Here is a 72089-nt window from a genome sequence, read left to right as displayed (position 1 = left end):
TTGTGTATACCAAAAGAGAATATCTCATATATTATTAATATTAGTACAGAATAGATTGTCTATTTGGTGGCTCCTAAATTAATGTTCTGTTCTCGTGTTCTTGTTACCTAACATCCACATGTTGCATGCCTGTATATATAATTTCTATATTCTGCTCAGCGACAAAAGTCTTATCCATGATGATGCTTGACGATGGAATGACTCTTTCAAGGAAGAATTAAAATTTTTAAATTCCATCTTGTGCTTTTTTATTTGACCAGAGGAGAGGCTTTTACGAGAAAAAAAAAATTAAAAATAAAAGATTATAAAATAAAATCACGCAAAGAACGTGCATTGATTTTTTTTTTTAATAAAACATATTAAAAAAATGCTCAAAGTCAAAAAGTTTCATTGCACAAACAAAATGAGATACCAAACAAAAATAGACAAATTTTAACACTACAACAAAATTTATTTTTAATGACAATTATTTAATGGCAATAATTTAATTGCCACCATATGTAAAAATATTAATGGCTAATATATAATAGTCACTAAAAATATATTTATATTACACTAAAGTTTACTATTAGCGACAATTATTTAGAAAAAATTTAAGTGCCACATTGATTAGAGATAAGATAATTAAATAGTATATAAGTGAGTAATAACTATCACCTTACAGGTTCATTTTATAGGGTTGACTCCTAATTCACTATTCTAAATTGATATCAAATCACTCATTGTTACCAACTTCAATAGTGCTATAAAACAATTAGAGACCAACTTTGACCTTATAAATCTCACATTGCTTAAAAGACAACATAATTAAAAAATAAATTAAAAAATATATAAATAAAAGACAACTCTCATCTTACAAATTTCATATCGAGTAGAGATAAAAAAGTATATAAGTTATGAATTTAGAAAATGAAATTATAGGAATAAATTATTTAAAGTAAAGGAGACAATTGAAAAAAATAACTTTTAATAGCCTTTAAAATGGCTACTAGAATTGCCACTAAAAAAAATAAAATTTTCCGACAATTTAGTAGATCTTTACCGGCATTTTATATAAATGTCGGTAATAGTATTAGCGACACTGGATACACCAGCCATTAATTAAATGCTGGTAAAAAAATTATGGTCATTTATATGGCCGCTAAATAATAAGTTAATTGCCACAAAAAACTAGTTTTGGTGTAGTGTAAGAGAATTTGGTTTTGAATATTGAGTATGTTAAGGTATAGAGTAAAACACCATTAATATCTTATTATTTGATGAGTGAATCAGAGACAAAATAAAAATAAAATAAAATAAAATAAAATAAAATAAAAATTATATTTGATCGTATATAAAGAAGATTTTATTAAGTTGCATGAAAACTCATGACAAGACATCCAACCTAAATTATTAAGATATTAAATTTGTAAATTTTTCCTTACTTATATATTATTCAACTCACCCATTTCTATCTATTATAAATCATTTTTATAATCATAGATTCATATATACCCATTTGAATTAAGTATATTAAAATCACAATATACTTTAAATTAAGAAGAAAAAAAATAATTTTATTTGGTAACTTTATAGGAATAATAAAATCAAATCAAATCGAGTGTAGTCTTTAACTTAATTAATATACATTTTGCCTTAATTAAGTCATGTCTTCATTATATAAGGTGAGGAAATAGCATAGGGACCATGTGCTATGCTAAGCACTTTCCGAAGACCAACTGAAAAGAATATGGGTCGCTCCACTTTTTACCTTCACCTTCTTGTTTCATCTTTTCTTATTTTCACTTTGTTGCTGAATGCTGTCCATGCCAGTAAAAAGGTAAACCAGTTTATTTGCTTGTTTGCATACTGTTGTGAGGTTTCTCTTCGAAAATGAGGGGATGATTTTATAAATATGGTGTATAAATGAAATCTGGATTATGATACATAGGTTAATTACTTTATTTTTGTTACACTTAATCAATTGTTGGTATTTGATTTGCTGTTTATAGTGCTACATTGTATATTTGGGAGCACATTCTCATGGTCCAATTCCTTCATCTATTGATCTTGAAACTGCCACACGTTCTCATTATGATTTGCTAGGTTCAATCTTGGGAAGGTATATAAATTGATGAAACCATTAAATTCAGCCTAAGATCTGGTTTAGAAGAAACTGATTAATTGATTAACTCTGTTCTGTTTGTTTATCATTCACAGCTATGAAAAGGCCAAAGAAGCAATTATTTATTCATATAATAAACACATCAATGGCTTTGCGGCTGCACTTGAAGAGGAAGAAGCAGAAGATATTGCAAGTGCGAAAATAAACAGTGTTTTCAACTAATTTTTCGTTAGGTTCAAATCTTTTAGTTGACACTATGATTCCACTAATGCAGAAAAACCAAACGTGGTATCTGTGTTCTTGAGCAAAGAGCATAAACTGCACACTACTCGTTCATGGGAGTTTCTTGGACTGCAAAGAAATGGAGTGAATTCAGCATGGCAAAAGGGAAGATTTGGTGAAAATACAATCATCGCTAACATTGACACAGGTAAACTTTATAGCATTACTGCACTTTATTTAACAATCCAATATTCTATATATTTCCTAAAATGGTGTTATGGTTTTGAGTTTAATGAGTATCACTTTAATACCTAAAAAGTCATTAAGTGAAGTAGTATTTCTATATTTCATTTTATTACAAAAAGATTAAAGTGAACGAAGATTTTATATATAAAATCAGGAACTAATAAGGTTAAAAAAAAATTCACAAAATCAAATATTAAAGTGACTGATACTTGCAAGTTAAAATCTAAAATGGGATTTTATTCGATTAGTTATCAATTAAATATTTTGAAAGAACATGAATACTAATGATCATGACCAGAAATATCAATTGATCCTATAGTTTACTGTACATTTTATTTGTTTATTTTATTGAGGATGGATAGAAGGTTGACGTTGTCATAACATGTTAATTATAGGACTTTTAGGTGCTTTCCAGGTTTTCAAATTAATTAATTAACCTAGCTCTACTCGCCGACAAGCACTACAGCCTTTCTTGAGTTGGTAAGATGCTTTTTGAACAAAGGTTTTGAATACCGAAAACACTTGCAATCGATAGTTATCTATCTTATTAGATTTTGTTATTTGGAAACCTATTATATATAGAGATGGAGATATATATATATAAAATTAATTATTACATATTATTTAATATTTTTTATATTACGTAATTTATCTTAAAACATTAAGTGATGCAAGTATAACACTTGGTATCAATTAATTGAAAGTTATATATACATAAAGTAATAAAATAGTATACAAATATATAAAGCATTATTATACTTAATTTTTATGTTTTCTTATCACTTTTCACAATTTTCAGAGGATTTCCATTTTAATTATTTCAAAACAACAGCAGTACAGCACATATCTGTAATTACTTATATTTTTGTAGATTTAATAATTTTTTGGGGGAAGCTTTTGGTCTTAATAAATAAGTCAAGTAATGTATTTTTAGCCTTTGCGTACAAGAATTCAAATTTTCTCATTTTTCTATTATAAATTATTACATAATATTACTATTCTGAAAAGGTAAAGATCGATAATGATGAACTGCACTGTGATGTAAGATTTAAGATTCCCTGGCAGATAAGATGTGGGAATAAGAATTAGTTTATAGCTAGAAGATGCTATGAGTGTTGATGCACACACAAAAAAGATGCAGGGTCAACAGTAAGGAATTTATATTTGTGTTAATGTCTAAAATATGATAGATCTAAAATGAGATTTCTAAATTCTTTAAATACTCTCCGAATTTCCCCCCTTTGTACAGGTGTTTGGCCTGAATCCAAGAGTTTCGCTGACAAGGGAATAGGTCCTGTCCCCACAAAATGGCGTGGTGGTAATGTCTGTCAAATTAACAGACTTCGGGGTTTGAAGCGAGTTCCATGTAACAGGTCCTCTTCCTTTCTTTTAATATTATTGCTTGCTTCCTATAGAATAACTGATTATAATATTGTATAAGTAATTTTAAATTTTATTCTATAGTTACAAATATATAAATAATTAGTTTAAGCACAATCTATAAATTATATATTGAAAGAGAAAATATATTTAACAAGTATCACTGCAAAAAAGCATATGTATAATCATTTAACATTAATATAATATCAAAATTTTCAAAATAAAATTAAGATATATAAAAACAACGTGATAACCCATGAGTCAGCACAGTGATCTGACATCATGCACCTATACATTATCACCATGATTTATTTAACATCTATTATTATTACCGTTTGCAAAATCTTTTAAGTCAATAGTATAGTTACAGTAATCATGACAAGTATTTAAGCTTAACATAAATAAGAATATATGCATGCATAATGATATGCACTTGTTGCTGGTTTTAAATCTTCTATGCCTGCAAAATCTTCAACAATATACAATCCAGGAAGCTAATTGGAGCAAGATTCTTCAACAAAGCCTACGAAGCATTCAACGGCAAACTTCCCTCGTCACAACAAACAGCACGTGACTTTGTAGGGCATGGAACACATACTCTATCAACAGCAGGTGGCAATTTTGTTCCAGGTGCGAGTGTCTTTGGCAATGGCAATGGCACTGCAAAGGGTGGATCCCCAAGAGCTAGAGTTGCAGCTTACAAAGCGTGTTGGTCTCTAACCGATGCTGCAAGTTGTTTTGGCGCGGATGTGTTAGCTGCTATTGATCAAGCCATAAGTGATGGTGTTGACGTGATTTCGGTTTCTGTTGGAGGCCGAAGTAGTCTCAGTGCTGAAGAAATATTCACCGATGAGGTTTCCATTGGGGCGTTCCATGCACTTGCCAAAAATGTACTAGTGGTTGCTTCGGCAGGGAACGATGGACCAACACCTGGAACTGTTATCAATGTGGCTCCGTGGTTGTTCACAATTGCAGCTAGCACACTAGACAGGGACTTCAGCAGTACTCTAACTTTTGGAAACAATCAGCAGATTACGGTATTTTCTTCTTCATTCTTATAGTATTATCAAGTATTAGCTCAAATTAATACACCTATACTCCCTCATCTTGTGTTAATAAAAATAAGAAGGAGAGGATTGAGAAATGTAGAAAATTATATTACTTTATCACAGTTGGTCTTCTATTTATAATTGTATATAGAATAAGTCATGATCATTATATAAATGCTTAATCAAAATACTAAATAGACATAAAACTAGCTATAATAGTAACTTTTCTGTGCAACTTCTTTTAGCATAGTATTTCTTGTACTCAACCTTTCAATATATTCTCTTTTGATTCAGGATATCTGGAGATAATATATATGTAAAGACCACGGCATAATGTAATATAAATTAAATAAGGTTTATATAAAGTTAAGACAGATCATAAATGTATGTATCAAGATCACAGATTATTATTGTTAGAATAATTGTGTTTTCTACTACAGGGAGCTAGTCTTTTTGTAAACATCCCACCAAACAGGTCATTTTCTCTAATCCTTTCAACTGATGCCAAACTCGCCAATGCCACAACCAGAGATGCGTAAGTACAAAGCTCAAAAACTATTTCATCAAACAAACCTTGTTTATTGAATGACCATATATATTTATTTTCTCATTGCAGTCAACTGTGTAAGCCTGGAACACTTGATCCTAGAAAAGTAAACGGCAAAATAGTGTCATGTCTTCGAGATGGAAAAATAAAATCTGTGAGTGAGGGTCAGGAAGCTCTTTCTGCGGGTGCCATGGGAATGATTTTGGGCAATCAAGAGCAAAATGGGAACACACTTCTTGCAGAGCCTCATGTTTTGTCCACTGTCAACTATCCTCAAGGCCACAAAAAAACAACACCCGCTAGTTTTGACATTACTGCCACCACGTAATTATCCTTAAGATTTTCAAACGATCATACTACAAAAGAAAGGCTCCTCCATTTATGCACACACATGCATACGTTAATTATATATATGTTTATATTTCAGGGACCCTACAATAAACTCGAATGCTACATTAAGGATGTCTCCAGCAAGAACATTGCTTGGTCGAAAGCCAGCTCCAGTTATGGCTTCATTCTCATCAAGGGGACCCAATAAGATTCAGCCCTCAATACTCAAGGTGCACACTAGTATCTTAATATTTGGTATATATCAACTACATATGCAGAGTTTAATGATAAGATTGCAATTCTCAACTAGTCAAATATTACTGATAGTATGACTTTTTTTTTTTCTTAATTGTTATAAAAGTGAGCTTATCATAAACGATAATTTATAATTAAATGACAGTACTGTACTTCTTATGTATTAATTATCTTGACTCTGATGAAACTTGTTTTTTTTAATTTCTGTTTTAGCCTGATGTAACTGCACCTGGTGTGAACATACTTGCTTCCTATTCACTATTCGCTAGTGCATCTAACCTACCATCAGACACACGCCGAGGGTTTCCATTCAATGTATTGCAAGGAACTTCGATGTCATGTCCTCATGTTGCTGGCATTGCTGGACTTCTCAAAACACTTCATCCTAATTGGAGTCCAGCAGCTATTAAGTCAGCAATCATGACCACAGGTATTCTTTTTCTATTTACTCACCTTGAACAGGCATCGATACAAGTTTAAAAGTAAACTTTTGAGAAATTGTTTTTTACTGAATTAAATAGCTTTTTTCAGTAAAAAAAAAAAACAAACAAACAAACAAACTCTTGGAAACACTTCTAATCTGGTACCTAAACAAACTTTTTGTCCTATATAATATATGCATTTTCTTATTTATTTAAAATATGTGTTCTTGCAGCAAGCACAAGAGATAACACCAACAGACCAATACGAGATGCATTTGATAAAAAACTGGCAAACCCTTTTGCATATGGATCAGGACATGTTCAACCTAACTCTGCAATAGATCCTGGACTTGTTTATGATCTAAGCATTGTTGATTACTTGAACTTCCTATGTGCTTCCGGATACGACCAACAACTCATTTCAGCACTCAATTTCAACAGGACATTCACTTGTTCAGGATCTCACAGCATAACAGACTTGAACTACCCATCAATCACATTGCCAAATCTTGGATCAAATGCCATAACTGTTACTCGCACAGTCACTAATGTTGGGCCACCAAGCACATATTTTGCAAAAGCCCAATTACCAGGATATAACATCGCTGTTGTACCCAATTCCTTGAGTTTCAAGAAAATTGGTGAAAAGAAGACATTCAAGGTAACTGTACAAGCTACAAGTGTAACTAAGCGAGGAAATTATAATTTTGGGGCATTGCTATGGACAAATGGAAAGCACGTAGTTAGAAGTCCTATCACAGTTCGGCGCAAATGAAAATTTTCCTTGGAGTTAGTTGTTATATAGGTTATCACATTAATGCAGATGCATATGTAAATGCATCTCGTTTGTGTCGCTTGACTGAGACCCTTAGTTATTTAATCTTTTCTTTTTTGAGTTGTTGGGTTTGTTTTGTAATATGATTGATACATGGGCGCAACACACTGAAAACCAGATCATTATATAAAAGAATTTTTGTTATGAATATATTTGTTTGTCACAGGATTACTTCAAATATTAATTTTAATCGATGAACTGCGGATTATTACAATGACTTTCTCTTAATTGATGATATTGTTTTGTTACTTTTTTTTTTTTTTTTTTTTTTGCTCGAGTCTTAAAATTATACCAAATTTCTTTTCAACAACTTATCCAAAATCATGGACCTCCTTTGGAATCACGTATCAAATTATAACAACATAGTTGAGTTTATGTGTACAAAATTCTTGTATTATGTTCAAATAATTCCTTATTATTAGGTCGTTAAAGCAGTTATAATTCCTTAGATAATTGTTGTGATTATCGAACAAACTTTAATGATTTCACAACACGTAATTTAATGATGATCGAAGTATAACTTTTTTACTTTTAAATGGCATTAATATTAAACCCATATAGCATCAAAAAAATGTTAAACCCATGTAGTTAATCATGCATGTAATGTTCATTTCTCTTCCCCAACATGTGAGATTTTTTACCCTTGAAACAACTGGGCCGGGATTTGCTTTTTTGGGTCATGCATTAATTGGGTACTACTGTATATACTAGTAGTACTAGTACTAAGCCCACTAACACCCAACATCTGGGTTTGAAGATTTTAGATAAAGCAAACAAAAATGTATAGTCTAGTTCTCTGAAATTAACAGTGAATTTAGTTTTCTGAAATTGGAAGATGGTGTCATATTAAATAGTTCTGAATCAAAAAAAAAAAAAAGTCAATATCGTACTAGTTCAAATTATATAGAGATAGATGGGGTTCATTATTATAAGAGTAATCTTGAAAGACTTATTTCACTCAATAATTCATGTTCTGCATTAAATTTTAAAAATTTAATTACTGAATTAAATATCTTTAATGCATTGGTCAATTCTACAAATATTTTTAAAAATTTTGAAAATTATAACTAAATCGTTAAAATTTAATGTTAAACATGAATTAGTAAATAGATCTTTTATCTTATTTATATATATATATAAAGTGATAATATCAATATACCTTTACGAGCATAACTATAATTTTAACAATAAAATTTCAAATAATGATTATAACTTCTTATTTTAATTTTTAAAATAAATCTCTCATTTCGGACAAATTTGATTTTAAGGATAAAATGTGATGATAATGATGAAGGTTAATCTTCCGCTAGATCACACACCCCTTCCCCTTATTTGGTGTGCATGCATGCACCTCGAATATGTCCCAAAATAAATAAATGAGTCCTGATTCATCTTCTTGGTGCTTTTAAAAGGACCATGTCAGTAACACTCATACACTTTTAATTAATGAATTTTAAGGAAAACTAAAATTATAACTTCTCAACATATTATTTTAAAAAGAAATTAATATGGTGAATTTGAAATAGATGTACAAAGAATTAATTTGATCTTTATTATTGTTGTTATAATATTTCTTATAAAAAAAAAAAAGTTATTGTATGTTAATAATTTTCTTAAAATTAATATAGTCACATATTTTTATAACTAGCTATTTTAGTTTGACAATATACTTCTTTATCGAATTCTTCTTAAAGCACATGCTCCACTTTTATGAGTTCCTTCAGTATACCTAACAATAAGAGAAAAAAAGGTGTCCATAATTCACAGCATATATCTGATTTCGTATTATTGTCAAACTGAATCAAGTCTTTTTCAACGAAACATCCTTTTCTGTACCTAATATTTGTATTAAATTTTATTCTAAAAGTTACTTCCATGAAAGAGTAGGCTTCTATTGTGTCCGACTCTATGCGATGCTTAACCCTTACGACCAATGCCATAAAGAAGCCTTCATTTACAAACAAGTAATTAAAAATAATATTGTTTCTAAAAGAAATGGTCCCCATATATTAATAACTTCTTCTTTTTTCTTCACAAAGACTAAAAGTAAAACTTTTTATATGTGAGAACTTTATGCCTTTTAGTTTTTCATTAAACTATATGATTCATGCAAGTTCGCGTTCAGATCAAAATAGGATTAAGCACTGGATAGTGTGCCAAGTTGGCTGTTTCTTTCCAAGAGTGTCTATTGTCACCCTAACATGTTTTTATTAATTAAGACTCTGGGTAGTTTTTAGGGGAATCCTCTTTAAGTCAGAAAACATTCATAATGTAATGAGATTCATTTTCTATCGAGATCTTTATATATACAAAACTCTAATTCAGGACATCAATTAGTTAAGAATTAAGCGTGTATCTTTTCAATTAACTTACTTTTAATCATGTTTTTAGTATAAAGTATCTATTAATTTTACTGATAATTAATTTTTGATTAAAAATCTCACTAATCATCTTAAGTGAAATCTTTTATTTTAATCATGTTTCCTTCATACACAAAATTTAAACTCAATATCATATTTAAGATAATCAAATTCTGTATCAATTAAACTAATGACTTATTAATAAATCAACTTGTTCTTTACTTTAATACAGTGATTTATAATTTAATGACCGTGTCAAATTTATTTACTCCGATAATTAATGTGTAGATTATTTTCTCGACAACAAACACAGCGAGTAAGAATGGAAAATTTGTCTTTTTATATGATTATATGCTTTACCCTTTTTTAAATGACAGATTATTTTATATGTAAATTCTTAAATTGGTTTTTGAGATTGTATAGATCAAACATTTTAGTCTTTGAAATTTTAGAATTCCTTCATTGATCCTTAACATTAAAAAATAATAATTTTGTTTCCTTCCTTTAATTTTATTTTATACTATCATTTGTTTAAAAAGACTAAAGTAAATAACATTTTATAAAATTAAGGATTAATAAGAGAACACATAGTGTAGAGGAATTTTTTTATTTTTCAATAATGTTTTTTACACATATTTTCCACAAAATATTTCTCAAGTAGAATGTGAGAATTTGACTTTTTTGAGTTAAAAAAAAAAAAATCGTGTGGCAAAATTATCATATTACATTTATTTTCTATATAAATATTTCTATAAGTATTTTTAAAAATATTTATGATAAATTAAACAAATTTTAGTCTTTCTTAAGAATCACAATGATCAATATAGAAAATTTTAATTCTATTAAACACACTAAATATTTTTAAATCTCTTAAATTGAAATGCTTGACTTATATAATCTTGAAGAATAATTTGAAAATATACTAATTATTTTAATTTTATTTTGCATTTAAGCTTTTGAATTCTTCATTTTTATTTTCTTTTAAGATTCACCCTTAACCTTTCCTCCATTACATTTAGAAGGATATGATTTATAAAATGAAAAGTAAATCTGTTTATAGTAACATAACGTAATTAAAGAATTAATTGGTTGTCAACTCTAATTTATATATGTTCTATTGAAACTTAGTTTCATATTCACAATTATTAATATTTGACACCTCATAAAAGCTTGTGGTCACTGTACTGGTGGTGTGTGACATCGTCATATTATTGATTTTTTTTTTCATGACTTAAAAAGATGCCTGGTCACTAAGCAAATTCAGTTCAAATTACATGCAACTTGAATTAGAGAAACACGATTGTTTGGTATGATAGGCATATGTGATTGATCCCCACCTTCTTCAAATGTGGATAGACTATACCTCACAAAGAGAGTATTATATATATAACACCAGGTCAAAAACGTCATCAGATAATGATATTTAGATAACATTTTCAAGTGAAAATATTATTTGACAAAGATACAGAATTTTCATTTAGCACTTATTGAAATAAGTATTATCTCGTACTTATTCTCATATAGTGTTTATCTATAGATAAAAAAGTGAGAGTTGTTACGGTACCTTCAAAGATCGAGGGATTTCAATACATTTTTCTATGTAAACTCATAAAAAATTTTAAAAAAATTAATTTAATTATAAAATGAATAATCCAAATTATATTTATAAAATAAAAAGTAAGATAAAATTATAGAAATTAAAATTATAAAATTTCAATAATATTATAAAATAGTAAAAAATTAATAAATAGTATAAATAAAAAAATTATTAAAATTACAATATAGAAATTCAAAAATTTAAGACAAAAATACAAAAAATATATTAAAAAATTATTAAAATTAAAATATAGAAATTCAAAAATTTTAAGTGTAATATTCTAAATTTGTGATACAACATTATTAAAATTATATATATATATATATATATATATTCTTAAAATAATACTTCTTTTAAATTTCAATTACCTTATTTAAAATAAATAAAATTGGTGGTATTATTATTTTTAGAATTAGTTATAATTCATTTTTTTAGAATAATATTTTAATTATTAAATATATATATATATATATATATATATATATATATATATATATATATGTGTGTGTGTGTGTGTGTGTGTGTGTGTGTGTTAACTAATTACATTATAAATATGGTCCATGAAAAATAACTGTTATAAATTTACATGATGTTATAGACATGTAAAATAAAATGGTTCAGTGGTTTCACTCCTTATGCTTAGGGACTTTGAGTGCTTGGGGCTGGATTCGAATCCTACATTCTGCACAAGTAACAATCATAAAATTCTTGCGTGTGACTCAGTAAATTACCAGCCCATAAATGATCCCCGTACAAGATTTACGCAAGTGCTTACGAATGTAAATTTGCAAACTGCCTATAAAGTATAAATAGTGCGCATCATCCGTTTTACTCAACGGAAAAATTTGAAGAGAAACAGGAATGGTGAGAAAAGAAAGAAGAGAGAAAGAAAAAGCAGTGTAGTGATAAACCTAAGGTAAGGGGGAGGAGAACTTTATTTCTTTAAATTTTATATATCCTTATGTTTATTTAATTATGTTATTTTCATTATATATTTATCTAGTGAGGTGTCCCTAACCTCATTTATTTGCTTATTCTATGCTTATTGTTATTCATAATAATTATTAATATGTTCATATTTTATATTGTTTATTTATTCTATAATATTTATCATTATTATTTAATTAATTGGTGCTCTTAATATATTTTAGTTACGTATATGTTATTGAATTAAAGCTTAAATAATATTTAGCGTTATTATTTTTAAATTTATATATAATATAATTTTGTTAAAATGTCTTTGACTCGTTTTAAAGATAAATATTGCTCTATGGCCATAGAAGATAAAATTTGAATTATTTATACCTGGAGGTTTGACCTTGGGGATTTAAATGAGTAATAAATAGTTTTCAAGAACTTAAGAAAAGATTAACCACAGCACCAGTTTTAGCCTTACCCAATCCAGCTAGTAATTTACTGAGTCACGCAACATGTAAATTTGCAAGGCTAAAACTGGTGCAGTGGTTAATCTTTTCTTAAGTTCTTGAAAACTATTCTCACATTTCTCTGTCCACTCAAAGGGTTGCCCTTTCTTGGTGAGTTGAGTTAAAGGCATAGCTATTTTAGAAAACCCCTCAATGAATCTCCTATAATATCCTGCCAAACCCAAAAAACTACAGATTTTTGTTACTGTCTTTGGAGGTTCCCATAGTAGAACTGCTTCTACTTTAGACGGATCCATAGACACTCCGTCTTTGGAGATCACATGACCTAAAAACTTAACCTCTTCTAACCAAAATTCACACTTAGAAAGTTTGGCATACAATTGTTTATCTTTTAGGATTTGAAGAACAGTTTGAAGGTGTTCTTCATGTTCTTTCAGAGTTCGAGAATATATAAGGATATCATCTATAAAGACCACCACAAAATGGTCTAAATAAGGAAGAAAAATCTTATTCATATAATCCATGAACATTGCAGGTGCATTGGTTACTCCAAAAGGCATCACTTGATATTCATAATAACCATACCTTGTTCTAAATGCAGTTTTTTGTATGTCTTCTGCTTTCACTTTGATTTGATGGTATCCTGATCTTAGATCTATCTTAGAAAACACAGTGGCTCCCCTCAATTGATCCAGCAAATCATCTATCCTAGGAAAAGGGTATTTATTCTTTATGGTAAACTTATTTAATTGCCGATAGTCCACACACAGCCTAAAGCTTCCATCTTTCTTTTTAACTAACAAAACAGGAGCACCCCCAAGGTGATACACTGGGGCGTATAAATTGTTTTTCAAGCAACTCTTCTAATTGTTTCTTCAATTCTACTAATTCAGAAGGTGACATCCTATAAGGTGCCATTGAAATTGGTCCAGTTCCAGGTATTAAATCAATCGAAAATTCAATCTCTCTGTCAGGTGGCAAACCAGGAATATCATTAGGAAAAACTTCAGGAAAATTTTGAACAACGGCTATGTTTTTCAAGTTGACTTTCTCTTTAGCTTCCATAGAAGATAAGATTAAATATCCTTGAACTTTACCCCAAGAAAACTTGTTTATTGGTTTGGATAATGAAATCGATAGATCCTTAGAATTAGAAAACATTACAGACTTTTCTGCACAATTGAGAAGGACATGATTGGAAGATAACCAGTCCATACCTAAAATCACATCTAATTGTGATAAAGGTAAGCAGATCAAATTTACAAGAAATTTTCTGTCATTAATAAAAATAGGACAGTCTGAACAAACTTTGTTGGCAATTACATATTTGTTTGTAGGGGTTGAAACAATTAGATTATTCTCTAAAGAAGAAATTGGTAATTGGAGGTGTTGAACACAATCATTGGAGATAAAAGAATGAGTTGCGCCTGAATCATACAGTACATTTAAAGTTTTACCTTTAATGAAACATGTACCTTGTATTAGATCGTTGTTTTGAGCAGCTTCAGTTCCGATCATGGTATAAACTCTCCCAGTTTTAGGAGGTCTCGGTTTGGGTCCAGAGGTATTCGCGTGTGTCTTTGGTTGTCCACACTCAGAAAACACATGGCCAGGCTTTCCACACTTGAAATAAACAGGTCCTTTGAGATGACAGTCCTTAGTATAATGACCCTATCCACACTTAAGACACTTAGCTTGATTATTCATGGGTCTACTGGAATTTCCTGCAATTTGAGAAGATTGGGGTTTCCATTGTGGTCGATCATAAGGTTTTCCTTCATTATTCTTTTTCTTATTAAACTGAGGGCCAAAGGATTTTGGTCTATTATCCTTATTATAATCAAAACCTTCCAAAAATCGACACTTGTGTATTAATGTGGGAAAATCATAGATTTCTAATATTCCTACTGCCTTTCTTAATTCTGGTCTAAGTCCATCTTCAAATTTAATACACTTCATTCTCTCATCAGGATGATAAAAGAAAGTAGAGTATTTTCCTAATTCCTCAAACTTAGAAGCATATTCTCCCACTGTCATGTTTCCTTGTTTTAACTGCATATATTCTATTTCTTTAGCCCTCCTAACATCATTAGGAAAGTATTTTTCAAAAAAATTGGCTCTAAATACTTCCCATGTAATGATTATTCCCCCTCCTTCCAATAATCTCCTGGTACTATCCCACCAATATTCTGCTTCTCCTACTAACATAAATACTGCATAGTTTACTTTCTGATTATCGGGATAGTTCATAGCTCGAAATATTTTTTCTATTTCTTTAATCCATAATTCAGCCTTTTCAGGATTATATCCTCCATCAAATTGGGAAGGTTTATTGCTTCTAAATTCTATTAGTCCCTGTGACTCCCCCATTCTTTCCGGTTGTTGATTTCTTAACAAGGTGGCAGCCATGTCTCTAATAGCCTGCACAGCCTCAGTCAGTTCTGTATTTCTCCTTCCTGCCATCTGAAATTTATAGATTAGTTATTATACTAGAAACATGGTTAGCGCATTTCCCCAAGTTCTATTTTATATTACTGATGTGTTATTGATGTGTTGTTTTTGTTGTTTCGGAACGACCTTGGAACGGGCCGTTCTGGTATGGAGAACGGGCCATTCTGGAAGCAGTACGGGCCGTTCTGCTAAGTCTGGAAGAAGAACGGGCCGTTTCGGAGGGAGAACGGGCCGTTCTGCTAAGATTGAGAACGGGTCGTTCTGGTTTCAGAACGGGTCGTTCTGATTTTGGAACGGGCCGTTCCAGTTGAGAAATTTGCCCACGTTTGAAGGCTCCGGAACGGGCCGTTTCGAATTCAGTACGGCTGTTCCGGGTAACTCAAGTTGCCTATAAATAGGAGGTAGGGGGTGAAAAATTATAACTGGAGAGAAGAGAATCCTAGAGAGAGAAAGAGGAGAGAGAGAGAGAGAAAGAAAGAAAGAGAGGGGGGAGAAAAGAAAAGAGGAGAGAGAAAGAGGAATCTAGTAGAGGAGGTTCTGCCAGGGGAGAGAAAAGAGGAGGGAGAGGATGAGATTCTGCCCGAGTTTCGGTCCTTGTTTAAGGAGAGAGGTGGAGATTCTGCCCGAGTTTCGGTTTTTATCTAAGGAAAAGAGAGGAGGAGGTTCTGCCCGAATTTCAGTTCAGGTTTATCCAAGTAAGGGTAGTGCTTATAAAATTAATCTAGTACATATGAACATGATAGGAATAGTATAATTTTAATATGCTACTTTATGTGGAGATTTTCATTTCACATAGTATAATTTGGATCAATTGATGGTTGTTTTAAATATTTAATTAATTATATTATTATTATATTGACAAATTGGCATGGTTATGGTTATGTTTAATTATGGAAAATGCTATGTGTATGTGGTTTGGAAAAGTAAATAGGACTTAAAGGAGTAAGGTTATGGTATGGATAGATCTCTTGGTGAGATCAGGATATAATCTTTGGAAAAATATGGAATTTGGGAATCCCATGGTGAGGATTCCAATGTGGAACTTTTCCAAAGATTATATGATAAACCACTTCAGATGTTAAGTGGATTCTGAAGTACTCCTCTAAATATTCTATTTGCTACCGGTATGGGTCTAGGCCGAGTCATACCGATGGTTGAGGTGGCCTCACCAGGGTTACGTGACGACGTAATCCAACTGTATATTTTCCATGAGAGGTTAGGTGTGGGACATGGGTTGATGACATGTTTCACCGTATCAACACTTGGTTTGGATGGTGTTGAGGCCAACATTTGGTTTGGATGTGTTGGTTACATAATGGATTATACAGTGGTGTGACTTTGTTTTGGATGTGGAATATGTATACATATGGTATGGATTGTATACATTGGTTATGGATTATTTTATTATCATAAAATATGTATACATTGGCATGGACGTGTATACATTATATTTTGGGTTGGTCTATATTTAGCTTGAAAATGACTTGTTGGTCTAGATAAATATCTGTTTAATGATATTTTATTATGATGTACTATGGTTGGTTTTATATGTGTTAACCCTTATATTTCCATGATGTGGACTGTGATGATCTCACTATGTGGGGGAGCAGATCAGCTATAAGGCTTTGGGATAGCAAGGAGTCTTTTGGATAGTTGCTTTGAGAAGTGGCTAGGTTTAGAGTTTAACCAGCACCTAGGGTGTCTTATTTTGATGTTTTCATGACGTTGTAATTACATTATCTTTTTGGATTACTGTATAACTTTACTGAGGATGATGACTCTGTTATAAAAGATTATGTTATATATTTTGGAAACAATTTATATGTTATTGTATATTTACACTCTAGCGTAGCTGGCTTTTGCTCTATTTTCTTTATTTTATATTATTTTATTTTGGTTGGTTATTGATGTGACGGCCTAGGGATATTTCACCTTAACCAACAATAGGATATTTCACCTTCATTCTTTACTCATTTAAATCCCCAAGGTCAAACCTCCAGCTATAAATAATTCAAATTTTATCTTCTATGGCCATAGAGCAATATTTATCTTTAAAACGAGTCAAAGACATTTTAACAAAATTATATTATAAAATAGATGGATCTACTTGGGATTCCAGAGCATTTTACAGTGATTATAGCTGTTGTCTTTCTTGGAAGAAATTGGAATGTGGAGACTATTTGATGAATCTATTATAATTGTTATTGTAAATTTATTTCTATTATCAATGTAAAGTTTGTAATAGAAGTGAAAGAAAGAAATATTGTGTATAATAATACATTATTATAAATACTTATGTTATGTATTAAATTCACAAAATATTCTGTTTCTTTATTTTTATCCATAAAAAAAAATATTATTAACGATATATTTGCGAAAATATTATATAAGAAATATATAATTATTATTATATAAATTGGGTGTTAGAATCGGGCGTTACATTAAGTGAAAAGATAAAAATATAGTTAAAAAATTATTAAAATTAAACTATTTAAATATATAATAATATTATTACAAATAAATTAAAATATATAAAATAAAAATAAAATGAATAAATAATTTAAAAATTGAAAGAATAAAATATCATAAATATTATTTAAATAAATTACTATAAATATAAAATATAAAAGACTGTACCGGTACCCTCTCAAATAAGTGGGTACCAGAAAATTTCTCTAAAAAAGTTGTGTTTATCTAAATAAGTGTTATTTATTTCTTTAAAAAATCAGATAACGCTTTCCATACAAAGTGCTATCTAAATTCTTTTTTATTCAACGATGCAAAGACTTGATAAGTCTTATATTCCTTTTTTTTTTCAACACCTATATAAACCTTACATTCCTATTCCATTAAATTTTGTTTCTTTCACGGGTATTACTACGAACGTGTTGACATTAATTAACCTAGTATTTTTCATATTTATTATGAGTTTTTTTTTTTAAAGTATAGGATATGCATCATTCCCAATAAAGTATTTATTTCTATATAATTCAATATAAATTTCATTTCAATTAGAATCGAGTATAGTCCAATTACCTCGCTAATTCGGGTTGGTTTAAAATTGATTTGAATAAGTTTGAGTTTTGAAATTGAATCTAGTAAATTTTTAAAACAGGTTTAAATTATGTTCTAGACTATCTAACTTAATTTAATATATAATAATTTTTTTAAAAGTATAGATTTTATTAAATTATTATACATTAATAATAATAAAAAATTACTTAATTATTAATATTTTTTTGTAACGTGATTATATTTATAATGAAATTATTTATTTTAAAATTAAGATTATAAAATAATTTAATTTAAGTTTTGTATTTATTTTAATTTATAATTTAAATATATATAATGTTAAAATTAATATAGAGTATCAAGGGTTAAGTCCACTTGACTTTATCTTATATATTTTCGAGCCTTGATTGAGTCGAGTTTGGATTTTAAAAATGACTTCATCAAAAAATTGGGTCAAGTTTGGATAAGGATAAGTTTGACCTATGCTCATCCTTAATTTTAACTCTCTTTTTTATTTTAATTATGTATATACCTTAAAGGGGTTATGTGGAACATATCTCGATTGTTTTAGTTGTTGATGCAAGCAAACAGTTGCACCCAAAAGTTGCACTAGCAAAGTCCTTCGTCGTGCTTGATAGTTGAGATAGTTAACACATATTCACTACCCAACATGTTGTGCATCTACCTTGTGGTTTTCGTTGAGTTGTTTACCAATTTAGCCTAGTTATGGTAGTCTTGACAGCTTAAGTAGCCAAGATAATTAAGTTGTATGCTTGTTCAACTTAACAATGACAGTCTCAGTACTCTCGATAGTCGAGATGGCTGAGAAGGTCCAGTTGTATGCTTGCTCAACTTGGCTATGATGTCTTTGATACTCTCGATAATCGAAGTAGCCAAGATAGTTGAGACACATATGATTTCGAATTATCATGACGTGAATTACATAACTAATGAAGGGAATAAGTAAGATTAGGAGATTAATCCATTATTAATAACCATATTACGTAATTGATAATTAGGAACCAAAATCCTTCATATTCAAGCACATTATGATCGATATAAATAATTATCCAAATTGAGGTAAAATTAACTACTATTCATTTATTACTCACTTATATATTTTGTGACAAACCCTTATTTAAGCATTGGAGTACCTTTTACAAATACTCATTCCTCATATTTGTCGGTTAGATTGAAGTTTGAAGACCCCAAACGTTAAAAATATTTATTAGTGTATCTTCAAACATGTACAATTTCAAATTTTTAAAAATATTTCTTTTAAATATTAAAATCAAACAAATCATATTTTTTTTAAATGTTGTTAAAAATAACATTTTCAATCATAAAATACAAATCCTATATTTTAAAGTTTAACTGATCTAGTACATGACATACGACATCAATTATGAATTAACGATGAAAAAAAATTGACATTGATTTTAAAAATGTCAGTGTCGGTTATTACATTAGTTGCAACACAATCAATGTAATAACTATTGTGAAAAAAGGTTTTCAAGCTTGATTTTTATTATCACAGAGAATGATTTTATATACAGTAATAGCAGAGAGGATATATCTCTGAAACACAATCAAATCCCTATAATTAAGCTAATTCATATAATTAAGACAATCCCTGAAAACTAGCTAATGCAAAAAATCAATCTATATTTGATTACGATACAGTGAATCAATAAGAAATCTCAACACTTCCCCTCAAGTTGGTGCGTAAATGTCAGTCATGCTCAACTTGCTTAAAAATCTGGAGAACACTGGTTTTGAGACCGCTTTCGTGAGGATATCTGCCAACTGATCTTCTGTTCTGATTTTAGGCAACTCTAAAATCCTTTTATCCAACTTTTCCTTGATGAAAAATCTGTCCACTTCAATATGTTTTGTACGATCATGTTGTACCGGATTATGAGCAATATCACATGCAGCTTTGTTGTCGCAATTCAACTGGATTGGTTGCTTAGTCGAGTATCCCAAATCTTCCAGTAGTAGCTTCAACCATAATGCTTCACAAAGGCCAAGTGCCATAGCTCTAAATTCAGCTTCTGCACTCGAGCGGGCAACCACACTTTGTTTTTTACTTCTCCAAGTTACAAGATTTCCACCTACAAATGTGAAATAACCTAGGGTAGACCTCATCTATGGATCCAGCCCAATCTGCATCTGTATATACATTTATGCCTTGATCATTAGTGTGTTTAGTGAACAGAATACCCCTTCCAGGTGCAGATTTCAAATATCTTAAGATGTGCATGACAGCATTCATATGTTTTTCTCCTGGGTTATGCATGTATTGACTAACAACACTTAATGCATAAGTAAGATCTGGTCTGGTATGAGCCAAATACATTAATCTTCCTACAAGCCTTTGATACCTCCCTTTGTCAACCGGTACCTGATTTGGCTCGAGACACAATTTCAATCCTTCTTCAAGAGGAGTAGTAGTAGGATAACAACCTTCCATGCCTGTTTCTCGTAAAAGATCTAGAATATATATTCTTTGGGAAAGAAATAGTCCTGTTTTTGATCTGGAAACTTCTATCCCAAGAAAATATTTCAAAGGGCCAAGATCTTTCATTTCAAATTTTCCAGATAAATAGTTTTGTAGGGCTTTCCTCTCCTCATGGTCATTTCCAGTAACCATCATATCATCTACATATATAATAAGAGCAGTGATTTTACCATGTTGTTTTTTTAAAAACAACGTGTGATCTGAATTGCTTTGATGATAGCCAAAAGCAATCATTGCCTCTGTAAATCTTCCAAACCACGCCCTTGGGGATTGCTTCAAGCCATATAAGGATTTCTTTAATCTGCACACCTTTTGGCTATGCTTTTTTTGGAATCATACATCCTGGTGGAAGTTGCATATAGACTTCTTCAGATAATTCTTCATGGAGGAAGGCGTTCTTTACATCAAAATTGTTGTAATGGCCAATCAAAGTTCACCGCTAAAGATAACAACACTCTAACAGTATTAAGTTTAGCCACAGGAGCAAATGTCTCTGTATAGTCTACCCCATAAGTTTGAGTGTATCCCTTTGCCACTAGCCTTGCTTTAAACCTTTCAATTGTGCCATCCGCTTTGTGCTTCACAGTATAAATCCATCGACATCCAACTGGTTTTTTTCCTAGTGGACAGTCAACAAGTTCCCATGTTTCATTTTGTTGCAAGGCCTTCATTTCCTCATTCATCGCATTTTTCCATCGAGGATCAACCAAGGCTTCCTGTACATTGTTAGGAATAGCTACAGTAGATAATTGATTTGCAAATGACTTATTTGATTCAGACAAACGATGGTAGGAAACAAAATTATTCATGGGATATCTAACCTTACTAGAAAGAGTAGGTTCATACGTGGATTTAGGAATACCTCTAGTGTGACGTTCAGGTAGTTGTTTTTTTGTTGGCTCAGACACAAGATTAGGAGCATTGATGATAGCAGACGATTGGTTAGGTGTGTCATCAAGAAGCTCATTCAAAGATATAGGGGAGGTCATACCAAGTTCGGTCACCACTTCATCATTTGAAGTCCTATTTATTTCATTTTCCTCTTCATCAATACAACTTGATTGCAAGTTATCTCCATAAGAATTATCACGGCTGCAATTTGCTTTTAAATGGTCTCTAACCTGGGAATCAATTTTTGTAGAAGTATTTTTTTCAAAGCAATCAGAATCTTTAATGGACTCACCTTTCTCAAGATATGCATATTCTTTGCCATCATAGTCTAAAATTTGCAGTTCTTGATGGTTTTCCCCCTGAAGTGCAGATTCTGAAAAGAAATACATTATTTTTTCATGAAAAACAACATCCATGCTGATAAACATTTGTTTAGTTGGAGGATGGTAACATCTATACCCCTTTTGGTGCATAGCATATCCAAGAAACACACATCGTAAAGCTCGAGGTGCCAATTTATTTTGGTTCTTTTGTATATGGACAAATGCTACACAACCAAAAACACGAAAAGGCAAATCTGCACTACCAATGCTAACCACTTTGTTAGTGAGACTCTGTAGTGGCGTTTGAAATTCATTAGAGCTAGAAGGAATTCGGATTATAATATATGCTGTCACAGTAAGAGCTTCTCCCCAATAAGACAAAGGCATATGAGCTTCTAATAATAAAGAACGTACTACCTCCAATAAGTGTCGATTTTTCTGCTCAGCGACGCCATTCTGTTGCAGAGTATTTGGGCAAGTCGTTTGATGAATAATCCCATGTGCTTCCAAGTACCTCTTGAGGTCTAGACTTTGGTATTCACCACCATTGTCACTACGAAGAACTTGAATCTTTGTATTATATTGGGTTTCAATCATTTTGTGAAATTTTTGAAATATCAAATTCACTTCTCCTTTGGATTTCATTAACCATAACCAAGTCATCCTTGTACAATTATCTATGAAAGTAACAAACCAACGTGATCCCCTTAAAGTAGAAATCTTAGCAGGACCCCAAACATCCGAGTGTATAAGCATAAAAGGAACAAGACTTTTATTCAAACTGTGTGGGAAAGGTACACGATGACTTTTTGCTTGTTCACATACATCACAATGAAAAACAGAGACATCAAACTTTGCAAATAATAAAGGAAACAATTTTTTTAAATAACCAAATGAAGCATGTCCCAGGCGACGATGCCATAGCCACATTTCAGCTTCCTCCTTTTGATTGGTGTAGACCCCTAAAATTGTCCGGGTCGGAAATAAAGCTTGAAGACTCTCGAAGACTGAAGGAAGATCAGCCAGAAGGACTCCTGGAAGGCCCTAGGAGGGTTCTCTGTAGGTCTAGAGGTCTTAGAATAGCTCAAAATAAGGAAGTGGAGGGAATGAAGCCCAATACGGCCGTACTGAACTTAATACGGCCGTATTGAAGCTTCAATACGGCCGCAGTGAACTCAATACGGCGTATTGAAGTTTCTGAAACTTCAATACGGCCGTACTGAAATCAATACGGCCGTATTGAAGCTTCAATACAGCCGCAGTGAACTCAATACGGGCGCATTGAAATTTCTGAATTTCAATACGGCCGTATTGAACTCAATACGACCGTATTGAAGTTCAAAAATTTCAATACGGCCGTATTGCTTCTGTAGGCCGTATTGCGCCTATTCCCTATAAATATGACGTCAATTGGACGTCATTCCACACTTTTTCAGATAGTTTCAACCCTCTCCTTGAGTATTCTGGGGTCTTTGAGCAGTGTTCTGCCCTAGAAATCACTCGAAGAGTTGATCCGACAAAGTTCTTGAGCCCCGAGCCATTTTGCTTGAGGATCGAACCTAGTCGAAGGGAAATCCTCCGGATTTCCGTAGTCAAAAGTTTTTAGGAGGGAGCGAGCGGGCTTGTAGAGCGAGGGAACGCCAAAAAGCTTCCCAGTTTTACGAAATATATAGAAAGCACGCTTCAAGAGGTTTCTTCTTAAAGTCCTTCCTTTTACTGCTTTCTGTGTGCATATTTAAACTGTCATCATGTAGATAGTTAATTTATAATTGCTTAGAATAAATAGGGGTAATCTAGTAATTTTACACTGTTATTTTAGAAATAATCTGTCATAGGGAACCCGAAAGGGGCGCTGTGGGGTGCTAACACCTTCCCCACGCGTAACCGACTCCCTTACCCAACTCTGGTTGTAATGGCCAAAGTTGATTTATAAAATCAATTGCCTTATCCCTTTTTCCAATGTTTTGAGTAAAACATTGGTGGCGACTCCACGAACCCTTCTACTACGAAAACCACTAATCCATGGAGGGTCCCGCTTGGGATTAACATGGATTGGTGAGACTTTTAATAAATAAATTGGATAAGATCGACAAGGTCTCAGTTTGAGAACAAGTCGTTCCAATAATCCAATACATTTTCAAAACTAAAATAAAAGCGAGCACGACCGTCTTCGCGACCGCCGAGGCCCGTTTGGGCCGGTGGCGACAGATGGCGACTCTGCTGGGGAAGCCTCGAGAGTCAGTCCCATTTAGTGACAGATTATTTTTAACAAATAATAGTTAAAATTACTTCATTACCCCTTGCTTGTATGATAACATGCTTTATATATTTGGCTTTAAATAACTGTTGTTTGTTTAAATTTCCGCAATTGTTTGAAATAAAAATTGCACACAAACCTTTGCACACAACAGTTCCCTCTATACCCGGGGGCATGAGTGGTAATCCATAGGGAGTGGATGTTAGTACGGCCGGTTGAATGGGTCTATAGGAGCCTACGAGACCGTTGTCGGAAAAACATCACTCAAGGTGATAACCATGAACTTGAGTCCGACAGTGCGTTGGAGCTTTCCATCGACTTACGACGAGAGGAATTGGGTCCCTATAATGGGGGCACCTTGGGGGCCTTTGACCAAGTGAGAACAGTTAGATCCTCCTTGAATATGCACTTTTCTGCAGGAGACCCCTACCTCGTGATTCGCTCGTGACTGTTCGTGGATGAGTGAATTGTTTGTGCATTGATTATGTGAAATTGTTTGAGCATACATTGCATTTCTTTAAACATACAACATTCCTATTCTTTTAAAATAAAAATAAATAGGAATAAGAATCTTCCATTATACGGTGTTAACATCTACCTTCATCACATTCATATAGGTAGTTTCCCTTTTCACCCAAAAAATACAAAAAATATATAAAATAAAAAATACCCAAAAAAAGGAAAAAAGGGTTATTTATCCAAACCAAGCAATATCATGCATCATCTTAGGGACATCCTAAAAACATGATAATGCTTAGTTGAATAAACACAATGCATGCATATTCAACGTCATCATCTCATATCATGCATTCTTATCAAAGATCATGGAGGGATCTAGATTTGCATTTCATACATCCCTCCCAATAAATCATTAATAAACATTAATAAAAAGAAAGAAATAATCGATGCGTATGTTCAAAGAATGGATCGCACGCCGTTCGTTATCAAGTGTAAGCCAACAACCGCGCCAAGCGAGCGCACATCAACTCCGTTGTTGGTAATCAAGACGAATAAAGGGGAAGGTCCGACACCATTAAGGATCACAGTTCCAAGGCCTTTCCCTTACAAATCAAATAAGGCTGTGCCGTGGATATACGACATCCACTCTTCTGCCGACAGCGATATCTCCAACATCGCTGGACTTGGGGGCATGACTAGGAGTGGCAGGATCTACACTCCCGAAGATCTTCATGACAAAACTCCCAAGAATAAAGGGAAAGAAAAAGAGGAAAAAACCGAGGAAAATAAGGAATCCGAGGAGGAGACAGACAAGCTGTTAAAATATATCCGACAGAGCGAGTATTCCATCATGGATCAACTTCATAAGACGCCAGCAAAGATTACTCTGTTGTCGTTGATCCTATGCTCCGAACCGCATCGGCAAGCTCTGTTGAAAGTCTTGAACGAGGCATATATGTCGCACACTATCTCCCAAGACGAGTTTGAGGGGATTGTTAGTCACATCAAGGCTAATGATCACCTCACCTTCATCGATGAAGAAATCCCCGCCGAGGGATCAAACCACAACAAGCCCTTGCACATCTCTATAAAGTGCAAGGAGTATCACATCACTAAAGTCTTGGTAGATAATGGATCTTCCTTGAACGTAATGCCAAAAAGAGCGCTCGAGCAAGTGGCAATCAAGGGAATCCAAATGTGCCCGAGCAACATGATCGTTCGAGCCTTCGATGGATCTAAAAGAGAAGTGGTGGGAGAGATCAATCTTCCAATCCAAATTGGACCCACTATCTTCAACGTCGAATTTCAAGTGATGGATATCACTCCCGCATACAGCTGTCTCCTCGGCCGATCTTGGATTCATGATGCGAAAGCTATTCCTTCTACGCTCCACCAGAAAGTCAAGTTCATAGTGGGTGACAAACTGGTGACCGTACAAGCTAAAGATGACATACTCATCAGCAAGCCATCCAACATACTTTATGTGGATGCAGCAGAGGAAGCTTTAGAAACCGCCTTCCAAGCATTGGAGATCGCCAATGTTGAAACGTTTCCCCGAGAAATGAAGAAGGTAGCTCATACGCTCACAAAGAACGGATACTTGCCAAGACAAGAATTAGGCAAGGACTCCCAAGGAATCCCGGAGCTACCCATTATCAAAGACAATCCGGGGAAACAAGGGTTAAGATACAACCCTAACAAAGATCAAAGGACGAAGAGGAACCAAGATCCTTCTCGACGTTCTTTAAGCCAGATCTTTAGGAAGGCTGGTTCACAAACGTCAAGGCCAGCTGTTGTCATCAAGTGTCCTTCTCCTTCCGATAGGGATGTATAGACTCAGTGACTATTAGAGATCACTCCTCGGGGACAGCCCGACCCCCGAGCCTCGATAGGGCACATGTTTCCATTATGATTATAATAAAATCATTCTTCATTAATTCTTTATTGCTTCTTTTCTTGCTTGCAATAAAATTCTAAACCACGTCATTTAACCCTGTTTGAATAAACATAAGTGAGGTTAAAATCGTCTTAATAATCAATAAACCCGCATCATTTTTATGTGGAAATGTGCATGATAGCTTGGAGCACCTTTTCTTGGCCTCAATAAGTGCCATCATGGATAAAGAAATCCTAAAGATAATAAGCTCGGCAGGGAACCCAAAAAGGGGACTGCGCAAAAATAAGAGCAAAAGACCCGCTAGGAATCCCACGAAAAGGGTGACCTAGGCAAAAGTTAGGGTTGAAAAAAATGAACAAAGAAAAAAGCCCGCTAAGACATCACGAATGGGTGTTTTAGGCAAAAGTTAGGGCCGTCAAAAAAGAAAAACAAAATAAATCCATGATGGTACCATCAATTGAATTCAACAAGGAGCTCAAGAAAAGTTATCCAAGTTGTCAAAGCACAATCATTAATAACAAAGATGTGCTTAACTTCATAAGTGTTTAATCGAACAAGCCTAAACACTTAAGCCTACCATTGGCCCGCCATTCTTACAAAATCCATTTTTCAAAAAATAAAACAATCCCCTCTAAAACACAAACTTTTGAAAATATATCTTTTCCTTCTTTTCTCTCTTGTCCCAACGATTTTTGAATAATCTAGTGGAAACATGGAGATATAGTGGTCAATAGGAGGGTTGACACATCTTCTAAAGAAAGGGAAGAATCATTTGGTTGATGACACCAAAATCAAATATGCATCATTCCTCGGTAACAGAAATCGGCAGAGCACAGTCCGTCTGGAGGAATGGCAAAATCCAAACACAAAAACGCATCGGTTAATTCTTTTGAAAAAAGAATCAAATAGAATTAGGTGCATCATACTGCATACATGCATACAGATGATAGGTGTACTGGAAGATCACTTATTCTCTGTTTATTGAAAAAACAAAAAAAAAACAAAAAATATATAAACTTCAGAAAAAACAATGCGCCCGTACCATGTTCAGTACACCCGTACTAAAATTGGGGTTATGAACAAATTTTTAACTCAAATATGGGCATACTGAAATGAATAACGGCCGTATTGGCAATAACAGAAATCCTCCCTCACATCAATGACAAAATTCCTCCAAGAAGAAGAGGATAGGGGAAGCCATTCATTTTTTCCAAAAATAAAATAATTAAACTTGCATTTTGTGCATCGCGCACAATTAATTGCACATTCAAAGACCTCATCATGAGGCAATTGCATAAAATAGAAAAAATAGAAAAATTGCTTGTGTATGACAGCAGCAAACAAAATGCAAAGATTCAGAAAATCAACAGCGTCATACAGAATAACTGAGCCTGGAGAGGCTTGCCGAAAAAATACTCTCAGAATAACTGAGCCTGGAGAGGCTTGCCGAAAAAATACTCTCAGAATAACTGAGCCTGGAGAGGCTTGCCGAAAGAATACTCTCAGAATAACTGAGCCTGGAGAGGCTTGCCGAAACAATACTCCCACAGAATAACTGAGCCTGGAGAGGCTTGTTGAAATAATACTCTCTCAGAATAACTGAGCCTGGAGAGGCTTGCCGAAAGAATACTCTCAGAATAACTGAGCCTGGAGAGGCTCGCCGAAATAATACTCCCTCGTCATACAGAATAATTGAGCCTGGAGAGGCTTGTCGAAATAATACTCCTTCAGAATAATTGAGCCTGGAGAGGCTTGCCGAAATAATACTCCTACAAAATAACTGAAACTGGAGAGGCTCGCCGAAATAATACTCTCTCATAATAACTGAATTTAATTTCTTTAGCACTTTTAATTTCTGTACAGCAAAAGCCAAAAACATAAAAAAAGGCAAAATACAGAAAAAGCCAAATCAGAAGAAAAGACAAAATACAGAAAAAGCCGAAAATGAAAAAAGGCAAGGATATAGAAAATCCAACAAACAGTTTGTACAGAATAACTAAGCCTGGAGAGGCTTACCAAAATAATACTCCACATCCTCCACAGTATGCAGAATAACTGAGCCTGGAGAGGCTCGCAGAAATAATACTCCCCAGAGGGAACCTCAGCTCAAGCTCACGGGAAAATCCCCAGCGAGAGCTATCAAAGCAAGATCGACGCAATCCCCAATGGAAGTGCGATCATCCAAACAGTATATACAAGTCAAAGGACTTAACACTTCCTCAGTGGAAGATAGCTCTCCGACTCAAAGCGCTGAGCGAGGCTAAGCCTGTAGAGGCTTCCTAAATAATACTCTGGGATACAATAAGATCCCCAAATCCCCAATCGCCTACTCAAGAGGCATCCCTGCAAAAAGGAGAAGAAAATAAAAAATATCAATAATTATTCCCCAAGCGGAATCTGGCACTCAGCCGAACACCGAACATCAAGATAATTCGCCTACTCAGAGGCACTTCTTCAAAAAGAAAAGATCCAAAAGATCAATAACAATTCCCCAAGCTGAATTTGGCTTTTCAGCCAATCATTGAACATCAAGATGATATGCCTAACAGAAGAGGCTAATCAAAATGAATGACAAAATCCCCAGCGGATAAACAGCCTACACAGAGGCTACAAAAATCAGAAAATCCAAAAGAGATACCCGAATAAGGACAACCGGGATACTCCACCCACGTCAAAAGGACGTCAGCCAAACATAAGGCATCGCTCAACTCAGAGAGAGAGCATCTGTGTCTACACCCCAAGGAGTCAAAAATTCCCCATGGGTACCAACAATGCAATGCAAGTTGGGGCACAAGAACCTATGAATGACTGCACATCCCCTAGACGGATCCCTGCGTTATCCAGCCCTCAGCGGCACAAAATCAGAAAAACCGTCGAAGCAGCATCGTGGACTGTGGAGACAAAAATCATATCAAATCATTGCCGAAGTGATCAGAAGACACGGAAGCAGGCCTGGAGAGGCAATACTCAACTGCTGAATGTTAAGAGGCAGGACCTGGAGAGGGTAAACTCAACTGCTGAATGTTAAGAGGCAGGACCTGGAGAGGGTAAACTCACACTGCTGAATGTTAAGAGGCAGGACCTGGAGAGGGTAAACTCACACTGCTGAATGTTAAGAGGCAGGACCTGGAGAGGGTAAACTCAACTGCTGAATGTTAAGAGGCAGGACCTGGAGAGGGTAAACTCACACTGCTGAATGTTAAGAGGCAGGACCTGGAGAGGGTAAACTCACACTGCTGAATGTTAAGAGGCAGGACCTGGAGAGGGTAAACTCACACTGCTGAATGTTAAGAGGCAGGACCTGGAGAGGGTAAACTCACACTGCTGAATGTTAAGAGGCAGGACCTGGAGAGGGTAAACTCACACTGCTGAATGTTAAGAGGCAGGACCTGGAGAGGGTAAACTCACACTGCTGAATGTTAAGAGGCAGGACCTGGAGAGGGTAAACTCACACTGCTGAATGTTAAGAGGCAGGACCTGGAGAGGGTAAACTCACACTGCTGAATGTTAAGAGGCAGGACCTGGAGAGGGTAAACTCACACTGCTGAATGTTAAGAGGCAGGACCTGGAGAGGGTAAACTTAGCTACCGAGGTTGTCAGGAGCGCCGAGGTATGCAACAACCTGGAGAGGTTACTCAACAATTTTCCACCGGAAGACGCTACAAGTCAGAAGGTCGGCGCATCACCCGGACAATTGGGTCAACTCCTTTACTTGTCAGCCGGTACACCAAAAGGTCGTCCGACTAAGTAAAGGGGGGGCAGCTGTAGACCCCTAAAATTGTCCGGGTCGGAAATAAAGCTTGAAGACTCTCGAAGACTGAAGGAAGATCAGCCAGAAGGACTCCTGGAAGGCCCTAGGAGGGTTCTCTGTAGGTCTAGAGGTCTTAGAATAGCTCAAAATAAGGAAGTGGAGGGAATGAAGCCCAATACGGCCGTACTGAACTTAATACGGCCGTATTGAAGCTTCAATACGGCCGCAGTGAACTCAATACGGCGTATTGAAGTTTCTGAAACTTCAATACGGCCGTACTGAAATCAATACGGTCGTATTGAAGCTTCAATACAGCCGCAGTGAACTCAATACGGGCGCATTGAAATTTCTGAATTTCAATACGGCCGTATTGAACTCAATACGACCGTATTGAAGTTCAAAAATTTCAATACGGCCGTATTGCTTCTGTAGGCCGTATTGCGCCTATTCCCTATAAATATGACGTCAATTGGACGTCATTCCACACTTTTTCAGATAGTTTCAACCCTCTCCTTGAGTATTCTGGGGTCTTTGAGCAGCGTTCTGCCCTAGAAATCACTCGGAGAGTTGATCCGACAAAGTTCTTGAGCCCCGAGCCATTTTGCTTGAGGATCGAACCTAGTCGAAGGGAAATCCTCCGGATTTCCGTAGTCAAAAGTTTTTAGGAGGGAGCGAGCGGGCTTGTAGAGCGAGGGAACGCCAAAAAGCTTCCCAGTTTTACGAAATATATAGAAAGCACGCTTCAAGAGGTTTCTTCTTAAAGTCCTTCCTTTTACTGCTTTCTGTGTGCATATTTAAACTGTCATCATATAGATAGTTAATTTATAATTGCTTAGAATAAATAGGGGTAATCTAGTAATTTTACACTGTTATTTTAGAAATAATCTGTCATAGGGAACCCGAAAGGGGCGCTGTGGGGTGCTAACACCTTCCCCACGCGTAACCGACTCCCTTACCCAACTCTGGTTGTAATGGCCAAAGTTGATTTATAAAATCAATTGCCTTATCCCTTTTTCCAATGTTTTGAGTAAAACATTGGTGGCGACTCCACGAACCCTTCTACTACGAAAACCACTAATCCATGGAGGGTCCCGCTTGGGATTAACATGGATTGGTGAGACTTTTAATAAATAAATTGGATAAGATCGACAAGGTCTCAGTTTGAGAACAAGTCGTTCCAATAATCCAATACATTTTCAAAACTAAAATAAAAGCGAGCTCGACCGTCTTCGCGACCGCCGAGGCCCGTTTGGGCCGGTGGCGACAATTGGTAGCACTGTTCACCACCAAAGCACTTTCTAACTTCCTAGAATCTTTTGACCCCAAGTCCAAGTAGTATAATCTTCCTCGTTTAACACCATAACCAATCGTCTGTTTGGTCTGAATGTCCTTAAACACACAAAAATTAGGCCAAAATATAACAACACAATTTAAAGCTGTAGTGATTTGAGAAACAGACAAAAGGTTATATTCAAGGGATGGAACAACTAAAATAGAATCCAAAGTCAAATTATTAGTAAGAGTTAAGGATCCTTTGCCAATAACAGAGGTTGTGTTACCATTAGCAGTGGAAATCAATTCTTTTGAGGATGGTTTCATGGATGAAATTTGTCTAGAATCAAAAGTCATATGATCGGTGGCATCTGAATCAATTATCCATGTGCTATTAGTAATAGGTATAGAAAACTCACCATTATTTCCTCTAGTCGCCATCAATGCACTGGACTCCTTAGAGGCATCATCTATGATCTTTGCCTCAACAACAGCTGTGGTTGGATTCTTTCTTCGTTGATCCCGGCTGTGATCCCACCACTCTGGATAGCCATTAAGTTCAAAACAACGACTCTTAGTGTGTCCTTGCTGATTGCAGTGTGTGCATTTAAAATTTGAGTTGGCTTTAGAGTGATTTCCTTTTGTTTGACCTTGCCAATTTCGGTTACGAGCTATCATGGCTGTGCTATCAGAACTTTCAGATTCTCCTTTCCAACTTGCTTGACGCATTGCCTCTCGACGAATCAATGCATAAGAGTTCTCCAACTCTGGGACAGGTTCTTTGCGTAAGATCTCTCCACGAATTTGTTCAAACTCACTATCTAATCCAGCAAGGAATATATGCACCCTTAGTCGTCCAATTGATTTCTTGTAAGTTGTGACATCTTCAGGATCTTTCATGACAACCTTATCACGATGATCCAATTCCTGGAAAATTTCTACCAGTTCTCCATAATACTCCGAGAGAGGCCTACCACTTTGTTTGGCAGTAAAGGCTTTTTGATTTAAAGTATAAACTTGTAACTTATCACTTCCATCATAGAATGCATTAGATAATGGCTTCCAAATTTCACGCGCAGTGGCTAAGCGTAAGTAACGCTTCATGATTTATGGGCTCATGGATAATAACAACCACCTCTTCACCTTTTGATTCTCTGCATACCATTTTTCATAATCAGGATCTTGCACCGCAGGTTCTTTCTCCTTGTCTCGAATATATGAGAGTTTCTCCCTCTCTGCAATATGCATTTCCATGATTTGCGACCATATGTCGTAATTTGTTTCGGTAAGAATGATGCCAGCATTGAAGGCAATTTCAGATTGAATAATGACAGGAGTCGATGTAGACCCAAATGATTTGGGTGAAGACATCTTATGGGTATTAAAAAAAAAAGGTTAAGAAAATGATGGAGCAAGCTGGAAAAAAAAAGAGGGCTCGTGATACCATATTGTGAAAAAAGGTTTTCAAGCTTGATTTTTATTATCACAGAGAATGATTTTATATACAGTAATAGCAGAGAGGATATATCTCTGAAACACAATCAAATCCCTATAATTAAGCTAATTCATATAATTAAGACAATCCCTGAAAACTAGCTAATGCAGCAAATCAATCTATATTTGATTACGATACAGTGAATCAATAAGAAATCTCAACAATAACAAAATAATATGATATTATATCCTATTTTTTCACCTGTATCTTGGATCTTCTACATGTTGTACTTAGTTGTTTGAGTTAAGTTCTCTTCAAAATGTTTCCTCATCATCCATCCATAAACCATAAAAACTTATCGTTTTTATACTACTATTAACCCCTGTCGGTAACTTTATATTTGTTTATGTTAAAACTTCATTCTTGTATGGAATCCTTTTTTTTAAAAGCCATCTCCTTAGACAAGTGGTTGAGTTTTGTAATAAGTCTTAAATTATCTTCTCTTTATCAACATTTGAGTATTCACCATTCACTTCAATCTAACTTCTTAAAGCTCCAATTAATGTTGAAACTTCTTGTCATATGATTTGATGTCCCTATATCAATGATTCATGTAGTGATGTTGTTCTCACCCTGTCATCTTCTCATTGCAACTTCTTTATTGACCTTCCAATAAATCTATCAGCATCTTTTATTGCTCAATAATTAGTTCAGCCAAACAGAAATTACCTTTTCTTAAGCTGATCATCTCAAAGCCTACTGTTAAGTCTCAATTTTACCTCTTTTTGGATGAGACTTATTAAACAAATTCCACTCATCCTTTGAACCATTGCAATATAATTGTTCTCTTTTTGGTTCATTTTGTGTGCAGATATAACTAACCCAAATTCATCTAACAATACCTTAATCCACCTCATTTTTTGTGCAGGTATTGAGGAAGAGTGGAAAGTTGAAGACTCTTAGGATTGGAAACCTAAGAAGCTAAGGAGCAGAGAAGAGGTTCTGCGCCGGGCTCAATATAACCTGCGCTGGGCGTGACAAAAACAGAGTATTTCATCTCTACCAGTTATATTAAGCCGGGCGCAAAAAGAATTAAGCCGGGCGCAAAAGGAATTGCGCCGGGCTTGTGTTGAGACAGAGAGTGCTTGACTTCTCTGGAAGAACTTGCGCCGGGCGCGAAGAATTGTGCGCCGGGCGCGGAACCCTAATCTGATCTCCCAGGCTCGTATTTGAAGCCATTTTCGGGGATCTTTCTCTCCATTCACACATTGGGCGCGTTTTGGGAGCTGTGGAAGGGATTCCCGGAGCTTGGAGCCGTTCGTGTGTGGGTCTTTCCTTCGGTTCTTCATCCTCCTTTCATCTCTATTTTGTATTTGCCCTCTTTGTTGAGTGGTTTCACCCATTTTTTGGGGTTAGATGTAGCCAACATACTCTATTGTAATCCTTACGTTTTCAATGATATATATATTTGTTGTTTCATTCATTGTTGTGTTTGTTTCTTTGCTTAATGCTTGCTTTGGATTGATCACCCTTTGCATGATTTAAGGTTCCATTGAGTATTGGGAAATACCTTTGAAATTAGTTCTGGAACATATGCCTAGTGGAGATTGTATCTAGGGATAGAGCTTGACCCATTAGTAGTCTTAAACCCTAGCCCGTAATGCGGGTGTAGGTATTGGGTACTCAAGGGATTGATATTCAATATCCGCACCTAGGCTCTTTCTCTAAGGGATTAGGTTTGAGTAAACTATTGGGTTGACTAAGCAATGAATTTAACAAGAGATTAAGGATACATTAGTGTTACGTTCGGTGAAATCTGACCCCCACAGCCTCACAATACCATTATCCCATTTCTACTCTTTCCCATTCTAAAACTAATCTTTTTATAGTTTTAACATTCCAATAGTCATGCTCTTCATCTCACATTTACATGACAAACTATAAATTGGAATTATTCTTTAGTCACGAATAGTCAATAAATGCTTATTTTACCTTCTAATCCCTGTGGATACGATATTTTTACTACTTGAACGGCCGGTATACTTGCCGTGTTTGAGACCGTTGATAGAATTAAACTGATTTATAATTATAACAAAAGTACTTCAACGGAAATCTCAACACCTACCTCTGCCATTATGGACAACTACTTTGTCGTTTTTGACGGTCATTCTCAAAGCCTTAACCTAGCTCTAATACCATATAAAAATATAGGTATGTCATTGTGTTTCTATTATTCATCATTAAAAATAAGGTTACATCAAATATATATAAACATTGATGACATAAGTTTGTAATCCAACAAATAAACGACCAAAGTTCAATTTGCTCTATTCTAACATTTACCTGCCCATTATGAGTATGAGTCATATACAACCATGCACACATATACACTACTTGCTATTATAATATAATTATCAATGAGGTATAACAACGTCAAATTTTGGATTATTCAATGTATGCAACATCTGTCATTAGTTAATAAATGAATTTTATGGCTATTATGAAGAAATCAACCTTCATCAATTTTCTATTTTAATTGTTGTAAGTTACAAAATTCTGAGTTAGGTACATTAAATAAAAATTCAAATTTTTTTTGTGACTTCTAATAAATTATAAATAATTGAATAATTATGTTCAAAATAATGTGTTAAAATATATTAGTAATATTTATCTTTTATAATGACTCAATAAATAGGATGATATGCATTCTCTTTATCACACGCATTACAAATTTATATTCCTTAAAAAAAATTATTTGGTAGTCATAATAGCACAAATGCATCGTCACCTTAAAATTCTATCATATTGATATATAGTATATTTTTCATTGTGAGACCTGGGAGAATAGTTAGAAAGTAATACATTATGTTATATTTCTCACTCACTCTCACTCTCATCACCTCCACATATATTATTGTTATCACCATTATTATTATTATTATTGTCACTGTTAGTATTGTGCATTAATTACCTTCTTTTTACCACGTCATTGTGGTCATTATCATCATTTTTTCCACAACAAGTGTTGTATGTAAGATGTTACAAAAGGAAGAAATTTCACATTATTTAGTATTGCCTTTGAAGAATGACTAATATATCAAGTTGTGATATAAATATACAAAGAATGGTGAAGCTCGCACACATGTACATGGGTCAAGTGGACATGTTGTTGTGCAAATCAGCTAATTTTCCCCAGCATGTGAGATACACTAGCTTCTTACAAATTCTAAAATCGATTACTTATAATAAAGACAAACCTATTTGCTCTATATTTTTTGAAATATTGATTACTCATAATAAAGGCACACCGAACAAAGTTCTATCTTCTTTCTTGCACACATAACTTCTCTCTTTTTCTGCTTTGAGTTCTAAATTTTCTTCTTGCTAATTTTGTAACTTCAGTTTTATTTTATTTTGAAATATTCCTGTTGTATTTTAGAAGACTTGCATAGATAAGATAAATCCTTTAGAACAGTACTCAACACGTTTAAAAAAAAGTATTTGTCAACTATTTTTACTATAACAACAACCACCATTAACATATTACTACACTTTTATTGACATTATCGTTAATAACATCAGTAGTATTATTACTATCATGATTTTTATTATTTTTTATTATTATTGTTATCATTTCTCTTATCATTATTAATATTATATAATATTTTTATCACATTATATTTCTTAACATACTCTAACTTGTTTGACTACCAAAAAATACCTGAATATTTTTCAACAATCAACACCAGAATATATAGCACCTACCTTGTGATTCTGTGGCCAGTACATATGAGGTCTAATTCACAAGCATAGCAACTAAAAAAACTAGGAAAGTGCGCACTTGTCCCACCATGTCTTGGAAGATCGATGATAACAATGCTTTATGGAAAATATTTTCTCTATTTCTTTTATTATTATGATTTAAAAATCATATCTTTTTATGTATTATTTTTAATTTATTTGTTTGTCAAAAATCATAATAATGAAAGAAATAGAGAAAAAAAATATGGAAAATATTAAACCTTTATCATCAATCATCCGAAAAGCGGCCACATGTAACCTATACGTAAGTCTTTCTTGTAGGAAAAAAACAAAATTGCTTATAAACTAAAAGTCTTGCCATTACGATTTGCAAAGTATTTTGTTTTAAATAACTCACAAGAAAGCCAATTCAAACTTCAAACTTCAAATGGATTCCTTTCTCCAAGTATAGATCCTCATATAAATTTTTTAAAATATTTATTTTATTAATTTATATATATATATAGTAATAGTAATAGAAATAAAACACCAGTCACCCAAATCGAATGAGATGATCTGTGAGATATTTCTATTACTATTAATTAATATATATATATATATATATATATATATAATAGTAAAATTCAAAATTAAAATTATCAAGCATTGGCATCCTTTAAAAACATCATGATATTATAATCAGAATTTTTCCCCATGGCGTAACATCATTAAATATATATACATTCGTTATTAATATTAAAATTATAATTTTGTTTGTGACTTAATATTGAGTAGATGATACAATAATTAATATTTAATAAAAGAGTTAAATAAATTTTAAGTTTTTCTTAAAAAAAATTTACTAATTTTTTAGTTTTCTATAAATTTTTTCTCTCATAAATTAGTACTTAAAATTTACTCTTATTTGTTAAGTAATGATGTATGTTAATTAATTATGGCTAACTCAACTATTGATGTTCACATGATTACTTACTAGAAGTAAAATCATATATAAGTGTAATTTTACTATTCAACTATGGTTATATGGGTCATGATTTATTATAATAACATATTTTATTTTCAAAAAATAATGTCTAGCCACGAATAAATAGAAAAATTACATGTGTTATATGATTTAACATCTACTAAGATAATCATGTGAACATCAATGATCGAATTAATCAGATTTATAGCATATATTATCAATTAATAGTGAAGACTTAATCATAAGAACTAATTTATTTGATAAAAAAATAAATGAAAGACTAAAAGTTGACAAAAAAAAATTAAAAGGAACTAAAAATCAAATTGTTAAAAGTTAAGGGACTAAAAGTTTATGTAACCCTTAATAAAATTTAGGCTAATTTGTATTTTTAGTTTTCAATTTTATTATATTTTTTTTATTTTACCACTTTTATGAGATAAATTAATATTAATGATCAATAGTGAAATTTAGTTTAAATATTATTAAATATAAATATTTATGTCATTGACTTAATATCAAATCACAATTAATGTTATAATTTTAATGATTAATTAGTAAACATTTAACAAAATGATAAAATTTATAGATTTTATAAAATTGAAGAACTAAAATTATAAAATTTAAAATAAAAAAACTAAAATTACATATTTGAATTATTCGAGGATGAAAATTATAATTAGTCAATTATTTAATATAAGCTCTCATTAGTATTATTCAAAGAAAATAATTGAGAAAATCCTATGCACCCCCACGAGTTAATTAGAAGGTAATCATATATGTATCGAGAAATAATGAATTAGAATTTGAAAAGCTCTGCATCGTCAGAATAACCATTCAATTTATTATAATCATGACAAGTGAGCTTTTGGAAGATGGTATGGGCCCATGACCTTGATTCAACATTTTTATTTATTTATTAAAAAGGGCCATTTTATGCAGCCGAAAGGGCTAGAATGTATAAGTTTTGAAATTTAGAGGTGCAGGCCAATTTATTATAATTAAACTTCACAAGCAAGACGACATACATACGAGTATGGAACAAGAAAAATGTGCTCACGTAGACTGCAAGCATTGAAAAGAAAATGAGTACCCTTTTTATTTTTGGTTGAGAAATCTAGACCTTAATAATCCCAATTTTATAACTGCGAGAATGAATTTTTCAACCTTTTTAAATTTTTATATTAGAATAATTTGAACACATTTTGAAATTAAAAAAAACACACACGTACACACATTTTTGTAAACTGTTGAGGATCTGTGGACTGCAATAGAGTCAGGTTAATTAACATATAAACTGTGGGAATATGACGTGGACAATTTTTAAAGAAAAAAGAAATACTGTATGATTTAATGATATAATTTACTTTACTTTGGTAGTGTGATCATAACATCAGATTTTTGCAGATCAATTAATAAGATGTGTTAAACTTGTTCACTTGCCCCTTTTAAGATTAATGTAACATGTAAATATCACTTGTGCAAACAATTATTTATATATCAATTCAACATAATTTCACTATAATAAGAAAATTATCATCTATAATGATCCATATCCTATAATTATCATTAAAAATTATTTTTACTCATACAATAAATATAATATATATATATCGGTATATTGTTAAAAAGTGTGAGTATAAACTATAATAACACACAAAATATATTATTAAATCTCATTTAAAATCAATACTAAAATTATATGTGACTATATGTTAAATAGATATATACCTACATATATTTTACCTATAATGACATTTTTTATATGTCATTATATGTAATATTTTTTGTAATATTTGTAAATTTTTTCTATATTCTGTACTAGTGATTTAAAGTATTAATTAATCTCTCGAGAATTATGAACATATATAAAATACATATTTTTTTTTTAACATACTCTAATTTTCTATCTAGATTTGAATCATAGAGAAGTTGAATAGCAACGTTATAGTCTAATTTTCTATCTAGATTTGAATCATAGAGAAGTTGAATAGCAACGTGTGTTTGGTGTTGATTTACATAGATGTAAACTGATACCATATATATTGGTGTATAGGCTTTAAATGTGTGGTTTAGCAAAATGATAACATCAAAGAAACTAGAAAAGATTGATAGAGCATGCATGCTGGTTAGTCTCGGAAAAGTGAAGCACCCAAAAAAAGTGAGTACTTGCATGTTAAATTCTCCCGCACGTAAAGTGGCTGCAACTTTTTCTGGAGGCTCGGAAGATGCATGCGCGTGGACCAACCTCTTAAAATATTATGCTGTGTAATAAACAGTTCTTAAATTTTAAACATAAGCTTCATCCACGTCGGCAATGTTAATTTTATCGTAATTAAAGAAAAGTAACTTTAATATATTATAAAAATGAGTAACGATTATTGTCCAATCTAACGGTATGAAGAAGAAACTTCGTAATAAGAAAACAATAATTTGTCAAATATTAGTACTGATCATAAAATCTAGTTTTGCTAATACCTATATATACTTATGGGTTGTGAGAAATCTATCCTTGAAACGGGACAATGATATCTTGATGTCCTTATCTAAGAAGAAAAGTACTTAAAGTTCAATATCTCAAAATCGAATCTAAATGAGTCTAATATATAAAAAAGAGATTGTGTAAATTACTATTATGATATAATATATTAAAGAATCCTAACAAGTGAAGCAACTGCGTGTGCAAATAAATCTTATTTTACTCAATTTATTTCAGTTTAATTAGCACTAATTAAAAAATATTTATCATAAAAATGATAATGAAAAAGAAGAAAAGTGAAAATTAAAAAAAAAATGTTAGGTCTTTTAGTATATAATAGTGTATAGATGTATATATATAGTGTTGGTGAAGTTGAAAGCTTTGTAGACACAGTTTTCCAAATGAAGTTCCCTCTGCAATGCATCCATGATGGCCGGGCCATGTTTGGCAACATCCCATGTGAATGTGACTTGTGATTTCAAAAACTTGGAGAGCATTATGGTCGACCCCAGCTTACACAGACACATGATGCTGTCTTAATGCTCTCACAAAGTTTTAGCACCTTCAACAAAAACTGAATCTGCCTTCTTAACATTTTATAGCGTTTTAATTAAGGTTTTGAAATCGGTGTCCGGCAAAATTTTAAATTTTCATGAATAATTCACTGTATTTGCCGGAAAAGTTCGAGTTTTTGACTTTTTAGTGTATCTTAAGATTTCCTTGACTTTCATTAATGTTTAATATTTGCATTAAGCAAAGATTAATAAATCCAAAAAAATGAAAACTTACTTTGACACATAAATTTACTCATAATTTTTAATTGGATTACATTATTATACCATGAGGAAAATAACCTATATATATTTACAAATGTTTTGTGCTTTTACATATATGATGATGGTTGCAGGGTAAAATTAAAAACTAATTTTATCTATAAAAGTCATTTTTTACATATATATATATCATTAAAAGTCAATTTTTCTTATACTCAGTAAAGAAGAAGAGACACTACATGATTCTATAAATACAATAAAATAAAATATATAAAAAAAAGAGTGAAAAAGATAAAATAGTTACTATTTTTATAAGAAAAACTGTCAAGTACAATTTTATAGTTTAATTCCTTTGTTTTGTCATTGTCAATTTTTTTTTCTTTAACTAACAAATAACAAATATCAAGGGATGAAAACATTAAACATACATCAAAAAAGAAACATCACTTTTATAATAGTTATAGATTAGACTACACACTCTCTCCTTCTAACCGGGAGAAAGAAACTAAGAATTATATGTCACCACATAACCTCCATAATAAAAAATTTATTTCCAAAGGCACAAAATTACTTAACACAATTAATATTAAACCTTAACTAGAGTTTGAGAATATATACGAAAACTAACATAATATCTACAATCAACTGATAGTAGTCATCTTAAAATAATATACAAGAGTTCAAAATTTATAATTAATTACTAAAATAATTGCATAGATTACAAGTCTAATATATATTTAAACTTTATTGACAATGTTAGGTGTGTATATTAATACCGGCCAACAATGTATAATTTAGTCTTGTTGCATTATGTAATAGTCTAAACTAGCCTTTAAAAGGTTCAATTATGTAGACTCGAGCTAGGTTGTTGATGTTGTTATTTTGAAGATTAATTAGGTTGTTGTTATTTTTAACTAATTTGTCTATAACCTCTCGCTCTTTAACTTTTTCGACTCAACTCATATTAATAATCACCATACCAATAAATCCTATTCAGCTTAGTTGGCCTCCTTGGATATCTACTAGAAATTGTGATAGATTTATGATTTACATAACATTTGAAAGTTACTAATATGTGATGGAATAAGTTGTGCTACCAAATTGAAAACATACTATTATTGAGCGACCAAATTACGATTTCCCCCTAGATTTTTTCAATAATATTTTCAAATTACAAAATGTAATACCATAACTTAAATAAGTTTAAGCTTAACTCATTAGGATTTCTAGGGTCACCTAATGGGATGAAGATTTAGATAGTATGCATAAAATTTCTTTAAAAAAAAATAGTTTGCATAATTTTTATTTTATTTTATTGTAGTTATTGTGGAAAAAAAATAGTAATCCCACAACACAAGACTATTAAGTTCTCCATGTATTCTATTTAATATTTTCTCTAATCCTTGTTATAAGATTAAATCATCTAACCGTTGCTTATTATTCATGAGATTCAATCTAATTATTAAAATGTCTTTTGTATTAGTTTTTTTTTTTTTTTACGAGAAATATCTTTCATTAAAGTCATTGTTTTTAATGTTGCTAAAAATATACATAAAATATTACCAAAAAAATCATTTTTTTAATTTAATAAGAAGATGGTAGAGTATTATTATCATTAATGTTAGAAATAATTTTGATTTTTTTTTTATAAATTAAAGACAAATTTAATATTTTCAATCAATCAAATTAATTAATTTGTTAATCATAATAAATTATATAATTGAGTCTTATAAAAAATTTATATTTTATTTTCAATTCTTTTTAAAATGATTATATCCTTAACTTTCACCATGAGCAGTACGTGTTCTTTTTCAAATCAATTTTAGCATGTCCGTTTCAATAAAAAAAGAATTTTTTTGTAAAAAAGGTAGAATATTAGGAATGACATCTCAAGCCAGTGACATATTTAATATTAAAGCTCGATAATATTTAATTTGATTCAAATTTTTATTTATTAAACTAATAATTAACAAATTAATTATCGAATTTTGAATTATTTGTGTCAATTCAATGACAAATAAATTAAAGACTCATATCATTATTTTTTCTAATTAGTTTAACAATATTACACGCAATATAGGGTGAATACTTTTTTCCGTCTCTAATGATACAAATATCCATATTATTTTGAATCTCTTATATTTTTTCTCAATAGTGGTGTTTTAATAAGAAATGTAAGAAAATATCACTTTGATTCTTTAATTATATATATATATATATATATATATATATATATATATATATATATATATATATCCAATTATTCTTGAACAACAAAAAGTGACATTAATTTAATATCTCTCCCTCTCTCTTTTACTGCAAGATGACTGCAAGATGATTATATAATTTCATTAATCATAATAGGGTTAATATAATCAGGTACATGACTAAAAGTATATGGACTAGCATGAGTGACTTAATTCTTGTATACAGACAAAACTCGCTAAAGTGTTGCAAATCAAACTAAGTTTTGTTTTACTTGCTTGGAGTCAAGTTAGCATGCATGTCATCAAAAACTTGCTTGTAGTAAGGTTTAAAAATGGCATTTTGAATAAGCTTATAATTGACCTAAGTGATTGTTGTCAATAAGAATGATGTCTCAATTTCATGAACAAGAAGGTTACATGTATGAGAAGATGTCATTGATAAAACAAATTAACCTTTTTTTTTTCATTTTGAATACAAGCTCCCATGTCATAGGTACTCAAATATGCAATGTGTCCATGTTGCACTTCAGCATACCAAAAACATATTTAGTCCAACATTTACAGCAAACAGCAAAAATCAATTTTTGCTGAGAAGCACTTGTAGCCAACAACTACCTAATAACTTTCTAGTGGATGTAATCTTTGGTAGAATTGAGTGACATATGTATTGACTTCTCTATATCTTCTCGAACCTTCTCATTGTGATGGTGCCACTAACACCAAATAGTGGATATAAAAGGTAATTGTTGGTCATTATTTAGATATTTTAGAATATGAAGAATGAATTCTTTAAAATTATCAACATTACGCACCATTGAACTAATATGATTCTAACATCCTAAATACCTCCATACATTTAATACATAAGAGAAACCAAAGCATGTGATCCAAATTTAGGACAAGATGCACAAAACACACAAGTAATAGGGCAATTAATGTTTTTGAACTAAGAACTAGCCTATAGTGAAAGGCAATATGACACCATTCTCCAAATATATATTTTTATTTGAGTTTTTATTTTGTGATGGACATGTAGACTACAAATAAATTTCCGATCTCCTTGCACCCACAAATGTGAATTATTAATTGAAGATTCCATGACATGGTAGTATGCTGTTTTAACTAAATAATTGTCATCCTTACTATAATTCCAAACCAATTGATCCTCCTCTATATTGAAATGTATTGGTATTGACATAATCAACTAGCTATCTCTTTGATTTAAAAGATCTTGAATCAGCTCACCATGTGCTAAATATAAGCTCAATAAGATTACAAACTTGAAGACCTTCCAATCCTTCAATTGGTAAATCTCAGCTTTCTACATGACCACATTTTTATTTCCTTCCACTTTGGGTGAGGAGATCCAAAAAAAATTATGAATTTGTCGAGGTGGGGCTTAAATAGGAATTTTGAAAGAGGGATTAATTGGCTAAATTGGGATTGTTTGTTTATGAGAAAGGAAATGGAGGTATTAGTTTTTGTCATTTATATGGTTTTAATTTAGTTATGTAGAAGTAAGGTTGGAAGTTTATATTTGACCAAGATGCTATTATTACATGAGTTTCCAAAGGTAGATATTTTCCTAAAGAAGACTTCTTACAAACTAGTTTAAGTCATAATTCAAACTTTACATGGTGTAATATTTATTCTTAACTGGTGATAATTAAATAAGACATTAGATGGTGATCGAAAGATGGTAAAAAGATTAATTTAATTTTTTAATAATAAAACATTGTATGTAATTAAGATTTCATGACACTCTTTTTTTTTTCTTTTGAAAAAAAGAGTTAATAAGACAATATTTTATATAACAAAAAGACCAAAATAATGATAACACGTTTTTTTTAAGACTTAAGTGTTTCCTCTATAATTTTATAATCATATGCCAATAAGTATTAATGTTTTGATTTTTTTTGTTTGGTGAACAATTCATTAATGTTTAACATTTACTCATTATTTACACACAAATTGTTGAAAGCAAAAGCCAATCAAGTGGATAACTTAACATTATGTTCTTCTATGAATTGAATGGAATAGAAAAAGTGAATAAGTTGAAAAGAAAAAGAAAACAACTAAACAAAGGAAAGGAATAATACTTGATTAACAGAAGTCATATTTTACAAATATAAATTAGTCATTGATTATTAGTTTTTGGATATTACGTAAATATGTCCATAAATTAAAAATAAAATTATTTTGTTCACTTGCTTATAAAATTATTAAAGAAATGAAATAAATTTTCATTATAAAATTATTAAAGAAATAAAATAAATTTTCATTATACTTATGTCTTCCTTCTTATTATCCTAAAGAAAAAAAATATAATTTAATTCTTCTAGAGAAAATGATGAGAATGGTTTTCTTTGTGTTTTATGCTTCTCCCTCTTTTATTTTTTAAATTCTCAAACAATGGAATTCATTCACCCTACCCACGTGATTTTCTTTTAGAAGTAATGAAAAACATGGTTTGATAAATTGACTTGACTCACTACACATAATTTTGTGATTTATGTAGAAGTGTTTTTTTTTTAATTATAAATTATGTATGAGTAGTTTTTTTTAATCATTAAAAAAATAGAAGATCAACTAAGGTCTAATAAAAATTACACAAATGATATCAATCAAAACAATAAAATTTAACCTTGGAGAATAAATTCCCCATATTACAAAAAGATTTGAACAAAAAGAAGTAAATCCTGTGTAGTTAATCGATTTGTGTATTAATTTTTCGCTCTTAAAGCGTAATGAAAGGAAATTTGTAATCAAATTTATCTATTAATAAATTGATTCAGTTAATGAAAATTACATAATTAGATTAAGTTGCAAGTGGTTTAAGTAACCTAAAACCTAATTGGATTGTAATTCAAGGTGGATACTATTTTGAACAAACTTTATTTTCGTTATCTATGTTCAATTAGCTAGTAAAGAATCGAGTCCCAACTTTCATGACAACCTCGTGTTCTATTTTCTTTTAAAAAAATAAATTAAATTTAAATAGAATTTTGAATAAATTTCAATCGTTTATCCATTTAACTCGCTTCACGTGGTGATTTAGAGTGAGTTGAGACTTTCAACATACAATTGATCTTGATATTATATAATTGTGATATCTGTTATGTATCTCACGTTAACACGAGATACAACAATGTTGCATTCGACGTGCATTTAATAATAAAATAATCATTAAAGATAACGTGTTTTCCTTTTCTATCTTTATCGTACGATTTTAATTGTCTATTTTTGCTTTATTCATTAACACGATATTTAATATTTAATTATATTAACTTTTCAATAACAAAAATTACAAAGACAAAAAAGAATTCAAATTTAAAATTTATATATACTACTTCAATTATCCATAATTAACCGACTTAGTGATTTACTTTAATCATATCAGTTTTGAGTACTTTTTTTTTATTTATCATTATTGAGGTATGTTTGAAAAAATATTAGAGATGCTAATAAATTAATTTGATGAAAATAATTTTGTTTGATATTCTCGTTTATTTTAATAATTTCTACTTCTTATTTTCATGAATTTGTATAAATAAATTAGTGTGTAAAAATAGTAATTTTTTCCCATTCAAATAATTAAATATGTCTTTATAGTTTATATAACATTTTATATTTATTAATTAGTTTATCAAAAATATTTCCACTTAATTAATTAGGTTGTAAAATTTTAATTTTTATCAACTAATTTATCATAGCTTACAATTTTCAACTAGATTATAGATTTCTTCCTTTTAAAAAAACTAGATTATAAATTCCTAGCTCATTTATAGGCTAATTTTTTTAACACTCCGATTTGTATAATAAAACGTTACTTTCATGATAATTTTTGCGAAAAGCTTTAAAAGTCGTCGATGAAAAAGAATATTTATATCATTCTTTAAATAACAAACTATATTGCATTAATATAGTAGTAAAGTATGATAGTAAATATTGAATGTGAAATTAAGAAATAAAGTATAATTAAGAGAATGAAATATGGAATGTAAATCCCTATATATATATAGTAGAAAAAATCTTATTAACTCTGATAATTTTGGATGCATGTTAATACTAAATTAGAGGGGAGTGAAAAGAGGAGAAAGTATTTTGTGTTTGATAAAAGAAATTGGTGTGTAACTAGGGATGACAATAGGGTGGGGTGGGTACGAGTTTCATGATAATGATATCCTTTTTTGTTCTTGCAAGTCAAACTCATCTCTGTTTCTATCTTTGTACTCGTCGGGTATGTGATTTTTATTTCCATCTCCGTCTTCGTCGAGTATTGGGTATACCCGTATCTGTACTCATACCCGTCAATTTTTTATTTTTTATTTTTTGTAAAAAAAATGATATTTTTAAATTATTTTTTATTATATTATAATTATAATTAAGTTATTTATCTATCTCATATTATAATAAATAATCGCACATAAAAAAATAAATTTTTTTAATATAATTAAATTGAAAGTGGGTATTAAATTAAAAATGAGAACAATGACGGGTATGAGTATGGGTACGGACAGGTAAGTACATACCCGTATTTGTATCCGATTTAATATATTAGGTTTTACCCGTATCCATATTCATACCCGGCTAAAACGGATATTTCCTATCAAAGTTGAGACAGTTTCAGATATTACTCGCATGTACGGGTATATTTGTGCAACTAACTGAAGAAAATAATAAAATAAAAAGCGGCATATATGTGAATTTTTTACTGGAATAATATTTTTTTTAAAAAAAATTACAAGAATGATCACTGTGCAGGATTATTTACCAAGATAGAAGCATTTACTGTTCAAGCTCAGAATTCGGTTCTCGGGGAACCGAATTCTGAGCATCAAAATGTAATTTTTTTTGTTTTTTCAACTCGGGAACCGAATTCTGAGTTGGTTTTAATTTTTTTTTTTTTCGTGTCTGGGGCAAATGTGGGCTGATGTGGGAAGCGGAACGGCCCGTTCCAAAAGCAGAACGGGCCTTTAAGCAGAACGGCCCGTTCTGCTTTTGGAACGGGCCGTTCCGCTTCCCACATCAGCCCACATTTGCCCCAGACACGAAAAAAAAAAAAAATTAAAACTAACTCAGAATTCGGTTCCTGAGTTGAAAAAACAAAAAAAATTACATTTTGATGCTCAGAATTCGGTTCCCCGAGAACCGAATTCTGAGCTTAAACAGTAAATACTTCTATCTTGGTAAATAATCCTGCAAAGTGATCATTCTTGTAATTTTTTTAAAAAAAATATTATTCCAGTAAAAAATTCCATATATGTAGAAGTGGAAGAGAGAGCGGAAGTAAGCTTACGCAGTCCTGTCCTGTGCTCCCAAACGGCGAGAGAGCTTTAGAGAGAGAAAACAAACACTCTGCTCTCAGATCTTGCAAAAGATTCTTTTCTCTTTCTTTTCCTTTCTTTCCCCCTCTCACTTGCCTTTTCCTCCCGCATTCCACTTCCCTCGCATTTCCGCTTCGCTCCCAATTCTTCACTACACTCTCGCCATGACGTGATGAACAAGGGCTGCTGCTGCTGGAACACATGGACGATAGAGGTGGTTCCTTCGTCGCTGTGAGGAGGATTTCGCAGGGTCTTGATCGAGGCAACACGTGCCATTCAACTTCTGGTAAAATTTTTCTCGTGAATTTCGCCACTTTCCACGTTTGCTTCCCTTTTTTTTTTTTTTTTTGTGTTTTTGTTCAACCTCTCGCTTTCGCGATAGAATCTAGATTGAACTCAGGTTTTTCGCTGCGTCATGTTTGCGGGTATTCAAAATTGCGTTGGTGGGTGAATTACTGAATTCACAATTCTTACAGCTACTACTTTTTAATTATTATATTGTTGTTTTAGTTTTGATTGGGTTGAGTTGAGCTTGGTTGAGATATCTATGGAGCTCGCCTTACTGTGGAACGTGTTAATCTTAGCGTTAAAAGTTGTTTACTGTGCTTAATCTACGGGTTCTGATATTGGGTGCTGTTATTTCGTAGATCTAGCATTTGTGAAATGTACAGTGTTCGTCAATATTGGAAAATGCTGATACTGTTGTATTATTTTATTTTTTTTGGAGCGTGAAGCTGATGTCTAGTGTTTAAGTGCAAAAATAGTGGGAAATTGTGAATAAAGCAACCTGGTGGGTGGCAGTATGATTGAAACAAAGCCAGTGGCTGGCATAATGATTAAAGCAAAATCCACTCTTCGTTGTGGTTATATTTGGTTGTTTGGCTTTGTCCTTTCTCCTTGTCCTCAGCTTGGGTAATAATATGAGTAATAGAAAACAAAATATATGTCGACTGATAGATACGTCGGTTTTAAAAGTGATGGAAAAGGAGACGGGGGAGAGATAAACAATTTTTTGTGGTTAAAATATGCTGGGTGGTTTTAGGAGAAAGCTGTGGTGCACTGGGTGAGGATGATTAATCACTCATTGATAACGTATGATTTCTGTTGATCAAATTATTATAAATTTGTGGCGCAAAAATTGGAAGCTCAATCTACATTTATGTGCAGTTTTATTTTGTTACAGCTGAGTTTGTGACAGGATCAACAGCATGGCTTGGCAGAGGTTTGTCCTGTGTCTGTGCACAGAGAAGAGAAAGTGATGCTCGACCCTCTTTTGATTTAACTCCAGCCCAGGTAATCTTAATTTTATACTCATTTAAGTAATTCTGTTAATTTTCCTCTTGGTCATCTTCCTACCAAAAAAAAGGAAGAAAATTTATAATGTGATTTTGTTGATGAGATGTGTCTTCTTTTAATAAGATAAGAATCCTCTAAACTACTTGAAACAACAACAAAATCTTTTTCTGAATTTCACGCAATAAAAACATATTGAGCTATTAATTTGTTTTGAAACATCAACGTTTTTACCTTAATAACAAAAAAAAATCAATTGTTGTTTCTGAAGATTTTAACTCATTTTCAAAAAAATTGTAATTATATACAATTTATAGCTTGCTCTGAATTTGTAACAGCTGCTTTGACACCCATGTTTCATGGTTTTTTTTTTTTTTTTTAACGATTGCTTGGGTGCTACACCTTCTGATCTGATATCAAAATAATGTCACCCTCTACTTATTCTTTCTATTAAATATTGTTTATAATTATGGCACGACTAATTCTCAATGCTGAATCTTAAATTCTCAGGAGGAATGCTTGCAGAGGCTACAGAATCGCATAGATGTTCCATACGACAGCTCTGTCCCTGAGCACCAGGTATCCCTTCTATTGATATTTTTCAAGTCTGTGAAAGTGATGTTTCATCAAAGACTTTAAGCCATGTACACTGCCTTTGTCATACCATTTATGCAATCTTTTATCTATGCTTAGGATGCCCTAAGAGCTTTATGGAATGCTGCATTTCCTGAAGAAGAACTCCGTGGATTGATTTCTGAGCAGTGGAAGGATATGGGCTGGCAAGGGAAGGATCCATCAACAGATTTTAGGTAGATATTATTCTAGTTGTTTTCCTCTCAATGTCATATGCTGTCTTCAGTCTTTTTTTGATCGTTATACTGTCTTCAGTCTAATTACTCGTTACTAATAACTTCTATCTGTATATATTTGGTAGGGGTGGTGGTTTCATATCATTGGAGAATTTACTGTTTTTTGCTAGGAATTTCCCGGTATGTTCCCTTTCTGTTTTTGTGTGTTGTAAAAATTATTTTAGAGCCTTATTTTTTACTTGACCAAAATTAATAAAGCTTATTTTATTATCTGAAGGGATTAACAAAGCAAATCATATTAGTATATCATCCAAAAGAAATGCCATTTTTGTTTCAAACAGGATTTCTGTAGATAAATATTTTATTCTTGGGTTTTATCTTTGAATTTAATAATGATGCACTAATAGTAAAGTAGTTTTACATAGTTATCCAATTAAAATCCATCTTAAATGAGAATTTTGTTGAGTTTTATAATTATTATCTTAAAAGTCATATAAATTGTGATTTTTGACTGGTTGACTGTAAAACTCTTTACACTGTCAGGACATCACCATTAAACCCTTTATCTTTTTGAAGAATGGTTGCTTCCTCTTTTTTAAATTTGACAAACTTAGGGATTTTCATCTATTTCTTTCAAAAGGGTCTTATTGTTTCTTGCGTGCTTTATTAGATGGTTGATTTGGGAGGGAGTTAATAATAGGCAACATTTTAGCCAAAATGCTTGCTGATCTGAATAAATTTCTTGTTTTCTGATTATGGACTTCCTCCTTGACTGATGAATTTTGACCATACTAATTTGTTCTTTTGCTTTACCTGACTTATAAGTCTAGTATTTTAGGATAAATTATAAATGACAAAAGAGAAGGAATTTAACTTAATCAATCTTGTTTTTCTTTTCCAATGATCTGTCTGTTGAATTACACCATCCCCATCAGTGTCATGTAAAAAATAAAGTCATGGAACTTCATAGCAAATATTTTTCATTATTCACTGTTTTCTGGATGTTGAAAATCTCTCCATCTAAGCAATTTGGACTTAATACATATGATGAATTGTGATATAATACATGCCTTAAATGCTGAGATTTCTTGGCAGATAATTTTCTAAAATATGCTGTCCTCTTTTTCATGCTCCCTGGCTTGCTTGCATATTTTCACTGGTTTCATTTGTTGTGGATGGTTATCAATTTTGTCTTAGGGATATTATATATCAGACATGTTGCCGTGATCTTGAGTTTTTCCAGACACATTTTTGCATTTCTTTTATACCCTTATTTCCTCAGCGTTTGTCTTTTATTAATCTAGTATTGGTTCAATCCTTCAAGAACTTTCAGGTCAACCTTAAATTTAAATAAGTCTTTCCTATTCATGTATATTTATCACAAAACCTGACCCTTCCATTTTTGTAGAAATCCTTTCAAGATCTTTTACGGAAGCGAGAAGGGGATCGATCGGTTTGGGAATACCCATTTGCAGTTGCTGGTGTTAACATCACATTTATGCTTATTCAGATGCTGGATCTTGAAGCAGGTTTATGGCTTCTCCTTTTACTGTAGTTTTCTAGTCTCAGCATATTTCATGTATAAAAGGACAATTGGGGGATGTCTATATGTATGGGCTCGTTTGTTTCTGCATTCTGGTCTGTGATTTGTCAAGTTCATTGAGAACCAACAAATAGCCCTTCGAAGGTTACATGATGACATAAATGTACTTGCAATTTTTTGCCATTTACTCTTGTATACTTCAGTATGGCTACAGTTATACTAATCATTATCTGAGTGATGGCTAGTGCCACATTGTAAATAAAAGAGATTAGATTAGAAGTTTCTGAGGGCCTATTTTCCTTATCCCAGAAGCATAATGTCTCTACTTTATATGAAAGAATGTAAGAAGTTGGTCATTCCAATCCAATGACATAGGTCAGCCTTTTACATCTACTCACCACTTCTGAACATTTTTATAATATTTTTTTTTTGCATATTATACAAATTGTTCTTGCAAGTAATTGAAAAATATTGCCAAAACCCCATATTTAAATAAATTGTTTTCTTTGTCCATGCAAATATGGCTTGTTAGCAATTATAAATATTTTCTGATGTGAATATCATGAAACTGCATGTTTTTTATGCAATTGCAGACTATTACGCGATAGATATCTTTCACAACTAATGAATTTGATTATGATGTCATCTGTTACTAATTTTGTTTTCCTTGACAGTCAAACCACGGACACTGGTGGGAGCAACTTTCCTAAAATTTCTTACAGGTAGCCGTTATTATTCCCCTCGTTATCTATTATTTTACTTGTTTAGTTGTATTTTTGTTCAGTTTGGAAGGGAAGCAGGGAGGTCAGAACTTAACCATAACAAAATGGAAAAATGCTAAATGTTACCAAAGTATTTTTATTTTTGTTTTGATTTATGAAGGCTTTTTTAAGGAGCTTGTTTCCTCCACTACCTCTTCACCTTTCATTTCTATCTATTTTTTTTCTCTCTAACCCGATTGCTGCTACATAATTCGTAATAGTTTCATGAAAAATCTATCGTGTGAAAAATACTTATGTTTATAGCTTAGAAGTGGCGGTCTTCTTTTTATGTTAGTTTGCTGTTTCAAGTTACTAAATTCATCTTTCTGTCCGACAGAAAATGAATCAGCTTTTGATCTTCTCTATTGCATAACATTCAAGCTGATGGATCATCAATGGCTCTCTATGCGTGCGTCATACATGGATTTTAACGTATGTAATCTTTATCATGAAATAACGAAATATTATGGCTCTAGCAAATTTAATTAAACTATGCAAGTTTCTTAGTATTGCCAGTGATTATCAACATGTTACTTATGTTATAACAGACAGTAATGAAATCTACACGCCGCCAGCTGGAGAAAGAGCTTCTGCTTGAAGACATAACGCGTCTAGAAGATATACCCTCATACAAACTTCTCTCACGATAGTTATCAGTGTTTACTGTGACTACTAGTTTTAACCAGAAGGTCGTACGTGATGTGATGCTACTCTTATAATTTCCATTCCTTCCGATTCGGCATTTAACCTTCTAACATCTGAGCAAAACTGAGGCGAGACTGAGTATGATATCGTCAAGGTTCTGGAGGAAGCAGTTAAGCTTTTAATCTAGTTGGAGGATGATATTGTGGGTGGGACAAACTACCAGGGGAGTCTGAAATGTAGGTTTGCTTCTTGCTACCATAAAGATTAGATTGTAATGAATTGTGGTTTGCCTATATATTTCTTCGATTGCAGTATTGTAATTCAGGCAGTTGTACCCTTTTTCTGGTCCACAGGCAGGTATACCTAAGCTGGTAGATTCTGCCTGGGCCCTGTTTGTGGAGAAGTTAATATACTGCATATTGTTGTTTGAGTAACATTTAATGTTTGAGTTGATGAATAGTACCTTAAGTATTCCTTTGGCCAAAAGTACCCTGATTTTATTTTATGCATATGCTTTTTTTTTTTTTTTTTTTGGTCTAAATTCAACGGACCTTTTTACAGTTCCAAATTTTTGCATTGCTTTTTTTATGAACCTTGAGATTTATCACTGCTTAGTATCTGTAAGAGCTGCGCTGAGCTACTCGGTTTCGTGATGAAGATACTGCATATCCTAACAAGTTAGCGTTGTATGCTCATACCAAAAGACTCTCAAGGAATATCAATGTTTCTCTCAGGCGACTGGAGAATTGTGCTAAGACAATTTACTGAAGATTGCTATTAAGTGTATAGTCCTGTATATCTCCTCTGTAAATCTGATAAATTCTTGGGACACTCAACAATGAAAATGATCTTGGATTCTTGGTTTAACCGGTGAATTGTGTGTTATGGATCGGTTGAACAATTGAACTAATGTGAATATGCTTGAATTGGTTCAAAATTGAATTGAATTGGTATGAAATCATGATGAAGCTTGAATTAATAGTTACTCTAGGAATATATAATAATTTCTCAGCAAGCTGTGAGAATGTACATGACTACTGAATTTTCTTTCATTTCTTGAAAATTACCAGCGGTAATGAATTGGGAAAATAGTGCTCTGAAATTTAAAAAGACTAAAATATTTGTTGGGTGCAATATTTAAAAGACTTGGGTTAGTTGCTTAAGTACCAATTAAATTTCTCATTAAAATTATTAGAACAATACGAATTATTTTTGCACGCATTTAAACGAAATCAGCTAGATATTTTTATATTATTTTTTTAATAAAATAAATGAGACGGAAATACCTGTGTCCTCGTGTACTGATTCGTTCACATGCTTTGTGCCATCCAACAATTTTCCTAAATCGATTTATCTTCCAGAGGTGAGAGTTTTAAAATTTGAATGGAAGACCAAATGAAGAAAGAAAACCTTGAAATTTTGGTTATTTATAAAGTCATTTTTTATATTTTATTTTCAATAAATTAAACATTTTTATAATTTCTAAAATAAATTTCTTCATTTTCTTTTCCTTTATCAAAACATAAGGTAAGAGTTAAAATGACTTTTCTTTTGAAGAGTAAATTAAGTGCAACCACAACAATGGCTAGGAAGAGCATTAATGAACCACAAGTCCATAAGGGACATGAAAACTTGTTTAGGATTTATATGGCAGTGAACATGTTCCCACGTAAAAGAATAAAACTATTAATTCCAACATAAAAACACAATGGCTAGGAAAAGCATTAATGAACTAAAAGGGTGAGCAATACAATTATGTTTTTCTCACGCATTTTTTGTGAAATATGTGTATATCACATCACTAAAGATAAAACTATAAAAAATAACATTTAGAACATTCTTATTTTTCAAGTTGATTTTATAGAGTTGAATTAGATCAAATTTTTTTATTTTAGTAAAATGATATCATAATTATTATAAATCTATTAAAAATAACTACCTTTATTTATTCACATCATTCTCAATCTCATGATTGTCAATTAATTATACATATCTCCTTCCCTGTGTATAGAATGACAATCAAACATATTTGTTGTAGACATTTTTTTTGACAAGATAACCAAGAATTTTTTAGCACATACTTGATTTGAAGATGGTTACTTAGGGGCATAGTTTTAATTTTTTAAAAATTGGACTGGTCATCGAACCGGTTAAGATACTGGATCAGTGGGTCAAAGATTGAACCGGTGGGTCATTAGTTGAACCGCATAACTCGGTTTTTATTTATTTTTATTAAAAAAATATTCATATTAAATATATTTTATACTTATAAATTTTAATAAATTCATATCTTATTTTAAATTTCAATTTTTTTATCTTATTTAAAATTATTTTTATTTTTATTTTATAAAAAAATATATAAAAAATTACATGTTAAACTGTATATTAATACAAATTAAAAATATAAATAATATGTACATATATAATATGCTTGCAATTGATATCAAAAAATAATATATGTAATATCTACATATATATTATATTATTAAATATATAATATAAAATTAATAATATATTATAAAAGTTATTTAAGTTGTATATTATATAAACCAATATCTACCAATACATTATATAAACACTGCTTAGGGGTGCCGAAGATTATACCCACACATTATACCTAAACACGAGACACAATAACACTTACAATCAAACATTATAGTGGGATGTACATGTGGAGGAGTAAAACCACTAGTGATATTATAGATTTTATTTTGTATCTTGTGTTCACTCTTCACTATTTTGTATTCTTTCATGTTATGTTGACTTATTTTATACGAGTATGCTCACTTTTTTTTTTTTTGAATATTTCATCTCTAGTATTTTATATTGTTGACTTATTTTAAAAAAATAAAAATAAACCAAAATAAACAAAAATTATTAAATTAATACCTTATTTAAAATTAATCAACTAATTAAAAAATTATTTTATTTTATTTTATTTTTTTATAAAAAGATACTTAAATACACGATAGAAACACGTTTATATTATATACCAAATCACATATAATCTTCTGTATATATAAATTAGAATAATTATCTTGGATGAGTGTGATTTTAGAGATCATTCTTCAACAAGAGTATTTTTAACTAATTTTCTTTATCAGTGGTACTTTTAGGATTTTTTCCTTATTTTTTATTCATCTATTTTAATCTATTATTTTTATTTATAAACTTAATTTCAATATTTTTTAAAATTACCAATAATTAAAAATAATTATATTTCACAGTAAAAAATATTTATCATAAATAAATAAAAAATGTAATCTATATGATTTTTTTTTATCAATTCATATATTTAAAATAATTTTTATTACAAATTATAATTAAGTTGTATCAAATAAAAATATGTCATTACATGTTAAAATACTGGTAAAAATATATTTTTGGTGTGTATTTGTGTACAATACATAATGAAAAAATATTTTTGACAAGAGTATTTTATCTATAAAAAATCATCATATTTGGGATATAAACTTGAAAAAGGAGCATGAGAATATCAAAGCCCTAAACCAATTGGTGCAATCCATCTCAATGGCCACATTAGTCAAACTCAAATAAGAGAGCCCGACCCGAGTTTACAGTCCTAAAAGTAAGTTATACAAATTAATCAATGTGAGACTGAAACACCACCAAATTTTCTGAAGGACCTACATGACGAGATACGGTGTAATATATATATGAGAGCCAAATTCGCTAAGAAATAATATGTAATCCTATTGTCTTTACGTAATGCATGCATGTAAAATCGCATTCTCTTCCTCGAAGGAGCTCGATGGATATACATATGACAAGAAAGACTAGTCTTTAAGTTTAACTTTAATTTCCTCTTATACATACAAGATAGGATGATACAAATTAATATTATTCGTGTATATACACATGTTTGTGTTTTATTAGTTATTTGAAAATTGAAAATTACAAAAGGAAAATAACGTCACCTGTGACCTATTTGAAAAGGGGCAACCAAGTTAGTCTCGAAACTTATCTTGTGATTTCTTTTAAATAAGTGACTTTATTTTTTCTTTTGTTAACTTTCAAATAACCAATAAAACATTGACACATATAAATTGATACAGATTCGTACCATTGTTTCTCGCATTAAATAGCTGATACGAGATACGTAATTACAAGTAGAGAAAGGATTCAGATAATACAACATGCATGTGTACTGATATTTTGTCATCTTAATTATGTAAATAAAGAATAATTAAGAAGATCATCTAGCTATATTGACAAAACAAAACAAAATCCGTATAAATGGATTGGACCCAATAAAATAACTTTTATGAGACAGTATAGTTCGTTCCAAATATGGAGAAAGAAAAGGAGGGAAATGTTGTAATAAGTATATATATGGAATTATGGATACAAAGCGTTGTGAAAAGTGACAAGTACATGGGAACTTATAGCAATGAAAGTTATGGTTTTATAATTATTAAAAAAGGAGGAGAACTAGAAAGAGGTAAAGCATTCATGGTCGGATGAATTAGAATCGTCGGAAGGGCAGTGATTGTGTCTACCTTCATAGGTGGTTATCACCATACGACAATCCTCTGACAGTCGTTCAACCCTCTTCTTCACCCTACAGTTGTTGTGGGTGCATCGGTAGTAACTTCTGCAATATTATGTATCCCAAATATTAATTACATGATTATAAGTACTGTAGCTCCAGGTTTTCTGTTGTGCATGCTTCCCTTAAAACTTAGCAATCCATCGTTTTATTGTTTTACATAGCGATTAAAGACTTGAGCAAGTCTGGATGGTGTCTTGGTTTGCCATTATTGATCAGTGATTCAGTATACACGGTTTCTTAAAAATTAAATTATTTTTAGACGGTACTGTTGATGTTAGAGTTGTGATTTTTATCAGAAACACTCATTTTTGGTCATTAATTACATTATATGTCTATTATCAAATGCAGATGTCAATTTTTCTTTATCCGATTCATTTATGAACAACTTAATTTGTTTGAAAGACTTGTGTAAAGTGGTGTGGGTATATATAATGTAAGGTCATTCTGTATTTAATATGAGTTTAATAGATTTTTTTTTATATAACTTTTGCAATTGTTATTGTAAAAGATAGCAATAAACTAATCGGCATAGTTTGTAGTTAAAAGACAATGTCTAATAGGGATTAAAAATTTCTTACATTTATAAATAATATAGTAGCGATATGTATAATAAAATTATACAACTAATACAATATTGTCATTTTTTTTAAGTATATTTCCTATCATAAACAGTTCCCAATGTAATAAATTAATGAAATAATAAAGAGATAACTTCAAATATAATATTTTACAAGATTGTTGTACATGTATTATTACTCTAAATAATACATATCACCTAGTTATTAAAAGAAATTAGATGTTCATTTCTTTAAATAAAGCTTTCAAGTTTAAGTTTTATGAATAAATAAAAATGTGATTGGATGAGAGAATTCCAAAAAGTAGTTATAGTTAAATTTTATAACAAAAATTGGCCATTATTAAATTTGAAAGATACTTCATATTAATAATACAATTATAAAAAAAATTACATGATAGACTATTGAAAACTAAATACATCTTTTGATGACCAAACTTGATTTTCACTCGACCAATAAATAAAAATAAATAAATGAGTATATAACAAAATTAAGGAATAAATTATTTCAGATTAAAAAAAATTGTTTTATTCCCTTAATATAATTTCATAATAAATAATTCTCTTTTTCTAGGGAAAATAATCCTCTAGATATATACAAAATCAAATAAAACTATTTTTAATATGCAAATATATAAAAATTAAATATTTATATATTTAGTAACTAAAAATATTATTAACAAGATTTATTTAAAAAATTAAAGTCTCAATCATTCATTTATATTACACCAAGAGTTTTTGGTATAAAAAGAACCTTACCTAATTATTAGTATTGTCCCAAATGTGCGAGAAATTATTGAATATAACAACAAGTATTCAATAAATTAGTATGTTACACAATCCCTCTTAAAATTAATGTATATTAAATTTGACAATGTTATTATTTATGGAACCTCCATCTCCATATCTCTATCATATTTGACTGATTTTGGTTTTTACCATAGCATATTTGGAAAATAAGTTATGATTAGCTTATTTAGGTATTTTGAAAAAAAACAATGATTGATTTTTCTTGCTACCTTATTTATACATCATTCTAATAAATAATTATTTGATTATATATATATATATATATACCATGCAATCAAATAATAAGTAATCTTAAATATATTTTTAATTTTTTTTTAAATTTAATAGGTTTTGATTTTGGTCTTAATAATAATTATTTTTATTTTTATAAAATTTGGAAACATTGACTTTAATCCCCTCTATTATATGTATCAATCTTTATTAATCACTTATGTGTTTATTATATGGTAAAGTGACTATTTCAAGTAACTCTTACAATTATCTATGATATCACATTGTAGTTCTCTTAATTTTTTATAGGTAATTAAAATTAAAATTATTTATTTTTCTTAAAATAATTATTATTAAAAATCAAAATTAATGTCTTTCTCAAAATTAAAACTAATTCATTTTATAGATAAAAAAATGATTAAAATTTTAGAGAATAAAAAAAAATTAACTTTGCTCATTCTATAAAATTAAAAAACATATTTAAATCTAATAAAGTATTATAATCAATTGATTATTGTAATATCGTAATTACATAAAATGTTATCTAATTAATTGATAACATAAAAAGATGAATACCCTGAGAATGTATAAAATTTAAATTCTTTATCAAACTAAGATTTAAAGAATTTAAGTTTCTTGATTAATTTAAATACATTCATGTTCATGTCGCTCTTTAAACCTCTGTCATTTTTAAAAAATACACATCACAGGCATTTGTCATTGATATGGACAAAGTTATACACATTTATAAATTCCTTTTCAAGAAACATATTATTGCTCCTACTCATCTATAATTCCTCTATTTATTTTAAATAAAACTGGTAAACAAGTTTGGTACTGCATCACTTTATGATGTAAATTATTTTTGTTAAACAATATATGTTAATGTCAACCTTATTCCATCATCATATTTGAAAACATTCTGCTTCCAGTTCCATGAACATTTGTTCCTGATGTCATTTCAATAACTCTTCCATCTTCCTAATTGCATTTCTAAGTAACTATCTTCAAATGCAATTTTGTTATGATGATATGTAACAGTATCTTGTTGTTTAGTTTAAGGATAATGGATATAGATAGCACTTTGACCATGTTGCATTAGAGTCCGGAAATACCTCTTGTAAAACTATTCTTACTGTTCCTTCACATGCAGGCAACATATATACCCATAAGTGTTTATCATTTGGGTCAAATATGCTTATTACAAATATGAATTTTCTTTCTATTTTAAAATTATTATGTCTTCTTCAATACTTTTTTTTTTCATCTGACCCCTTTCAGAGATAATCTTATTCGGAATATTGTTAAATACTAAATATGGACACATCTCAAAAAACTTTGAATATTATTTTACCATAGTGTGAAAAACTAGTCTTTTGGTTTCTTTTCTAATTGACATGGTTTTCATAAAAATAAAAAAAGGTCTTTTATTAAGTTGATAAAAGCTTTATTCCGACTACAAAATCGAAAGGTGCTACTAAGCAAAAAAGTAAAATAAGAATTATTAACATTACTCAGAAAGATGCATGGTTTTCCAAAGTATTAATTTGTTATGTGACATTGAATTTTATACTCTGGCTATTACTGCTTCCGGAGAATACTAAATATAAACATTTCTTTTGATAAAATTCTTGTGAAACTTAAGACTTTAATTAAAGAAAGAGTCATTAGTCTAGTTTCAACTTTGATCAAATTAAGTCACATGTCTTGAACCCATTTTCATATTTAAGAACTAAATATATGTCTAATAATTCAAAGTCATTGAATTTGAGAAATCAATACACATAGTCGTAACAAGAATTTGTTATATTAATAATCATCAAGATGAAAAAAAAAACTTTAATTCTTTTAGGAAACTAAGTATTCAAAAATACTTCTGAATTTTTGTTTTTTTAGCTTTGATATTTTACTTTTATGGTCAACCGAAGAAATTCAGTGTATCATTCACTTAGTTTCAACCCAACTGGGTCGAGTAACTTGTCTAAATAAGTTAATGGTATTATACAACATATTCAACCAATCGAAAACTAGGCTGAACTTATATATTCATGGTTAATGAATCTTATTGGATTTATCATACAATTGAACCCTAAAACTAGGTTGAATCTATTCAGGGTCATGTACTTTGAATAATTTTTTTTTTATGATTTGACTATAATTTTTTTTTAATTATTAATCATTTATATATCTGATTATACAGCTCAAACTTATTTGTCTCACTTTTATATAAATTTTATGACTCAATCTGTGTTTGAACAAGAAGTCATTAATTAAACTGTAATTAACAACCTAGTAACCCGACCAAATAAATGATCCGGTTAAGATTAATAATATTGGTTTAGTCTCATAATCTATTTACCTTCCATATCAAATCTTAAAACTTGTCTCCGATTATGAGTACATTTTAGAAAGATGTCATTATATTTGAATTGGTCCTGAAAAACTACCTTTTCTTTTATTGTGAGTGATGTCGGAATCAACTTGCTCTTCATGCTAACTAAAATTTCTCAATTCTTAGCTTTTACCCATAATAGCATCGAGGCACGTGACAATAACTTTTTTATCCCCCTTTTCTCATTCAGGATAAAATTAACTTGTGTAAAACTTATCCACTTTTTGTCCTATATGTCTCCAATTCTATAATACTTTATATTGTGTCAATTTTGATTAGCTAATTAAAATTTTATCACCATATATAACACTTGAATTGTATCAATTGGGTAAAAAAAAGGTTAATTGGAAACTCAGCTCCAAACATCTTATTTGGCTGATTATTGCATTTTCTTATGAAGTAACAAAGAACCTCGAGTGACAAATCATATATTTGCACCAGATGTGTAGAATTAACTGTGAGAATTTTGCATGCATCTTATTACTCTATTTGAATGAAAAGTTCCATGCATGAAAGTAATAATATAATCTAAAACTACAACAGTTTTTTATGACATTTTAACACAAGCATGAATTGGATTTGGGAAAACATAGATAAATGATTGAGTTAGAAGGAGAAACTTTAAGTTGAACTGCAGCCTTTTTCAGAGATGGATGAATATGTGGAGAAGTTTGTCATAGATATACCACGACAAATTAGATGGTTTTGAAATAGAGTACGAAAGAGGGGACCCTATAGTGCACCTTATTGTCAAAACTCTAATAATAGCCCACCAAATTATATACTCGCTTATATATTCCCTCTTCCCTTTCAATATTTGACTTAAGCCTAGCTAAGGCATCGATCAACAATGTATATATACATTGAAAGAAATTAATGATCATGAATATATCATTCCTTTTATCTATTTCCTCAATAATTCGTGAGACTCCCTCCTTTTGTCTCCGTGTGTCATTAAACTTTCGTGTATCCGTTTCTTAGAAACAAAAATCTAAGTGAATGATCTTGTGCCAATTTGATTAAATTATTCACTACCGACATACTTTTTCCAGAAAAGACATTCTACCTTCATTCCCCCGGGTATAATGCCTGAGATATTGCCAGTGTACTAAACCACAAACACTTTCTAGTTCATAGACAGTTTCACCTCTTGAATATTGCCTGATATAGTTTTTATGGTTTTCTTTTCACCTCTTGAATGTTTTGTAATTATTATGTATATTCAATGAATGCATTTGATTGGGTAAGTTGAGCAGAATTCTTAGTTCAAAATCCTAGTTATTATGGCTTCCTTTTAACACTGTGCTAGCTGCTTTATATTCAATGAATCAGTACAGTTAAAAATTTCAACTTCCATCTGATAATTAAATAAAATCATTATTGTCCTTAAAAGGCATGGTTAATATATCAAGATTTGTGGATTATATTATATAATTACCTTGGATGAAGGCTATTTTTGACGACTTTCTGGCCATATTTCCTCCATTTGTAACCATCATCAAGCACATCTACATCACTTCGTGTTTGGAAACAAAACCTTGGTTCTCTAAGCTTCCTCCTTATTTTCACCTTGTTCTTCTCTGTAGCTGCGCTTCTCCACCTACCACAACACGTAGAATCATATATACTTAGCACCAAAACAATTTAATTTAATTAATTAATCCGCCTTAATCACATTTCTCAATTTGAAACAAATGACCAATTAATTAAGACTTAATTAAAATAATTTAAAAAAATTGATAAATGATCTTTGAGAGAACATGTGAAGTCAGTGATGCACAAGCGGATTCAATCGAGAATCAATGAATATCAAGGCTTGAATCTTTAAGCTCTTGTTCCCCATAATAACCCAAAAAAAATTTTAAACTGTGATCTTGGTTATAATTTCGTCACAATTCTTGATGTTAGCAAAAAATTGTAGATAAAATTGTGACAGATGCAAAGTAGTAATGTAACTTACACTCTTTAATCAAAGATTAAAGTTTAATTCTTAATTTAAGAATAAATGCGGTATACGACTTCAATTATGATCATAAAGTAATCACAAAAACTAAAAAAAGAAAAAACCTTAAATCGCAGTTACAAACCATTTTTTAAAAACTTGAACCAAAAGGCAAAAAAGAAATCCCTTCCTTATATATAAAGATTGGAGACCTTTAGATTCTGATCTAATGCGTGCTGAAGAATATCTCTTTAATTGGATATATAAATAAATAAATATTTACATGCATGAACTAGGATCGAGAGAGGGAGGATAAAGGAGCAAAGAGGAGAGACATAAAAGTTAGAAATAGTGTAATGAAATTGAAGTTGGAAGAGTGGTATGTATACCAAGCGTTGTTGTTGCCTTCACTAGCATTTCCAGTGCAATTTTCTTCATCGACAGCCTTTGGATCCAGAGTTCCTACCTAAAATAGCATAAGCAAAATTAAGGTGATGGAATGAATACCCTAAGATCGAAAAGGACAAAATAACACACAAAAGTAAATTAAACAAATAATAAATTAATTATTATATATAAGGTTGAATATTATATTAAAGAACTTTGTTCGATCGTATTTTCAATTATGGAGATTATTAATTTTGCAAAGCATATATATACAGCTCAAAGTGAATAACCATGCACCTGGTCGTTACTCCAAGTTTTGTTGACAAGATCATTGTTATGGCTCATGAATCCGATAGTTGCAGCAGTTGTGGTGGTGGCAGCAGCAACAACAGTATCACTGTTTAAGGATTGAGGGAGGTGAGAAGATTGAGATTGTGAAGAGGGTGACAAGAAGCCAAGGATTTGGTTTTCTTCATATTGAACAAAACCCATTTCGTGTATGGCTTGTGGGGTGTTGGTGAATGAAACTTGAAGGTCATAATTGGAAGCACCACCTCCTCCTCTCTCTCCTTCCATATCCCACTTTTGGATGATTCCAATTTGAATTTTGACTCACTAACTAGTATTGTGCTTCGTCTTCTTCCTATAGATAGCTAAGTAGCTCTGATTCTCGTGGAAAACCTTAAATTTTATGGCATGTAATTGGAAAGAACAGAAAGAAAGGGTAATAGCAAGGGTTTGTACTTGGGTCAACTCAACTGCGATGTGTCTTGCAGTTAAGTTTTCTTGGAAATTATTCCTTCCACTTTTCTTTAAGGTAGTAGTTTAGTCTAGTCTTGTACACACACACTGTCTTAACTACACGTGCATTATGTCCCACAAGTGTTTTTCAAGGGAATCTGTCTCAATTCGTGGGGAGAAAAATGGAATTATTAGGACGGTTCTGTCTTAATTATTTGCCTCAAGTTGTGTGAATATCAAGTTTTTAAGGAATTGTTAAACAAAAAGTAAAAATAGAATCTTTAATTGAGATTTTTTGACTTGACCTAAATTAATTAGTCAGAATCAAATAATATATTAAGAATTTAAAACTTGTTTATTTTTAATACTTTTGTCTTTTTAAACAGTGTGTTTTACATACATAGCCGTGTAGTAGAAGGCTAGGCTTGCATCAATTTATTTTACTACTTTTACTATTGTGATTATTATTAGTTAGGGGTTTATTAATTGGGAGTATAAATATGTTAATTACATTTGTATGGATCGTGAATTCGTGATAATAAAAAGTCACGGTGATTTTCCACCTTCTATTTTTAAAAGTAATGCGTCAATATTTTCTATAAATAATAGATCAATTCATTTATTTTATTCAGACTTGATTCAAACAATTTTTACAATATATATGAAAACTATTTATTATTAATTATTATCTTTATGCTTAATAATTTTTTTTATAATATTTTTCTAATTATGATTCCATGCTTAAGGCGGAGATTAAACCCCACTCTTTAATTAAGGAAGATAAATATCAAATTAGTTGTATTAATTAACAATTTTTAATATGTGCTTAATAACATTAATTATTTTTGTAAAATAAATAGTATATGCGTGTATAACACAACGCGCCTTTATAATATTTAGGTTTGATCCATATATTTAAATAAGTTGATTTTATAATTTAGGTTTTTTATTTATTAGATTTTTTCAAGTATTTTAAACTTAGTAATTTTATATTTGCTATCTAATAGAAGATAAAGTAATAAAGATGGAAGAAAAATCCATTAATAGAATCTTTGAAAATAAAATTATTAAGGAAGTATTTTCTAATTAAAATTAAAATTAATATAATAAAATGTAAGATTTATATCTTTTCTTTTCTTTTCTTTTAAAATAACATTTGCTTTATTTTTATGCATACACAAAGATTGCACACTCACAGTAGTTATTCTTAGTCTTTTTAAATTAACTTATTAAGTTTAAACAAGCTTACCTATAAATCAAACTTGAATTGGTTTGCTTAAATTTGAAAATAAATAATATACGTACTAATAGTGTAAAAACTTTTACACTTATATATTTAGTTATAAATTATTTGTAAGTTCATTGATTTTTATATATAATAATTAATTTAAAAGTCATAATAATTATTTTTAATTGATTGGCATAGTGTAAACTTTTTCACTAATAATACGTGTATGGTAAACTTTAGTTTTTTTGTTTAATAAAATAAGTTTAACTAAATATTTAAGGAGCCAAAATAAAATACTTTAATTCTATTTACATCGTTATTTATACTATATAGCTTTGGGGTGGGAAATATTTTAGCAAATTTCTAATTAGGTTAAACTTTTTTCAATTCTAATAAATTAAAAAGGAAGAAAAATAATCCTATTTTTTTCAGAAAAATTTGATGGACCATCTTTAATAAAAAAATTTCCTTTTAATTATATTTTTATAAAAAAATTAAATCTAAAAATTTAGTTAAAGAAATTATCCCTAATACCATTCGAACTATGTGCTCATGGTTGTCTTCATTTGTCCGGAAAATCTTATCATTTACTTGACTTTAATGTTATATTTTTTTTACAAATGAAAATTGGGTCGGCAGCTTCCGTTCATCTAAACTTTCTTTTACAGACCATACGTAAATCCCGTGTGAGAAATGTGTCGCTCATCGACGACAGAACATGATGATAATATTGACACAAAAGGCATCCAGATACCTTACTTTTCAAAACAAATTTGCTACAATATGAAAATTTACCCTTAACCAAAATATTTTCTGTTGGTTATTGTGTTATCTATTTATAAAATTGTTCCGGCCAAAGGTTGGACTAGCGTTTCTTCCTAGATCAAGCCTTAAAGCCAGAATATTCAAAAGTGTAATCTATCGTCTCAACTCTAGAGTTTTAGGTTTTATAGTTTCTTGTTTATGGGCCTCTCAAGCCCCGAGAACGTAGGGATTTCCTTAACCGTTCTTATCCGCAAGATACTTGATGAGCAAGGGTGGGGCCTTACCCACGCTATGTGACGGTATCAGTATAGGGAGTCTGGATCGGTTCCTGACCGAGTAAGATCTTAGGCAAACGGGGTCGGAATAGGGTCGGCCAGACTGTCGTGGAGGGGTACAATCGGATATAGATCGAGTGGGTTTTATAGGCTGCAGAAATCGGGATGGGGCCGAGCTGGCTCACGCCAAAATGTCACTCGGGCGTAGATCGAGTGACCCAAACAGAAGGAGTCGGCCGAGGTCGTAGTCAGCCCATTACTAAGGAAAGGGTAGTGTCAGGTTCCGATAAGGATTACAACCTGTTAAGGGAAACGGGTCGGAAATTGGCTGAGACAGTACACTTGCCTTCTAGCCTTGAGCCTATGAGGCGAAAAGGCTAAAGTAACTGCTCCATTCGAATCCTCTCGGCAATAGGCCGAGATTACGTATCGGGAATAAGCTGCGACTGTACACTTGCCTTCCAGCCTTGAGCCTATGAGGCGAAAAGGCTAAAGTAACTGCTCCCTTCGAATCCTCTCGGCAATAGGCCGAGATTACGTATCGGGAATAAGCCGCGACTGTACACTTGCCTTCCAGCCTTGAGCCTATGAGGCGAAAAGGCTAAAGTAACTGCTCCCTTCGCGGGAATAAGCCGAGACTGTACACTTGCCTTCCAGCCTTGAGCCTATGAGGCGAAAAGGCTAGAGTAACTGCTCCCTTCAAATCCTCTCGGCAATAGGCCGAGATTACGTATCGGGGGTAAGCCGAGCAGGGTATCATGTAGCATCATGGTTCCCCAAAACCTGATAAGACGTGTCTCTTCACCTTACTCGAGAAGGGACATGTATTTATTGCAAAGCCGACGTTGCAGGGGTGTGAATGATGATTGTGCCACGTGGCAGCGCCTGTTACAAAAGTTAATGCAGTGAGCCCCTTTTTTTTTTTTTTTTTGGGGTTAAGGGTTGCAACGTACTACACGCGTTGTGACCTTTGGGTATTCCCTCCACGCGCGACCCTTGGCCTCTTATAAATAGGGGTTGCCTTTATTTTTTCTAACTCATTTGCATTTCCCTCCGCTCACACTCTCTTCTCCGGCAATATTTTCCCCCTTTTTCTTCGTTCCCTCCCGGTGGTTCGCGGCGGTCTTGTGGTGTTTAGAAAGGAAAAGTGGTGTTTGTGTGACCCTAGGTACACCTACGTATTTATTGTGTTGTTTGTGCATCATTTTGGTTGCTTAGTGTATCTAGGTCTTTAGAAATCCATGGCGTTTCTAAATTATAAGGAGGTTTACAATTGGGTGAAAGATGACGTCTTGAAATGTGATTCTTACATAAACTCCTGGGCCGCTATGGAGAGTTTCAATAGTGAGCATGTAGTTACCCGTAGTACGGACAACATCCTTGTTTGTGAACCTTGCATAGATAGCGAGCCCGTGTGTATAAGTTCGTCCTCTGAGCGTTTTACATTTTGTTACGTTACCCTTATTTCCAAGCTTAAGGTAAGGTGGCCTCTGACCGAGTGCGAAAAAGGAGTCCTTAGGGCCTTGAATGTAGTCCCAACCCAATTTCACCCAAATAGTTGGGCCTTTGTCAGGGGTTTTGAAATCCTATGCACTGGACTCGGAATAACGCCGACCTCGAGCAAATTTTTTTATTTTTTTGAAAGCCAAATATCCAAACGGAGTAGCTAGGTGTCCGTAAGTAGTGTGTCGGGGCGAGGGTTGTTGTCTCTTTTTCAGTCGTTCTATAAGGACTTTAAAAAATCATTTTTTCGCATTCGGTGCTTGCCCGGCCACGAAGGTTTACTTGAGGGGTATCCTCTTTTCTAGAACTAGCAACCGACCTCCTTTGGTGGGCTAAATCTCGAGTCACTCCCGGAGAATGACCGAGAGGATGTCAAAAAACTTGAAGACCTGAAAACCCTTTTCAACACCGCAAAACTCCTAGATCTAGAAAATAGGCCCCAAGAGTTGAAAATATATATAGGTATTTGCGCTTGTTTGAATGTTGAAATTGTTTATTCCACTTTTGCCTTTGTTTTATTATTAATTGTTGGGTGCATTTTTGCAGAGAGAATGGCTAGCTTGAGTACCCGCGAAATGATGAAGTTATGGAAGCAACAAAAAGCTTCCCAAGGCACCGGTGTTGACGAGTCGGCCATCGAGAATCCTGTGACGTTGGCGAGAAACGTGGGCGAAACTTCGCACAAGCGTCGCTGCGAGACCGATAGGCCCATCTCGGTGGTTAACTTGGATACTACTATGGCTTCTGAAGGGGATAAAGACGACACGAAGGTTCATTCGGCTGAGAGGACTATTAGTGCTTGCCTTGGTGAAAACTGGGATCCAGTGAATCACGGCGCCAATCGTGGCGACGTGGCTTCTTTCTGGGATGAAAAATTCAATCACAGTGCCCATATTCGTGGGACCGACCTGCTGGAGGGAGACTGCGACGACTTAGAAAAAATGAGTGCTTTCTCAATTGCCAAGGGGATTGAGTCACTGACCAACCGTCTCTCGGTTCTTTCACTTGTCAATGAAGACAAAATTCGGGGGCTAGTGAGGGAGACTAAAGTGCAGGGGAAAAAGATCTCTTCTTTGGAGGATAGCTTGAGTAAAAGCAAGGCCGACTTTAAGTGGATATCCAATGAACGAGACAAACAGCTGGAAGGTCGTCGCGCCTTTGAGGAAGAGAAGAAAGCTTGGGCCGCCGAGAAGATGGCGATGGAGAAAGAATTGGACGAGACACGCCTGTCTCGGGACAAGTCGGCCGATGCTGCTAGCGTCTTCGAGAATGATTTTTCCGTGATGAAGATTGAGGTGGAGAAGCTGCAGAACGAGCTTCAAGCAGTCAAGATGGACTCTCTGAAGAAGTTCGTTCAAGGTTTTGATGCTGCCACAAGTCAAGTGAAGTTCCTCCACGCCGATATAGACCTTGGTGGACTTGGCTACTTTAAGGAAATTGTGGATGGGGAGCTGGTGAATCCTCCCGAGGATGATTGATAACGTCCTTAAAACTTTTGTATTTGCCTTTATATTTTCAATTTCTGTTGCATTTCCTTTACTAGCTTGTTTTTCTTGTTTTGGAACACTTTATGAAATATCTTCTTTTGGTTAACGCTGTGCTCTATTAAATTTAGGGATTCGTTCTCAACTCTTAATGATAAGATAATGTTTTGAACCAAGTGTAAAAATTTCTAAGTTGCAATGAGACAACCAAGTTATCGCCCAAAATTCGATTGGTACAAGGAGTAAAAAATTTTCTAAGTTAAAAAATGACATTTTACGTGGCCAGTCGGTATTCTAATCGCCCAAATACCGATTGGAACAAAATCACAAAATTTTCCTAAGTTAAAAGATAGGATTCGAGCATACAATTCCGACTCAAAGATACTGTGGAAAATATTCTAAGATTGTAAAAATTTCTAAATTGTAATGAGACAACCAAGTTATCGCCCAAATTTCGATTGCTACAACGAGTAAAAAATTTTCTAAGTTAAAAAATGACATTTTACGTGGCCAGTCGGTATTCTAATCGCCCAAATACCGATTGGAACAAAGTCGCAAAATTTTCCTATCTTAGGATTCGAGCATACAATTCGCCTAAATTCCGACTCAAAGATACTGTGGAAAATATTCTAAGATTGTAAAAATTTCTAAATTGCAATGAGACAATCAAGTTATCGCCCTAATTTCGATTGTTACAACGAGTAAAAAAATTTCTAAGTTAAAAAATGACATTTTACGTGGCCAGTCGGTATTCTAATCGCCTAAATACCGATTGGAACAAAGTCGCAAAATTTTCCTATCTTAGGATTCGAGCATACAATTCGCCTAAATTCCGACTCAAAGGTACTGTGGAAAATATTCTAAGATTTGACTGAACCAATCGGAACTTTCTAAGAAAATTGAAGACCGGCTTAACTAGTCGCCCAAAAGCCGAGTAAAACAAAGTAACAATTTTTCAAAGTTTACAAAAATTGAGGATTGGCCTAATTAGTCGGCCAAATTTCGACTCCAATAGAGTGGAAATTTTTTTTATTAAGTACCGGAACTTGGCTAAGCTCTGAGTATTGTAGTCGTTTCTTTCTTGAACCATGTAGTTTTGTGCACTTTCCCTTGCTACAAACTATGCATATTTTAATTTCGTATTGATGATCACATGTTCCACCTTTTTCTTTGACGTTTGTTGAATGTGTGAGATTTTTCTTAGCTAAAATAGTTGCCTAATCACCGATTCAAATAATGAAAGAAAATTTTACCACGTTGAAACGAAGCTTAACGAGTTAAAGCTTAACGCCTGGGTCGCCCAAATTCCGATTGAAATAATAGGAGAAGTTATAAAGAGTTTTAACCACGTGGTCGCCCAAATTCTGAACCGAATAATATGTGAAAACAATTTCTAAATAAAATGGACTTTAAAAAGTCGGATCGCCTAAGCTCCGATTTGTCTTTTGAATGGAAGATTTTATAATAAATTTTTACCAAACTAGTCGGTCAAATGCCGACTCAAATGACGGAAGAAAAATTTTTCTAAGTAAAACTGAAGGCTTGTAGGGTAAAATAGAAATGAAATCTTGTAGGGCCAATCGCCCAAATTCTGACCAATTCGGTTTGGTTCACCAGATTTGACATTTCTGACTACGAAGTTGT

The 72089-nt window shown here is 31.9% G+C and overlaps 3 protein-coding genes across 4 annotated transcripts; 2 read left to right on the top strand and 1 right to left on the bottom strand.

Annotated features, from left to right (window-relative positions):
- Positions 1-1661: 1661 nt before the first annotated feature.
- Positions 1662-7540, top strand: LOC109789633 (subtilisin-like protease Glyma18g48580). Its single transcript, XM_020348636.3, has 11 exons — positions 1662-1819; positions 1992-2101; positions 2200-2297; positions 2379-2534; positions 3822-3945; positions 4443-4989; positions 5442-5536; positions 5618-5872; positions 5976-6108; positions 6347-6563; positions 6789-7540. Exons 1-11 carry the CDS (start codon positions 1694-1696, stop codon positions 7328-7330), a joined length of 2403 nt encoding a protein of 800 aa, XP_020204225.2. The 5' UTR covers positions 1662-1693; the 3' UTR covers positions 7331-7540.
- Positions 7541-48464: 40924 nt separating this feature from the next.
- LOC109792011 (uncharacterized) lies at positions 48465-54047 on the top strand. 2 transcript variants are annotated; one of them, XM_020351390.3, is made up of 9 exons: positions 48465-48796; positions 49709-49803; positions 50314-50382; positions 50497-50612; positions 50738-50792; positions 52021-52141; positions 52830-52877; positions 53254-53348; positions 53465-54047. In XM_020351390.3, exons 1-9 carry the CDS (start codon positions 48712-48714, stop codon positions 53564-53566), a joined length of 786 nt encoding a protein of 261 aa, XP_020206979.1. In that variant the 5' UTR covers positions 48465-48711; the 3' UTR covers positions 53567-54047. The 2 variants fall into 2 exon arrangements, with proteins under 2 accessions (XP_020206979.1, XP_020206978.1); XM_020351389.3 differs by having other exon boundaries at positions 49694-49803.
- Positions 54048-57790: 3743 nt separating this feature from the next.
- LOC109792012 (putative WRKY transcription factor 12) lies at positions 57791-65300 on the bottom strand. The gene is made up of 4 exons (XM_020351391.3): positions 64747-65300; positions 64452-64528; positions 63559-63720; positions 57791-58176 (listed from the first exon to the last, which is right to left on the bottom strand). The coding sequence occupies exons 1-4, from the start codon at positions 65023-65025 to the stop codon at positions 58014-58016; spliced, it is 681 nt and encodes a 226-aa protein (XP_020206980.1). The 5' UTR covers positions 65026-65300; the 3' UTR covers positions 57791-58013.
- Positions 65301-72089: the final 6789 nt, after the last annotated feature.

This window comes from Cajanus cajan, chromosome 4, assembly GCF_000230855.2.
Source record: "Cajanus cajan strain Asha chromosome 4, NIPB_CcT2T_4, whole genome shotgun sequence".
Classification (NCBI taxonomy): Eukaryota; Viridiplantae; Streptophyta; class Magnoliopsida; order Fabales; family Fabaceae; genus Cajanus; species Cajanus cajan.
This window is presented reverse-complemented; position numbering and strand designations above follow the sequence as displayed.

What these genes read in the sequence shown, in the direction of transcription:
- LOC109792011 (XM_020351389.3), top strand. Translation starts at nt 48,712, where the DNA reads ATGGACGATAGAGGTGGTTCCTTCGTCGCTGTGAGGAGGATTTCGCAG. An exon ending in GATCCATCAACAGATTTTAG is followed by an intron (nt 50,613 to 50,737) that starts GTAGATATTATT and finishes TATATTTGGTAG; the next exon opens with GGGTGGTGGTTTCATATCAT. An exon ending in TTTTTGCTAGGAATTTCCCG is followed by an intron (nt 50,793 to 52,020) that starts GTATGTTCCCTT and finishes CCATTTTTGTAG; the next exon opens with AAATCCTTTCAAGATCTTTT.
- LOC109792012 (XM_020351391.3), bottom strand. Translation starts at nt 65,025, where the DNA reads ATGGAAGGAGAGAGAGGAGGAGGTGGTGCTTCCAATTATGACCTTCAA. An exon ending in GAAGGCAACAACAACGCTTG is followed by an intron (nt 63,721 to 64,451) that starts GTATACATACCA and finishes GTGTTGTGGTAG; the next exon opens with GTGGAGAAGCGCAGCTACAG. An exon ending in AAAAATAGCCTTCATCCAAG is followed by an intron (nt 58,177 to 63,558) that starts GTAATTATATAA and finishes ATAATATTGCAG; the next exon opens with AAGTTACTACCGATGCACCC.
- LOC109789633 (XM_020348636.3), top strand. Translation starts at nt 1,694, where the DNA reads ATGCTAAGCACTTTCCGAAGACCAACTGAAAAGAATATGGGTCGCTCC. An exon ending in CATCGCTAACATTGACACAG is followed by an intron (nt 2,535 to 3,821) that starts GTAAACTTTATA and finishes CCCTTTGTACAG; the next exon opens with GTGTTTGGCCTGAATCCAAG. An exon ending in AATGCCACAACCAGAGATGC is followed by an intron (nt 5,537 to 5,617) that starts GTAAGTACAAAG and finishes TTCTCATTGCAG; the next exon opens with TCAACTGTGTAAGCCTGGAA.